Source organism: Eumetopias jubatus, unplaced genomic scaffold (genome assembly GCF_037043125.1).
Source record: "Eumetopias jubatus isolate StellerSeaLion01/CBP00866 unplaced genomic scaffold, mEumJub1_p1.0 scaffold_14, whole genome shotgun sequence".
In the NCBI taxonomy this organism is placed as follows: domain Eukaryota; kingdom Metazoa; phylum Chordata; class Mammalia; order Carnivora; family Otariidae; genus Eumetopias; species Eumetopias jubatus.
The window spans coordinates 36,826,967-36,887,914 of NW_028274820.1; the positions used below are offsets into that span (position 1 = coordinate 36,826,967).

Below are 60,948 nucleotides of genomic sequence, written 5' to 3' on the forward strand. Positions count from 1 at the left end.
TAAAGAGATACAACTCTGATTCCCAGGAGACCTGAAGGAGTACCTCATCTGAAGTCTAGTACTTCCTTCTTTCAAGTCTTTGAACCACATCTGCTCTTCTTCACTGCCCTCTAAGTACAGTGGCCCAGAGGAATCTCAGTTTTAATAAAACCTCAAGATTTCCCACAGAGGATCCTCTAGTTAGAATTCTAGACTTGGCTTGTTAGATTAAGAATCTTTTTTAACCAATTTGTAGAGCTTTACTCAAGACAGGAAATAACACGTTGCAGAGCAATTAAGCCAAGAACTCTGTGGCGAAGTTTCAAAACCTCATTCTACCTTTGACTCACCCTGGGACTTGTGAAGGTGACTTCACTTCTCTGGAACTCTTTTTTTCTCATCTAAAAAATGGAAAGGTGAATAGTAACCTGCTTTGATCAGAGGCTTGTTACGCATGGGGAAAATGCATTTGTGAAGGTCTTTGGAAAATACAAAGAGCCTTAGAAAGGTTAGATAATGAAGGTTTTGTCTAACCAAGACAGGAATGGCTACCTCTCTTCATTTTTACCCTCTCTTGAACTCAACTTTCTCTTCAGGCTATAAAAGAAGGAACCCTATATTTCTTCCTTAAGGATGTTTTTTCACATAAATTTTTAAATGCCTTTCATATTCATGTTTCAAGTTCTCCTGGAATTGGCTTTTTTCCTCCAGCATTATGTATCCAAGATAATGAGGAATTCAGAAGAACCACCTGCTGATAAAAACATCCACAGGCTGGCCTTATGCCCAACAAAGATGAGTCCAATCCATGAGCAACCAGAGAAATCTGTCTCTTTTCTATACAAGTAGTTGGGTCCCTCATTTTTTCTCCTATACTTAAGGCCCTACAACCCTTCATCAAATTCTCATGGAATAGGAATACCTCTCCCAAGGGGTTTGACTTTTGAATAGGTTGAAATTTCTCACCAGTTTGGAAGTCTTCTTTCTCTGGTTCATTCTAAAAATAATCCATTTCCTTCTATTTTACAGTTTACAAAGCACTTCTGCATATTTTGAGAGTAAACTGAGATTCAGTGGAATCTAAGGACATGCCCTTGTCTGCTTAGTAATAAGTAGTAGAGCTAAAAGTCAAAACTACTGAGTGAACTTTCTGTCCTGCACAGTGCTGCTTGCCTCGGTTATTCTAGGAAGAGTAGGAAATAAGATTGTAAAGGCAGGCAGGGTCTTGAATGCCAGGCAATGCCAAATCACTGAAGGATTGTTGTTGTTGTTGTTTTATTTGAGGTGGGGGGCAGTGTTGATTTATGTTTTAAACAAGAGTGGAGCTGTTGGAAGCCTAAATAATCTGGGAAATGTATGTGTAATGGATTAAAGAACAGATAGTGTATCGGTCTGGGTGTAATTAGAAGATAGAAACCACACAGTAATTTGAATAGGAGAAGTTTAGCATTAAAAAATCATTTAACTATGATAGAGAAGTAACTATGAAGATGTAAGAGAACTATAAAGAGAACATTATGGTTGGTGGAAAGTACATTAAGAAAGAAAAAGTTTTACAGAGAGCCTCCTCCCCAAGGCTGGGGTAAAAAACTTCATTGGAGAAGGTATGGCTGTAGCCCACTGGACAGTGGAGCTGTTTGCCAAACTGGCCAGGCCAGAGTCACTGCACAGCAAGAAATAACCCTCTAGGCAGTGGGCGAGTCAAAGCTCTGGGTGAGCATACAGAAGAAATCAGGGCATTACTGCTGGTATAAGGCCTGGAACACATGGTGTCTATAGTGAGACAGTTAGAGGAAACAACCTTCTGGAGTCCAAGCAAGCAAAGAAAACACACAAAAGAAATCAGGTTCCACTGCCAGCATTAGACCTGAGACACCAGTGTCCACTTTGGGAGGGTTGAAGCAAGATAGTCACTGGGTCCAGCCCAGGCCTGCAAGGTCACCAGGGGACTACACATTCTGGGGCCTCTTTGGGGTAGAGCACTGGTAGATGGCCCATAAACACACAACGTTGGCAGACCTCAAAGCAGGAGCAAAGAAAAGCACAATGTAGCACATGGAACCAGGAAGAGAAGTTGTTGTCTTCCTACAGTGTCCCTTAGGCAAGCTCTCCTGACAAAGCTTAATACTGTGCTCACTGGGACAAGAAATGTTTAAGAATCCAATCTATTATCCCAAGCATATACTGAAAAGTAAATTTGGAGCTCAGAAACAATAAATTGATAACTGGCACCGATAGCTTGGAAGTCTTCCCCCTCTTACCTGAACAGAATAATGACAAGAGAAATTGTCACTGATTTGGAACCATGATTAAGTAAGGGCCCTACAGCCATTTCCCAGGCTATTCTATTTGAGCTCTTGTAACCATAACCTTCAAGTGGTTCCTTAATATTCTCCTATTGCATCTTTAGTGATAATTCTAATATAATTCTAGCTCTTTAAAAGCTTTCTACATCTTCCTTTTTGGGGAGAAGGCAATTAGAAAAAAGGGAAGAGAAAGATAGCATCTGGGAAAGTGGAGACTTTTGTCCCAGCATTCTCCCATGGACCCCTAAAGCTGACCATGGTAGTCAGGTCAATTTGAAAGCAACTGGAACTCACTTTAAAAACAGTTTCTCTGTGCACCAGTGACTGATTCTCTTGTTCGATCGACAAACACTCCTTGCTTAAGGTAGGGGAATCAAAAACCTTTTCCCGTTGATCTCTTCAAGCTAGTCACACCCACCCAGGGAATGAAACAGACCAAAAGGAACAGGGGAATTAAGGTGGATAGTACTTATTAAGCAAACATTGCAAAAAGTATGTTCTTGCTCATGGATTTGTAAATAAGGGAATATCTGGTGCAAGCTTCTCCACCCAGAATGTATATAAGTGGATTTCTGGACGCTCTTTAATGTTTAGTGTTCTAAAAGTCTCTAATGGGGGAGGAAAATCTAAAGGAGGAAGGACAAAAGAAAATGATAGAAAACTCTGAGTTCTTCCATCTGTGTAAGAAATGCACTGCCTTTTCACAGGCCGTCAAACCATTAACTTTCTTTTTCTTTTTAATGGTTGTGTAACAGAGATTCATCTTTTCCTGTGAGTGCATCTCAAAAATTCTACTATACATATTCATCAAAAACCCTAAAAGTCACCATATTCTTTAATGAAGCAATTGATTTGATATTGTTGACAAGTCACTCCTTCTAGTACCTTCCTAGTAAAACAGTGCTCTCCTAATTTTCCTCCTACCTCTTCATTAAGCATTGGAATTTCTTGGGGTTCTGCTGTGGGCCTCTTTTTTTCTCATCCTACTCATTCAACTCCTGGGTCATCAGTTCCATGATTTCAATTACTACCTACATGGAAATGACATAAATTTATTTCTGCTGCTGAGATCTGTCTCCTAAGCAACAGATCTATATATCCAGCCACCTCTAAACACAACATAAAGGCTTCCCAGGCACCTCAAAACAACATATACAAAACCAAAGTCATCATATTGCCCCCAAACCTTTTCTGGCTCCTTTATTCTTTATGTCAGTGAGTGGCACCACCATATACCCAGTTATCCAAACTAGAAACCTAGAAGCCATTCTTGATGATTCTTCCTTCACCCTCAACTCCCACAGGAAATTCTGCTTCCTAAGTATTTCTGAAATCCACCCACCTCTGGCCATCCCCTTGACAACTCCCCCAATTTGTGGCACTGTCATCTGATACCCTCTTAGTCAAGGTTTTTCCATCCAACCCATTCTTCACACAGCAGCCAGGGATATTCTTACAAATCAGAAATAACATCATATAACTCCATAATAAGGGCTTAAAACCCTTCAGTCACTCTTAGGATAAAATCCAAACTTAACATGACTTTAAGTAAAAGTCTTTATTTTGCCCTGCCTACCCCTCCACACTCATTTTTCCTCCATCCTCCTTCACTAACATTTCCAAAGTTCCTTGTTTTTTCTTGCCTCTGAGCCTCTGCTGCTGACTCTGTTGAACCCCCTTCCCTTCCACCTAACTCTGTGCACTTGGCCTATTCCTACTCATGCTGAGAGCTAATGGTTCATCCCATGAAAAGCCCCCTCAGACTCTGCTGGATTGTGAGGTGACCTATATTGTGCTCCCAGAGCACCCCTGCTTCTCTCAATCCAAGCATGTATCGCACTTCATTTTTCTTTTTTAAAACTCAGCTTAGTTTAGGTATAATTTGTATACAATTAAATTAGCCAATTTAAGTGTATAATACATTTTGACAAATATATCAGCTGTGTAACAACCACCACAATCAAGATATAGATCTATCTGCCAAGAAGTTCTGTTGTTAATCCTTTGCCCCACCACCTCTGCTTCAGATTAACCACCGATCTGCTTGGTCACTGTAGTTTTGCCTTTTCCATAATATCACATAAATAGAATCATACATGCACACATAGGCAGCCATCTGTGGCTGGCTTCTTTCACTTAACGGAATGCTTCTGAAATTCATCCTTGTTGCCTGTAAGAGTAGTTCATTCCTTTTTTTTTTTTTAATTGCTGTTCAGCATTCCTTTGCATGGATGTACCAGTTTGTTTATTTATTAACCTGTTTCTAAAATGTTTGCTTCAAGTTTGGAGACATTAGGAATAAAGATGATATGAATACTTACTTACAAGTCTTTGTCTGGACATATATTTTCCTTTTTCTTAGGCAAAGACCTCCAAGTAGGATTGCTGGACCATATGGTAAGTATGTGTTTAACTTTATAAGAAACTGCCAGATTGCTTTCCAAAGTGACTGTAGTTTGCATTCCCACCAATATTTGGGTGTTCCAATTGCTCTGTCTTCTTGACAACACTTGGTATGGTCAGTCATTCTAATTTTAGCCATTCAAGTGGCTGCATAGTGGTATCACACTGTGGTTTTTATTTGCATTTCTCTAATGACTAATGATGTTGAACATCTTTCATATACTTGTGTGACATTCATATACCTTTGCTAGTAAAGTATCTGTTCAAATGTTTTCCCACTTTTGTATTGAGTTGACTATTATTGAGTTATAATGTTCTCTCTATATTCTGATATAGTCCTTTATTAAATATATGTCTTGAAAATATTTTCTCCCAGGCCAAGGCTTACCTTTTCACTTTCTTAATAGTGTCTTTTGAAAAGCAAAAGATTTCAATTTTTATGGGGTCCAACTTACCCATTTTTCTTTTATATGACCTCTTATTTTAATGGCTTTATTAACTGCCTATCCTTCCTACTACAGAATAAGCTCAATGAGGGAAGATTACATGTATTTCTTGCTTACTATTTCCTGCACCTAACATGTAAGGCACTCAACACCTGCACTTGAGGCACTCAAAGATATTTAATCAATTAATTATAATTAGTAAAAATATGGAGGTACAACTAAGCCTTCTGTACTAGACAAACAAGTCCTATTACCTGCCACACCCACAGCCTGTTAGGCTGCTGTATTTTACACCATGTAGTTCTGTTCTTTCTACTTCCCTTCTTCTTGGCTATAAATCATTAGGCTAGAGAGAAGCAAGGGCATCCAATCTGCAAGCTAACTGCAGGGCTCTGATGTGGGAAATCTGTTCAAACAGAAATAAGCTAGACCAATCATTCTTGCTAATAGAAACTTGAATTGAAAAATACAGAGAAATAGGCTGTTAGTATGAAATATAGAAATATATAATATAATAGAGATATGAAACTGAAATGATTCAGAGGAACAGGACATGAAATAGAGCAGAAGATATGAACAAGATGACATTCAGAAGATGAATCTGTAAGGTAGCTAAAAGAAACCAAGTATACTATGGTAGTTGTCAACCTGACCACACATCTAGATAACTTGAGAAACTTAAAAACTCAGTCACCTGGGTCCCATCCCATAGACTGTTGTTTACTCAACATATATTTTTTGAACATCTACTATGTGCCAAGCACTGTTCTAGGCACAGAATACAACTGAGAGGAAAACAAATAAAACCCTATTGTTATTCAGCTTAAATTCTAAGTCAGAATCCACAGGGATAGGATTGGATGTATATATTTGCTACAAACATTAAATGTTTGTCTCCCCCTAAGATTTATATTTTGAAATATTAACCCTCAAGGTGATGGTATTAGAAGGTGAGGACTTTGGGAGGTGATTAAGTCATGAGAGCAGAGCCCTCATGAATGGGATTAATGCCTTTATAAAAAGCCAGAAAAGAGTCCTTGCCAGAACTTGGTCATGCTGGCACCCTGATCTTGGGCTTCAAGCCTCCAGAACTTTGAGAAATAAATTTCTGTTGTTTATGAGCCATACATTTTGTTTGCTTTGTTAGAGCAATCCAAACTGACTAAGATAATTTTTAAAGCTCCACGGGTGAGTCCGACTCAGACTCGAACTATTGAAGAAAAGGACAAGTTAGAAATGGGGAAAGGGAGAGGAAGAGAGAATTGCTGAGTTATATTAAAGGCAGAGACCTGGTCTAAAGATCTGTGAACTCCTAGTACTGAGATCCAAAGAGCCACCTGAGATTTTGTTTCAGCTTCATTGAGACTCAGTGGTAGTGTGGTTTCTGCTTTCTCTTGAGGCTTAGGTGCCCCAGACTCCTGTGAGGCCTGCCTACTCAGCTGAAATTTCTGTTTTGCTTACCTCCTTCCACCTTATTTGAGGTAACTTGAGAGCTTCTTTTCCTTAGAATGACAATAACTGAATTAAACCCACGTCCTAAACTCAGGTCCCTTCTTGCCCTAATGGAAGGGAGATGGCTGACAGCAACCTGCCTAGCCTTTGCCAGGCCTTCTAGCCTATTCCCCTGGACACTGAGGACCAATAACAACTTAAGGTAGTTCCAAGTAGGACTGCTAGGATACAAGGTCTGTGTGTGAGTGGCCCATATGAATGTGAGTGAGACGGCCCACTGCCCCACAGACTCCTACTGCCTTTTCCTAACTCACCAGATGACACCCTTTAGACAACAGTGCAGACTGAACCTGAGTCATCACTCTCCTGTGGATACTGTATTTGGACTGGTGACCACTAGCCTTGGGGTTGTCAGATAGCCTGACCTTGAGCTCTGACCATGCCCTGACCCAGCTTAGTCCTCTGCCCCAAGATGTCTCCCTCCAAGTTATTGATTAATTCAACAAATATTTATTAAGTCCTTAATATGTGTCAGACACTAGAGCCTCATGGATCTCACAGTTTAACTAGAGAGGAAAAAAAAGTACACAAAATAATTATCAGCTATGAGGAGTTATAAAAACAAAGAACTAAAAATAGAAAAAAGAAAATTAAAACAGTGAAACCAACTTTAAATAAGGTGTTTAGGGAATATATTATGAAGAGAAGACATTTTAACAGAAGATATAAAAGGAGCCTGGCATGAGGAAGAGGCCCTGAAGCAGGAAAAACATGGCTCATTTGATGAACTAAAAGAGCTCCCAATTGAGAGGAGTTAGGAGGACACCGATACAACTAACTGATTCAATCTGAGGCTTTAAAAAAAATCTTTGATTTTGCTTCTCTCTATAGTCATTTCCAGGAGATCTGCCTTTTTTTTTTTCCAGAGCAATATTGCTGTAGGCCTGATCAAATGAGTGAACATTCCATCTTGACTGACCACTTAACTAATTCAGCAAAAGCAATTCACCTTTCAGTGGGAATCATGAAAGGGAAGGCCACCAAGGCTATCAAGACGTAGGTGCCAAGACCTGATGGTTTCATCTACCTTGTGTGGACCAAAGCAAGCCACAGGCAAGCCCAGATTCAAGGGGTGGGGGAATAGTCTCCACCTCTGCATGGAAAAAGCTGCACAGTCAGACTGAGAAGGCTGTGGGCACAGGAAGACCATTAATTATGCCATCGGTATATTCAGTCCACACTGAGGGTGCCATGCTCTGTCAGCTACCACCTCTGTGCACACACTTTTGACTTGATCTGCTTCCTCACTGGAGACTCCCACTGCAGCGTTAGTCTCTGCAGCTTGATCACTCCTGTCAGCATCTGCCCTGCCTTCCATACGGGCTCTTCTATTGCGGCCATTTCCCTTACTCCATTTCCTATTGCCTTGAATGGACCACCAGGCCTCTCCCTCTAGTTCAGCTGAGTTGTCAGAGGCTTACAATCTTGCAGCCCTGCCTCTGCCCTGAGAACAAACCTGGGCTGCCTTTCGAGCAGACAGAGAAGAAGATAAAAGACCAACCTATAGCCAGCAGACCTCAAAACACATGAGTGGGCCCCAACCAGGTCAGCAGAGCCACCTACCCAGCCCGTAACTGACCACAGCCTCATGAGGGAGCCCAGCGGACACCAGAACTACTTGACTGCTCCATAAACTCCTCAGTACTTATAATAGAAGCCAAAACAGAAGTGTAGTCTTGTAGACTAGCCCACGCTGGGGGGACGTGGGAGAAAGGAGAATGACAACTTAGCGCCAACATGGGGACTCAATAGTGGCAATCCCCCAAGAGAAATTGGTAAGGAGATTTCAGGGAGTAATTCAGGTAACAATTTAAGATCCTGAATCTTGGCAGAGGAAGATTGGAATGTGATCTTGGATGTTTTTGATGTAGATGGTAGAGATGTTCGACAGCGGTTAGAAATGAAGACCTGGAGCCTGGATAATAGCTGGGAGCAGATGAGCTTGCCAAGAGAGCAGAGGAGAAAAAGAAAGCTGAGGCCTTAGCCTTAGGTAATGACCAAATTAGAGAATATATAAAAGGTAAGTCAGTAATAAAAAGAAGAAAAAGGGCAAAGTAAACAGAACAAGAGCCAGGACAATGTAGTCATAGGAGACACGAAAGCAGAGCATTTCAAGAAGGAGGCATTAAACAATGTCCAAAGCTGTGGCAACATGAAGGAGAATAAGAACTGAACAATCCTGTCTGTTGATCAGTGAATGAGAACGAATATTTTAAGACTGACTCACGATGAAAAGTATTAGTAAAATAAGGGCTTTAATTAACAATTTGGAAACATTTAACAAAGTTTTCAAAAGGTCACACAAGCCCAGAATAAACAAAATATAATAGATGAGGGAAAGAGTGACCAGGAAATGAGGCAGCCAAGTCAGTGCAAGGGCCTCAAGAAGAGAGGCATTTATCAGGAAAATATAACCACTATTTTTCTGTAATTCCTGCTATTGCTTGTAAAAACCACAATACTCCTTGAAGTTGGAAAACATTTTGAATATGCTTCACTTTGTGGATTTGGAAACAGTACCCTAGAGAGAATTCAGTTTGATGGAAAAGGAGCCTCCTGCAAAAATGGATTGCATAAGAAGCCAAGTGTAATTTTTCTTTGATGGCACTCACTGGGTGTTCTCTGAATTTACAGTCAGGGGCTTCTAATTGATAAAGCTTTGATAGCACAAAAGGTCATCATGGATTACTCAGTCCTGCTTTGCAACATACTGTGCTTTCCACAAACATTAGCAATTAACTGCAATAAATAATGGCATGATTCACCCCTTTCAAACACAGGACAGCATCCTGAAGCCCCTTACCTGCAGTAAACAGCAAGTAGGAACTGCCCTTTTATGTAAACACTTTCCATACCACATTTGAATTTGTCTCTAAAGTTTGTCTGATGCTTTTTTTCCATTTAACACACATTTATATGGGATCTGAATCTATTACCCCACATAAGAAAAATCATAATCTTAAAATAAAATCTCTGTATCACAAGTGATATATGTATGAACCTGCCATTTAAAAAAATCTCTTTAATTAAATTATTCCTTCATTTAACCAAGAACCCTTTATTGTCCTAATGATTTATTATTTTAATTCAGTCCAAGTGGCAAGAAGGAATTAGGTACTGTTCTGTTGTAACATGTCTCATTCCCATTCCAGTTTCGTTCGCAATAAATGTGTTACAGTTCTTCCGTTGGCAGTCAAGGAAACTTCATACAAAAGCAGCATTTACTTGCAGTTATAACAGAGCCAAGGAATACATATGCTATTCGACAGTTTGGAGTATCTGTTTTCCAGCATTCAGCTGGAGCTGTTATTGGAACCATTAAAATTATTTTTTATAGTTTTTAAAGGCCCAAGACATATTAATTTGTCCTGATGGATGGTATAATGTGCTCATGTAAAAGAAAAACAAGTGTTACATAAACCATGACTAAACTGTCAACCACCTCCTCTTTACCTCACTTTTGACTCGACATATTTAATTTATTCTCCATTGAAAATGGCAACCAGTAAAAAAATAAAACCCCCGTTTTGATTTACTTTTTACTTGATGATACTCACACCCTTTATCACAATGAGCCATTGTCATTTTTGACCCAAAATAAGAATGAAACGTTTGCTTTCAGACAAAAGTAAACACAGATGGTTTGATAATATTACAGAACTTTGTACAAACTGTTTCATTTAAAGCAGGCCCATTTAATGCCACATTTCATTAAATATGGCCTGTCTTAAATCAGACAGGCTCTCCTACAAGGAACCAATCTTTATCTTTATTTAAATTCAGAGTAGGTGGCTTGTCTGTCACTATAAAGGACTTTGCCTTCTTTGTACAAGGATAGCTGGAGTGGTGGGGGGTGGGAGGGCTGGGGTGGCTGCGTGATAGACATTGGGGAGGGTATGTGCTATGGTGAGCGCTGTGAATTGTGTAAGACTGTTGAATCACAGACCTGTACCTCTGAAACAAATAATACATTATATGTTTAAAAAAAAGAAAGAAGAAGAAGATAGCAGGAAGGGAAGAATGAAGGAGGGGAAATCAGAGGCGGAGATGAACCATGAGAGACTATGGACTCTGAAAAACAAACTGAGGGTTCTAGAGGGGAGGGGGGTGGGGGGATGGGTTAGCCCGGTGATGGGTATTAAAGAGGGCACATTCTGCATGGAGCACTGGGTGTTATATGCAAACAATGAATCATGGAACACTACATCAAAAACTAACGATGTAATGTATGGTGATTACCATAACATAATAATAAAAAAAGTGTAGGTTCACTCTAAGAAAGCAAATCAGAAGAGGTACAAATGTGGAAGATATAGACTTAAAAGATGTAAAAAAGCGAGTGACTTAAGTATATATGGAATATAATTTAAACCAAGAAACAGACTCTTAACTATAGAGAACCAGAAGGGAGGTGGCTGGGCGGATGGGTTAAATAGATGATGGGTATTGAGGAGGGTACTTGTTGTGAGGTGAACACTGGGTGTTTATGGAAGTGTTGAATCACTAAATTGTACACCTGAAACTAATATTACACTGTATGTTAGCTAACTGGAATTTAAATAAAAACTTCAAAAAAAAAAAAAGGATAGTCATTAAAGCTGAGAAGCAGGGTGAGCCTCTTCAACCCAGCCAGGCCAATCCAATTTGCAAACAGATTGTATCCAAAGTTTCTTTGGTCAGTCTATTGTGGGATTTTAACAGCATTTTACTATAGAAACAACGGTATACTCAGTGGTTAGGTTCTTAGGAAAGGCCATAAAAACCTGTTTAACCCACCGTATTGTTGTGTTAACCGTTAAGCAGTACCAAAATGCACCTGTGCTAAATAATACCATAGAACTATGCATAATATTTCAATGAGAAAATTCATGGGGAGTTCCACGTTTCGTGCCTGTGATGCAGCTTCAGTAACAACACCCTCTAATTCCTCTTTCAGACCTCCTTCCCTGTTGGGCAATAGGACTTGGACTTCCTTGCCCTAATTACAAGCCACCAGTGCTGGCCACTATTATTTGGAGTCAGGGTTCCAGCGCAGTAGATGAATTACATATGGGAGGTAAAGACAGAGACTGGGGGTAAGGAGTAAATGTGTGAGATGCTCTAATAGGTAAAGAATGGATGAAAGTCTCTTGCCAGCATACACCACAGGCCCCACTCTTTGATCTAGCCTGTGCAACATCATTCCTTCCTTTTGCTGTGAGCATTATTCTGTCTAATTCACCTTTGATTGCTACTACCTGTTGCTGCTATCAAGGTTTCTTTCTTCCTCCTGGTCTACTGCACTTCAGAATAGCAGTCTTGATTTTTTTTCCTTTATTCCTATTTGTCCTTTTGAAGTTTCCTAAAGATTGGTAGAGCTGCTAGCAAAGGGAGTCAAAGGATAAAGGAGTGCTCCTAAATTTACTTTCCACATCTTTTTTTTTTTTTTAATTTAGATTAAGTTGAGAAAGACAAAAGTATGGCTGGATGATAACAATAAGTTTTGGAGAACAAAACAAGGTATGAATTTGTTCTATAACATTCAAGAGCAAGATAGATCACATTAATGGATATGCTTCACTTGGAAGAAAATCTTGCTCAGCCCCCACCAGCCAGAGGTATCAAGATATTCCAGCTCACATTTGGGTGACTGCCTTTTCCTCCTCAACTCTCCCAGAATGGGGGGCAGGGTGGTACCCTAAGAAGAGGGTAAATCTCTCCTGAGCCTCAGGCCATCATGGTCGTACATGAAATGCTTCTTGCTTAAGCCCGCCAATCCATCCAAAGATGGGCCATGCCATTCTTCTCTGCCAGAGATCTCTTAGGTCAGGTTTTAAAAATTATTATTAAGTAAGTTCTACACCCCCATAGGGTTTAAGCCCATGACCCTGAGATCAAGAGCAGCATGCTCTACCAACTGAGCCAGGTGCCCTTAAGTCAGTATTTAAGAGTCATAAATGTTCACCGTCACAGCATCAACATGCCCCACTTTACCTCCCCATCTGAAGACCTCACTATGGGGACAAGGGAGACAGGTTCCCAGTATTCATAAAGCTGTCACCTAGACTAGCACCCCACCCCAATCTCTGAAAGCTAATCCACACTCTTGTCAGTTCCCATCCTCTGCCCTCCTCAACAACCCCCTGCCACCTTCATGCCCCCACTGCCATTCTCCTCCTACATCTGTATCCCAAAACAAAAACTTGAGTGGCGAGGTTTTATTCCAAGTGGCAAGAAACTCCCATTTTCATCCATGTTCTTTTTCAGACTTTCCATATAAAGGCTGTTTATAGCACCCTGAAGCTAGAAAGCCCAGAATCAGAACATAGCTTCTGGGGATGGTGGAAAAAAATAAAAAAATTTGACAGTAAATTATCCTCCCAAATATATTTCAGAGGAACTCTAAGACTCAGGTTTTTCTGTTTTTGTTTTTGTTTTTGTTTTCCATAATAGGTTTGCTGTGAACCAAGCAAGAGATATAAATGATACAGTGAGAAGATCTAACAATCTTGTAATTAGGGTTGCACAAGAAAGGAGGGACTGAAGAGGGCAGAAAGAAAATTTGAAGAGACAATGTTTGATTATTTTCCAAACTGAAGAAATATATCAAGATATAGAATCAATATAAATTTTAAGTAGGGTAAGGAAAAAAGAAGACCACACTTAGGCACAGCAACCAGAAATCATTAATTTTTTTTTAGGTGTGATAATGGTTTTGTGATGACAGATAGATTGATAAAATTAATAATAAAAATTTTTAGAAATCCTTATCTTTTGGATATACTCAGATTTATGGATGAAATTATATGTTGTCAAAATAATCAAGGATGCAGGAGTAGGTAGGGGTATAGATTAAACAGGAATAAATTGTTAATCTTATCATGAGTTGATAATTGTTGAAGTTGGGTGATGGGTAAGTCAATATAGAAACTAAAGTAAAGGAGAAAGTTACCTGGTTTGAGGCTTTTTTTAATTGTGGTAAAACACACACACATACACACACATACTTTTTTACCACCTTAACCATTTTTCAGTGTACAATTCAGTAGTGTTAGGTATGTTCACGTTGTTGTGCAATAGATCTTTAGGACTGTCTCATCCTGCAAACTGACACTCTATACCTATTAAACAACTCCCTAATTCCCCCCCACCCCAACCCTTGAAAACTACCATTTCTACTTTCTGTTGCTATAAATTTGACTACTTTAATGCCTCATATAAGTGAAATTATGTAATATTTGTCTTTTGTGACTGGCTTATTTCACTTAACATATTGTTCTCAAGGTTCATCCATGTTGTAGTGTATGACAGGATTTTCTACTTTTTTAAAGTGGAATATATGCCACATTTTGTTTATGCATTCCTCCATCAGTGGACATTTGGGTTATCTCCACCTCTTCGCTACTATGAATAACACTGCTATAAATATGGTGTGCAAATATCTCTTCGAAGTCCTGCTTTCAATTCTTTTGTACATATATATAGTAGAATAGCTGGATCATATGGTAATTTATTTTTAAATTTTTGAGGAATCACCATACTGTTTTCCATAATACTGGCACCATTTTACACTCTGACCAACAGTGCACAAGGGTTCCAATTTCCCCACATTCTAATCAACACTTGTCATTTTCCGGCTTTTTGATAGTAGCCATCCTTAATGGGTGTGAGATGATATCTCATTGTGGTTTTGATTTGCATTTCTCTAATGAGTAGTAAAGCCATCTAGTTTTCTAAGGTAGACCTTATGAGTTTATGAGAGTTATTCAGCTAGTAGAATCTAGAAACATATGAGGGTCACGGTTGAGGTCAATCCTGCAGTTTGCCTCAACTGCTGCTTAGAGTGCTGTTGATAAGTACGTGTTTATATGAGACAAAGTGAATGGATTTGGTTCTAATCTCTGTTCAGATTAATCAGAGTGGCCAGTAGAGTGGCATATTCTTAGGGAAAATCTCTAGAAGCCAAGATGGTGTAGAAACAAAGAATGAATATTGTTGGAAAATAATTCTTCATGGGTCTCTCACATTTCTACACATCTTGCAAGCTAAGGCACTAATTTCCTTTGTTCTGGACTATCTACCCAAGGATGTCTGTATAGTGAACAGCCTTGGAAAGATCTTGGAACAGATCTTGGAATATAAAGATAGTATCTCCCTTTGGAGCTTCAAAATAAAAATTTAGATAAATGGATAAAGAAGATGTGGTATGTATATACAATGGACTATTACTCAGCCATTAAAAAAACATGTCTTGCCATTTGCAACAACATGGATGGAACTTGAGGGTATAATGCTAACTGAAATAAGTCAGTCAGAGAAAGACAAATACCGTATGACTTTATTCATATATGGAATTTAAGAAACAAAACAAACGAGCAAAGAAAAAAGGAACAAACCAAAAAAACAGACTCTTAACTAGAGAGAACAGACTGATGGTTACCAGAGGGGAGGTGGGTGGGAGGTTGGATGAAATAGGTGAAGGGTACTAAGAGTATACTTATCATGATGAGCACTGATGTATACAATTGTACACAATGTATACAGTTGTTGAATCATTATATTGTATACTTGAAACTAATATAACACTATATGTTAATTATATTTGAATTTTTAAAAATACATAAATAATTTAAATTTTTTTCAGGTTTCCTAAGCTCAGGGTTTCTTTCCTGTAATGCAGCTTACTGTGTGGGGAAATATCACCTGGCCCTCTTCACATTGCCATGGGGGAAGTGGGGCCCAGGGAATTGGCAGAAATACCAATTCTTGGACTGCTGTTAATGCTATAAGTAATAGTCTTTTGTCTCTGATCTAGGAGTCTCATGTCTTATGCCAGCATCCATGAAACTGTGGCAGGCTACCATATTACCTTGCATATAGGATAAAATCTCAGCTCTTTCACCATTCTTGACAAATATCCAGAAAATAAAAGTGATAAAAATAATATATGCCAAAATCTAACAAATTCAGTTAAATTGCAAGATGCAAACTCAACACACAAAAATCAGTTGCATTTCTATACACTAACAACAAAATATCTGAAAACGAAATAAAAAAACCAATCTCATTCATAATAGCATCAAAAACAATAAAAAACTTAGGAATAAATTTAACCAAGTAGGTGAAAGACCTGTACACTGAAAATCACAAGCATACCTCATTTTATTATGCTTTACTTTATTGTGCTTTACAGATACTACATTTTTACAAATAGTGGGTTTATGGCAACCCTGCATTAAGCAAGTCTATTGGTGCCATTTTTATAATAGCATTTGTTCACTTCATGTCTCTGTGTCACATTTTGGTAATTCTGGCAATATTTTTTGTTATTATATTCATTATGGTGATTTGTTATCAGTAATCATGACTCGCTAAAAGCTCAGATGATAGTTAGCATTTCTTAGCAATAAAGTATTTTTTAATTAAGGCATATACTTTTTTAGACATAATGCTGTTCCACACTGAATAGACTACAGTATAGTATAAATATAACTTTTATATGTACTGGGAAACCAAAAATCTCATTTGATTTGCTTTATTGTGATATTCACTTTATTGTGGTGGTCTGGAACAAAAACCACCATATCTCCAAGGTATGCCTGTACAAGACTTTGATGAAAGAAACTGAAAAAGACACAAATAAATGGAAAGATATTCCATGTTCACAAATCAGAAGAATTAATATTGTTAAAATGCCCATACTACCCAAAGTCATCTATAAATCCAACACAATTCCTATCAAAATGCCAATGGCATTTTTCACAGAAATAGAAAAAAAAGTCCTAAAATCTGTATGGAACCACAAAAGACCTCAAATAGCCAAAGCAATCCTGAGCAAGAATAACAAAGCTGGAAGTAATACTTTACAGAGCTATAGTAATCAAAACAGAATGGTATTGGCATAAAAAGAGACACATAGACTGACAGAATAAAGAGCTCAGAAATAAACCTATACAAATACGGTGAACCAATATTTGACAAGGGAGCCAAGAATACTCAATGGGTAAAGGATAGTCTCTTCAATAAATGATGGTGGAAAATCTGGATAATCACAAAATAATAATGAAAATGGACCCCTATCTTATACAAATCACACAAATTAACTAAAAGGGATTAAAGACTTAAATATAAGACCTGAAACTATGAAACTCCTAGAAGAAACCATAGGGGAATGAGCTCCATGCCATTGGTCTTATATTAGTTTCAGGTGCACAATACAGTGATATGACAGTTCTATACATTACTCAGTGTTTATCATGATGAGTGTATTCTTAATTCTCTTCATCTATTTCACCCATCCCCCTACCCACCTCTCTCTGGTAACCAAGAGTCTGCTTTTTGGCTTGTCTCTTTTTTCTTTGTTCATTTGTTTTGTTTCTTAAATTCCACATATGAGTGAATTATATGGTATTTGTCTTTCTCTGAATGACTTATTTCACTTAACATTATACTCTCAAGGTCCATCCATGTTGTTGCAAAGGGCAAGATCTAATTTTTTTATGGCTGGAATATAACTGTATCCATTCATCTATTGATGGACACAGGCTATTTTCATAATTTGGCTATTGTAAATAATGCTGCCATAAACATAGGGGTGCATATATCTTTTCAAATTTAGTGTTTTCGTATTCTTTGGGTAAATACCCAGTAGTGCAATTACTGGATCATATGGTGTTCCTAATTTTAATTTTTTGAGGAACCACCATACTGTTTTCCACAGTGGCTGCACCAGTTTACATTCCCATCTACAGTGTGTGAGGGTTCCTTTTTCTCCACATCCTTGCCAACACTTATTGTTTCTTGTGTTTTTGATTTTATCCATTCTGACAGGTGTGAGGTGATATCTGATTGTGGTTTTGATTTGCATTTCTCTGATGATTAGTGATGTTGAACGTCTTCTTATGTGTCTGTTGGCTATCTGTGTATCTTTGAAGACATGTCTGTTCATGTCTTTTTAATAAGCTTTTTTTTAAGATTTATTTTAATTGTTTTAGGGAGAGAGTATGTGTGCAGGGGTGGGGAGGTGGAGAGGGAGAGTGAGAATCTCAAGCAGACTCCCTGTTGAGTGCAGAGCCCCACTCAGGGCTCTATCTCATGACCCATGAGATCATGACCTGGGGCAAAACCAAGAGTCAGCCGCTTAACTGAATCAGCCAGCCAGGAGCCCCTGTCCATGTCTTTTTAATTGGATTATTTGGTTTTTTGGCATTGGGTTGTATAAGTTCTTTATATATTTGGATACTACCCCTTATTGGATATATCATTTGCAATATAAATCTCATTATATTTTTTACTTGCTTAATATCTCTCAGCAGGGTTTTCATTTTCCTTAAAGTCCAGGCTTGCTATCATGGCCTGCATATGATATGATTCCAGCCCCAAACATCCCTGCCCATCACTATCACCTCTTCTAAAGCCACTCAATAGGCACTTACTGTTCTCCAGCAGCATGTGACATCCTTCAGACATACTAAGCTTACATCCCCCTGGACCTGTGTAAAGAAGGTTCTGCCGGGCTCTTTGGCTGTCTCCTTCTCATCCTTCTAGTCTTAGTTTATACATTAGTTCCCTAAGAGGTCCTCCCTGATCAGCCAGGGTTTGTGCCCTTTAATCTCCATCCTAGAAACTGTTTCCTTGAAACACATTTTCTCAACTTATAGCGACATATTTCTTTGTATATTTAACTGTTTGTCTCTCTTCCTCTGCTAGACTGTGAGCACTGTGATAGGAGGGACCACGTCTGCTCAGCTTACCAGTATAGACCCAGTTTTGGTAAAGAAAATTATTTTAAGGGCACTGCATAGAATATTTAAGAGTAGGGATTGGTTAGAGGTTTAAAAAAATGGATCTGGAATTGCCTAGAGAAGAATATGTCAGAATTAAAGTTGACTGATACTAGAAAAAAGCTTCAAATTTGAATTATCTTTGTGAAAATTAGATTAAAATATATGATCCAGAAGCATTCTAATATCTTTTCTTTCTAAATGGGCCAACATTGGCCAGGAGATCCAGTTTTTTTTAATCAGAATATTAATTCAATGTATGATTTGGAGATGAGTCTCAAGTTACAATTCCCCAAGTACTCCTACTGTTTTCCTGTTCTTGATAACCATTCCAGGAACTTCTGTCATGCTGAGGGAAACAAGATAGGATTCCCTGACCAAGCTCTGAGCACAATACCACAGGGTGACTTAATAAGCCCTTCTGGGAGGGCAGTTCTCTTCCCTATAGTTCTCAAATGGCACATTCCCTTAACCACAGTGGACCAGTGTTGTCAAGTCTCAAATTTATCTAAAAACAGGTCATAAATGGTATGTGATGTGGGAAAATGCTCATAGCGTATTTATAAAAATGGGTTCAAAACAGTTACTATATAATAATCCAGTTATCAAACATAATAGTGCATAGTTGGTATTCAACAAATATGTGTTGAATAAATTATTAATTTTAGCTAGAAAAGATATTATATTTATTTTTCACACATAATATATACATAAGAAAAAAAGGCTAGAAAGTTATACACCAATATGTTAACAAGTGCTATTTCTGGGGTATTGGGATTATAGGTACTTTTTGTATGTGTTTTTCTGTATTTTCCAATGTTGTGAAATTATCTGATTATTTCGCAATCAGGAAAAAATGTTTTTTTTATAAACCAATAAACTATCAAAACTAGTCCTCTAGGCCCTCTGTGGTCTCAATTTTAGCAGTGACTCAAACTGTGGTGATTATATAAATATTTTGATTGGGAAATGAGAGAGGAGTGAACTTAGGTTTTCTGAAGGATCTAGTTGGTCAAGCAAGCCATTACCAAGGTGACTCCTTTGCTCACTGACTCTAGGGAAGAAAGTCAAGGAGAACAAAGCAAAACTTACCGTAGTAGGTACTAATTTCAGCTTGAGTGGATGGGCAGAGGCAGGGGAAGGAGAAGGGACCTTCTCTATCTAATGACCATTCTGTTCTAGAGTTTGTTCTCAAGTATTCAGATGTCAGGTAGAATGTGAACCAGAATTCAACTCAAGGAAGGCATGATGCAGACAGTAAAGACATGACAAGACATCCTTTTTTTTTTTAAGATTTTATTTATTTGAGAGAGAGAATGAGAGAGAGAGAGAGAGCATGAGAGGGGGTTGAGTCAGAGGGAGAAGCAGACTCCCTGCTGAGCAGGGAGCCCAATGCGGGACCCGATCCCGGGACTCCAGGATCATGACCTGAGCCAAAGGCAGTCGCCCAACCAACTGAGCCACCCAGGCGGCCATGACAACCTTTATCTATAGAGGTTTCAACCTCTTTTGTGGCTATCATAACCTCTGGTGCATGCATTGTACACATGGTGCTTTATACCAAAGGTATTTTATATGTATTTCCTTTATTTTATTTTATTTTTTTAAGATTTTATTTATTTATTTGAGAGAGGATGAGATAGAGAGAGAGCATGAGAGGGGAGAGGGTCAGAGGGAGAAGCAGACTCCCTGATGAGCAGGGAGCCCAATGCAGGACTCAATCCCGGGACTCCAGGATCATGACCTGAGCTGAAGGCAGTCACTTAACCAACTGAGCCACCCAGGTGCCCTTTATATGTATTTCCAATTCTGTCATTCTCCCTTACATACTGATTCTCAGATCTAGAATTGTCCACCCAATCATAGTTAAATGGGCAAGGTCATTAAAACTGCTGTATTATATGCCGTGGGAGACCCAAGAGCACATGCATTCATATTTGCAATGTCTTCCAAACAATAAAGAAACCAAGGACAGTTCATAATTTGTCTATTTGATATATAACCATTCTCCCAACAAATTCTGATTTCCTCACCTCAGATGAAATCATTAAGATCTTTTTCTTTTTTCAATTTTATTATGCCCTCCTTAATACCCATCACCGGGCTAACCAATCCCACCTCCCCCTGCCCCTCTAAAACCCTGTTTGTTTCCTGGAGTCCATAGTCTCTCATGGCTCATCTCTCCCTCCGATTCCCCCCCCCTTCATTTTTCCCTTCCTTCTCCTACTGTCCTCCATGCTGTTCCTTATGTTCCACAAATAAGTGAAACCATGTGATAATTGACTTTCTCTGCTTGACTTATTTCACTTAGCATAATCTCCTCCAGTCCCATCCATGTTGATGTAAAAGTTGGGTATTCATCCTTTCTGATGGCTGAGTAATATTCCATTGTATATATGGACCACATCTTCTTTATCCATTCATCTGTGGAAGGGCATCTCGGCTCTTTCCACAGTTTGGCTATTGCGGACACTGCTGCTGTGAACATTGGGGTGCATATGGCCCTTCTTTTCACTACATCTGTGTCTTTGGGGTAAATACCCAGGAGTGCAATTCCTGGGTCATAGGGTAGCTCTATTTTTAAATTTTTGAAGAACCTCCACACTGTCTTCTAAAGTGGCTGTACCAACTTGCATTCCCACCAACAGTGTAAGAGGGTCCCCTTTCTCCACAACCTCTCCAACATTTGTTGTTTCTTTCCCTGCTCATTTTTGCCATTCTAACTGGTGTAAGGTGGTATCTCAACGTGGTTTTGATTTGAATTTCCCTGATGGCTAATGATGATGAACACTTTTTCATGTGTCTGTTAGCCATTTGTATGTCTTCTTCAGAGAAGTGTCTTTTCATATCTTCTGCCCACTTTTTGACTTGATTATTTGTTTTTGGGGTGTTGAGTTTGAGAAGTTCTTTATAGATCTTGGATACCAACCCTTTATCTGTAGTGTCATTTGCAAATATCTTCTCCCATTCTGTGGGTTGCCTCTTTGTTTTGTTGACTGTTTCCTTTGCTGTGCAGAAGCTTTTTATCTTAAAGTCCCAAGAGTTCATTTTTGCTTTTGTTTCACTAGCGTTTGGAGATGTATCTTGAAAGAAGTTGCTGTGGCTGATGTCAAAGAGGTTACCGCCTATGTTCTCCTCTAGGATTTTTGGATTCCTGTCTCGCATTGAGGTCTTTCATCCATTTTGAGTTTATCTTTGTGAATGGTGTTAGAGAATGGTCGAGTTTCATTCTTCTGCATGTGGCTGTCCAATCTTCCCATTTATTGAAGAGACTGTCTTTTTTCCATTGAATGTTTTTTCCTGCTTTGTCGAAGATTATTTGACCATAGAGTTGAGGGTCCATATTGGGGTTCTCTATTCTGTTCCATTGGTCTATATGCCTGTTTTTGTGCCAATACCATGCTGTCTTGGTGATCACAGCTTTGTAATAGAGCTTGAAATCGGGCAACATGATGCCCCCAGCTTTGTTTTTCTTTTTCAACATTTCCTTGGCGATTCGGGGTCTTCTCTGATTCCATACAAGTTTTAGGATTGTTTGTTCCAGCACTTTGAAAAACGTCATTGGAATTTTGATTGGGATGGCATTGAAGGTATAGATTGCTCTGGGTAGCATAGACATTTTAACAATGTTTATTCTTCTGATCTATGAGCATGGAATATTTTTCCATCTTTTTGGGTCTTCTTCAATTCCTTTCATGAGTGTCCTGTAGTTCCTAGAGGATAGATCCTTTACCTCGTTGGTTAGGTTTATTCCGAGGTATCTTACGGTTTTTGGTGCTCTTGTAAATGGAATTGTTTCTCTAATTTCTCTTTCTACAGTTGCATTGTTAGTGTATAAGAAAGCAATTGATTTCTGTGCATTGATTTTCTATCCTGCCACATTACTGAATTGCTGTATGAGTTCTAGTAATTTGGGGGTGGAGTCTTTTGGATTTTCCACATAAAGTATCATGCCATCTGCGAAAAGAGAGAGTTTGACTTCTTCTTTGCCAATTTGAATACCTTTTATTTCTTTTTGTTGTCTGACTGCTGTTGCTAGGACTTCTAGTACTATGTTGAACAATAGTGGTGAGAGTGGGCATCCTTGACGTGTTCCTGATCTTAAGGGAAAGGCTCTCGGCTTTTCCCCATTGAGGATGATATTTGCTGTGGGTTTTTCATGGATGGATTTTATGAACTCGAGGAATGTTCCCTCTATCCCTATAGTCTGAAGAGTTTTAATCAGGAAAGGATGTTGTATTTTGTCAAATGCTTTTTCTGCATCAACTGAGAGGACCATACGGTTCTTCTCCCTCCTCTTATTAATGTGTTCTAGCACACTGACTGATTTGTGAATGCTGAACCACCCTTGCATCCCGGGGATAAATCCCACTTGGTGGTGGTGGATGATCCTTTTAATGTGTTGTTGGATCCTATTAGCTAGGATTTTGTTGAGGATTTTGGAATCCATATTCATCAGGGATATCGGTCTGAAATTCTCCTTTTTGATGGGGTCTTTGCCTGGTTTGGGGATTAAGGTAATGCTGGCCTCACAGAATGAGTTTGGAAGTTTTCCTTCTGTTTCTATTTTTTGAAAGAGCTTTAGTAGAATAGATATTATTTCCTCTTTGAATGTTTGGTAGAATTCCCCAGGGAATCCATCAGGCCCTGGACTCTTGTTTTTTGGGAGGTTTTTGATCACTGCTTCAATCTCATTACTGGTTATTGGCCTATTCAGGTTGTCAATTTCTTCCTGTTTCAGTCTTGGCAGCTTATAGGTTTCCAGGAAGGCATCCATTTCATCCAGATTGCTCAGTTTATTGGCATATAGTTGTTGATAGTAATTTCTAATAATTGTTTCTATTTCCTTGGTGTTAGTCGTGATCTCTCCCGTTTCATTCATAATTTTATTAATTTGGGTCCTTTCTCTTTTCTTTTGGGTAAGTTTGGCCAGTGGTTTATCGATCTTATTAATTCTTTCAAAAGAACCAACTTCTAGTTTCATTGATCTGATCTACTGTGTTTCTGGTTTCTAATTCATTGATCTCTGCTCTAATCTTAATTATTTCTCTTCTAATGCGTGGCTTAGGCATCGTTTGTTGCTTTTTCTCTAGTTCTTTAAGGTGTAGAGTTAGTTGGTGAATTCGGGATTTTTCTATTTTTTTGAGCGAGGCTTGGATGGCTATGTATTTCCCCTTTAGGACCGCCTTTGCAGTATCCCATAGGTTTTGGACCAATGTGTTTTCGTTCTCCTTGATTTCTATGAATTGTTTAAGTTCTTCTTTGATTTCCTGGTTGACCCAAACATTCTTGAGCAGAATCGTCTTTAGCTTCCAAGTGTTTGAATTTCTGCCAAATTTTTTCTTGTGATTGAGTTCCAGTCTTAAAGCATTGTGGTCTGAGAATATGCAGGGAATAATCTCAGTCTTTTGGTATCAGTTGAGACCTGATTTGTGACCCAGTATGTGGTCTATTCTGGAGAAAGTTCCATGTGCGCTCGAGAAGAATGAGTATCCTGTTGTTTTAGGGTGGAATGATCTGTATATATCTATGAGGTCCATCTGGTCCAGTGTATCATTCAAAGCTCATTTCCTTGTTGATTTTCTGCTTAGATGATCTGTCCATCACTGAGAGTGGAGTATTGAGGTCTCCTTACAACTGACATATTGTTATCAATATGACTCTCTATTTTGGCTAACAGTTGGCTGATGTAGATGGCTGCTCCCATGTTGGGAGCGTAGATATAATTGTTGGATAAACCCTTTAAGAATGATATAGTGTTCTTCTGTGTCTCTAACTACAGACTTTAGTTTAAAATCTAATTTGCCTGATATAAGAATTGCTACCCCAGCCTTCTTTTGAGGTCCATTGGCATGGAAGATCCATCCCTTCACTTTCAGTCTGGATGTATCTTTAGGTTCAAAATGAGTCTCTGTAGACAGCATATGGATAGGTCCTGTCTTTTTATCTGATCTGCAACCCTGTGCCGTTTTATGGGAGCATTTAGGCCATTCACGTTGAGAGTGATTATTGAAAGATGTGAATTAATTGTCATCATGTTGCGTGTGAAGACGTTGTTTTTATAGATTGTCCCTAGTAAATTTCTGTTGTATATCACTCTTGGGGTCTTTCTCCTTTTATAGAACCCCCCTTAATATTTCTTGCAGGGCCGGCTTAGTGGTCACATATTCTTTCAGTTTCTGCTGGTCTTGGAAGCTCTGCATCTCTCCATCCATTCTAAATGACAGCCTTGCTGGATAAAGTATTCTTGTCTGCATGGTCTTCTCATTTAGTACCCTGAATATGTCTTGCCAGGTCTCTGTGGATAGGTCTGACGTTATTCTGATGTTCCTCCCTCTGTACCTAAGGAATCTCTTCCCCCTAGCTGCCCTTAAGATGGTTTCCTTGGTTCTAAGATTTGCAAGTTTTACTATTACATGCCGGGGTGTTGGCCTGTTTTCCTTGATCTTGGGAGGGGTCCTCTCTGCCTCTAGGACACAAATATTTGTTTTATTCCCCAGATTAGGTCAGTTCTCAGCTACGATTTGCTCAAATATATCTTCTAGTCCTCTCTCTCTCCACTCCCTCTGGGATTCCAATTATTCTGACATTGGAATGCTTCATGGTGTCACTTATTTCTCTGATTCTATTTTCATGGATTCTGAGTTGTTTTTCCCTGCCTCGCTTACCCTTACCTGTTAGATTATCTAAATTAGATTGGATCTCATTGATAGCATTTTTAAGTTCTGCCAATTCAGCTTTCATTTCTGCCCTTAGACTCTATGTTGCCATTAATCGATTTCTCCATTCTAGCTATTGTCCTCACAATTGCTAGCCTGAATTCCATCTCCGACATCTGCATCCAGTTGTAAATCCGCGGCATAAGTCATAATCTCTGAGTCTTTTCTATTTTGGGGGCTCCTCCTCCTAGTCATTCTGTTGATGGGTGGTTGAGGGAATGTATAGAGTCCAAATTATTGACCAGAACCCAAGCAAGATGCACCTCTTTTCTTGGAACCTTAGGGTTGCTGGCCTCTTGTTTTCCCAGCCTGTCTTCTGGGGGAGGGGCCTGCTGTGCTGTTAGTCAGGCAACCCTGTTTGGGCAGAGTTGCCCTGCCCCCCTGTGGTGGGGGATGGGCTCAGTGGGAATCAGTTTTTTGGGGCTTTTGTTCTCTGGCCGCTTTCTGTGGTGGCTTTCCGCGTCTCTTCTGAGAGTCAGAGCAGAAGAGACCATTTCCAACCCTCTGCCTCAGAGCAGAGAGATCGCTGTCTGTTCTTCAGTGAGCTCTCCAGGCCACATTGTCTCCATTTCTGTCTGTGCTGCTATAAACTGCAGCAGCCTGGGTTGTGCGCCCCTCCGCAGAGCCCCCAGTCCTCCCTCCAGGTGTCAGGGCACATCCCTGCCCGTTGTGCTTCTAAAACTGCCAGCAGCTCCCAGTTCGCACGCGGGACCCTGCCACTCCGTGTTTCCATCCCGGGGTCTGCCCTAAAGTCCTTTCCCCGCCACTACCCGTCTGCGAGTCTGTGGCCTGTCCCCCTTGCGCGAGCTGTCACTCACCAGCGGTGTAGGATCCCCACGGACAGGCTCCCTCCCGCTGCCATTTATCCTCTGATATCTGCCCGCGGAATAATGGCTCCCCGCTTCATACCTCAAAACCAACTGCCCACGATATTCTGTTTATAGAGATCCAGATCTATTTTCCTACATCTCAGGCTGATTTTGTGGGTGCTGAGAGTGGTCTGGTAGATATCCAGCTCAATTCCAGGGACCAGTTGAAATAGGGTCCCCTACTCCTCCGCCATCTTTTCCAAGATCTTAATTTTTTTAAAAATCCTCCTCAAGCCCCCATATGAATGAAAAAATTAACAAAGTAATTGGATCAACTGCAATGATGTGGAGACCATGCTGTCTTATGCTGGGGTTTGTGTCCAGACACATAACAAAAATTGCTTTACAGATAAAATTTAAGTCAAGGGGAGGATCTGGCAGTAGTAACAGAATAAGTACAAAGATATTGCTACAGAATATTTTTAAGCACTAAGGTTGTGTAACAGACAAGACAGTTTCAAACCTAAGTAGAAATGCAAAAAGTACCCGAAGTATATCATTTCAGAACTGTCTGAGACAATTAAACAGTGGTATTTGTTTAAAAGGAATGAATAACCATTCAAGTGAAACTGCTCTTGCATTCTTTAAACAGACAGTAAACGATGGGGAGTGGGGGACTGTATACAAGAGTTATCGGTTTATTTTCTTCCAGCTTGAGGCTGACAGAACCTCCAGATAAAATGGTACCCTACCAACTCTTTTTTGGTTTGTAAAGGATTCTTTATTCAGTTTGAATTATCAGCCAGACTTACACCTAGCTGACTTTAGGAAACTGTGTAGCCAACCTCTATCTACAGTTCCCCCGCCAGTTCATGAAGTTCTGTGCACAAGTAAACACAGGGTGATTAGGACCAAATGGTAATTCTTTTACCATTAATTACTTTGACTTATTACTTAACTATGTAACTTATACAATTTTTTTTTACATGTTAATTCTTTGTGACTTTATTCCTTATCTGGCCTGCCTTTGATCCTATTTTTTTTATTTTGTTATGTTAATCACCATACATCATTAGTTTTTGATGTAGTGTTCCATGATTCATTGTTTGCCTTTAACACCCAGTGCTCCATTCAATACGTGCCCTCTTTAATACCCATCACCAGTCTAACCCACCCCCCCACCCCCCTCCCCTCTAGAACCCTCAGTTTGTTTCTCAGAGTCCATAGTCTCTCATGGTTTGTCTCCCCCTCCAATTTTTTTAATTGTTTATCAGTTATTCATCATACACACTAAGTTAAACTTTCATTCTGTGAATCGTTGATCACATTTAGCTAAATCAGTAAGCTGCTGCTGTGTGTACTGTTCTTCCATGAAGTGCAGTCCTGTGGCTTTGGTCAGGATACACAGGCATGCTGAAGAAGCTGAGCAGATCTGAGAGATACATTCAAATGTTCAGAGCAGGATAATGCTGATCTAAGTGCACTAATTTTCCTATAGACTCTTTAGCAAATATTCAAAGTGCCACATGAAAATCAGTATTCCCCAACTGCAGGAAAGCAAAAAGGAAGGAATGCCTCTCACTTGGGTGCATTTGTGCTGTGTATGGCTGCCAAGAGAGTAAATGCAATCAGGTTAGTAATCAAAGAAACACAGCAGTTCTCCAGGGGGCATAGGACTTCATCAGAAGCCTGGCTCTTGTGGAAGAAAGCTGAAGTCTAACTTTATCTGTACCCATGGAAGAGCAAGAAAAAACAGGGGGCAGCTGCCCTCTTGATAAATTCTAGCCCGGGTGGGGGTGGGGGAGAGCCAGGAAGCCCTCTAGAGTAAAAAGATGCTGGTATTGTATGGTAGATGGAAGCTACACTTCTAATGAGCAGTCGAATCATTATGTTGTATAACTGAAACTAATATAGCATTGTGTGTCAACTATACTTCAATTCAAAAAAAAAAAAAAAAAAGATGCTGGTATTAGTGCCAGAGCCTAACATGTGCCATAGCCCAACTTGAGTATCGGTCATTAGGTGGAAGGCCAAGGCAGGGGTTGAGTGGTACAGGGCTCATTACTGCTCTGCTTGGAGTTTATCCTGGTGTATAAGAATGAATCCATCCATATTTTTTTTCCCAGGTGTCTTTCCAGGTCTCTCAATAGCTTTACCAAAAAGAGATGCTGTTTAATTCTTTTGTTTGTTTTAGGAGGTTTTTTATTTGTTTTTAAGTAATCTCTATGCCCAACTTGGGGCTCAAACTCATGACCCCAAGATCAACAGACATAGGCTCTGCTGACTGAGGCAGCCAGGCACCCCTGATTCTTGATATCAATATAGAAATATAAAGTCAAATACATTTGTTTAGTAGAACACACGAATTTAGTATCAGATAAAGATTGCACTTTAAGTCAATGTTGAATGGATAAATCATTCAACTTTACTGAGGAATAATTGAAGTATACTAAGCTGCACACACTTAAAATATACGGTTTGATACATATTGACATAAAACCATCACTATAATGAAAAAAAAAATACATCACCCCCAAAAGTCTCTGCCCCTTGGTAATGCCTCCTTCATGGTTTTCCCCACTCCACCCTACCACCATCCCAGACAACAAAGGACCTACTTTCTGTCACTACAGATTAGTGAGCATCTTCTACAATTTACATAAATGTAATCATACATATTGTACATTTGTGTGTGTTTGTGTCTGGCTTCTTCTTTTTTTTTTAAATGTGGGGCTCAAACTCACAACCCTGAGATCAAGACCGCAGATGAGATCAAGGGTTGGACACTCAACCGACTGAGCCACCCAGGCGCCTCTCTGGCTTCTTTCATTCCGCATAACTAAGATCCACCCAGGTTGTTACATGTATTAATAGTTCATTTTTGTGTGTGTTGCTGAGTAGTAGGTCACTGCATGAATATATCACAATTTATTTTTCCATTCACCTGTTGATGGATATTGGGTTGCTTCCAGGTTTTGGTTAAGAACATGTATGTACAAAGTCCTTGTATAGACATAAAACAGACAATGTTACTATCAATGTAGAATTCAAACCAAAATGGGGGCGCCCGGGTGGCTCAGTCTATTAAGCATCTGCCTTTGGCTCAGGCCATGATCTCAGGGCCCTAGGATCAAGCCCCCATATCAGAATCCCTGCTCATCTGGGAGCCTGCTTCTCCCTCGCCCTCTGCCTCTCCCCCTGCTTGGGCTCTTGCTATCTCAAATAAATAAAATCTTAAAAAAAAAAAAAAAGAATTCAAAGCAAAATGTATTAACCAGGACAAGCAAGAACTTTATACTGATATCTACTAAAAAGATAATGGTCAAAAGCCTTTAGATAAGTCTCTTCACAGCAACTTTCCATTGTTGTCAAGGATCTATCATGAACAAGATACCATCCTAGCTGATTTTACAGGCAAGTTCTGCCAATCTTTAAGGGATAGGTAGTGCCCACCATTTGCAAATGGTTCCAAAGCCTAGGCAAAAAATAGTAATAAGCTTCCAAATTAATTTATGAGGCTGGCACAATCCTGATCCAAAAGCCTGACAAAGTGTTAACCTCCCTCCCCCTAAAACACAAAGAAACTACCCACGAAAACTTCCATAATAACAAGGTGAGAGGGACAGGAAACCTGTAGACCACTTCCCTTGTGAATACTAATGAAAATTCCTAAGTCAAATATCAGTAAATTGAATATGGCATAGTTTTATTTCCATAAAACAAAGGGTAACATGAAGAAATCAACTGATGTCATTCATTAATGGATTTAAGAGTTGATTTTTAAAATTTTTTCAAAAATTGTCATTCATCTCTGATTTAAAAAAATAAACCTCTTTGTGAACTAAGAATAAAAGGATATTTCCTCAAGTGTATGATAAATAGGCTAGTTGGGACTTTGTTTCAGTGTACTGTTTGAAGGCTTTTATAATGATTCTGTATTCTCGGAGAATAAATTCATTTCCATTGTAAAATAAAAAGAAGAAGATAATGATTGTAGGCATAAATTGAAGGTACCTTGACAGCTGTGAAGGTGGCAATGGGATATTAAAAATGGATATGGAAGAACTATCATACAATCATATTAAAATTTTTCACAATTAACACAAAGTAGTTCATGAACATAAGCTCATTAATCTTCACACAATATTGCTATTAAGGAAAAACAAATTCCAAATATCTGTCTGATTAATAGTGAAACTGAGACAGAAAATGGGATTCTATCAAATGTCTTCTCTCTACCAAATTCCACTCAGAAATTAGTCCAAAGGCTAAAAAAGAAATTCTATACACAATTTGTTTTTTTCCTTGTATTTAAAGCCTTTGTGAATGGAGGGAGAAAAGTGTGAAATCAAAAGGGTAGACATCAACTATCTTGAAGAGACCAGAAGAAAGTGAAGATGCAAGACCATCATTAGGGGGATACCAGAAACACGAAAATGAGCAAGAAGATACAGATGGCTTGATATGACATTTACCATGAGTGCCTTCCTCAACACCCCAAAACTGATCCTACTGCAGCTGTCCTGTCACAGGTTCCTGAGTCAACAGGGAATAAACTAAGGAATGAATGAACAGCCTCAGTCCAAGGACCTCTTGGCTAATTTAGGGCACCCATCTCCCAAGTACCAGGTGGCCAATCAAACCCCAGACCTTGTGCCTCCAGAGATGATCCCTAGAGGACCATGATGAGTATGAGTCATAGCTCAACTCTTCCCTCCCCAGTGTTGGGCAACCAGCCTTCTGCTTTGATCTCTTCCCAAAATCTAATAACCAGTCCTGCTATCCTAGCTTGCTTGTGCCAAGTTCTTCTTGGACTGTGTAACAACTGCCTATTAAAGACTATGGCTAGAATTCTGCCATCAACAGATCTCCACTAAATCATACTGTTGGTGTAATGTGTGGAGTATTATGGTACACAGGGAAGGAGCCAATAATCTAGTTTATCACATGAAAGCCATACTATTGGATCTTTAGCCACAGACCATGTACCTACCTAGACCTTCAAAAGTATATGATTTAAGGGGAGAAATAATTGGTTTAATAATGATGAACTGTTATAAATACTACTGGTTTTTTATTCCTTCCTGCTAAGTTCATGAAGAAACTAATTTTTCTTTAATCTTTGCTGTTGTCCTAATTCCCACAGTTATTTGAAAGTCCTCATGTTGACACCATTAATTTAGAATGCACAAATAATTTCCATTTTATTTTATTTTTTTTAAAGATTTTATTTATTTGAGAGAGAGAATGAGAGATAGGGAGCACGAGAGGGAAGAGGGTCAGAGGGAGAAGCAGACTCCCCGCCGAGCAGGGAGCCCGACGCGGGACTCGATCCCGGGACTCCAGGATCATGACCCGAGCCGAAGGCAGTCACCCAACCAACTGAGCCACCCAGGCGCCCCAATAATTTCCATTTTAAAAAGGAAGTTTTGCAGATACATCTGACATTTGGAGAACAGCAAAATGCAGCAGTCTTAACATTCACGTTTTCTAGAGCAAAATTTCAACTTATGAAGTATACCAATGGTTAAAAAAATATGTATAATGCGATGGAATACTGAACTAATCTGGGCCTTTTCAAAAACTTAGTAATATACTAAAATTTACTCACTCTGTTTAATAGTGAGAGATTGACTAGAGAAATTCTGGTTTATCCAAATGACAGAATTTCATGCCAATGTTAAAATTTGTTACAGGTGAATACTTAATTGACTCTGTAATTAATTGATTACTAAAAAATGATACATTCAGGATCTATTAGGTTTTTTAAAAAGCAATTTATAAAATACAAAGTTTGAGGGGTACCTGGGTGGCTCAGTCATTAAGCATCTGCCTTTGGCTCAGGTCATGATCCCAGGCACCTGGGATCGAGCCCGCATCAGGCTCCCTGCTCAGCGGGAAGCCTGCTTCTCCCTCTCCCACTCCTCCTGCTTGTGTTCCCTCTCAATGTCTGTCAATAAATAAATAAAATCTTTTAAAAAAAAATACGTAGTTCAGGGGCACCTGGGTGGCTTAGTCATTAAGTGTCTGCCTTCGGCTCAGGTCATGATCCCAGGGGCCTGGGATCAAGCCCTGCATCGGGCTCCCTGCTCAGTGGGAAGCCTGCTTCTCCCTCTCCCACTCCTCCTGCTTGTGTTCCTTCTCTTGCTGTGTCTCTGTCAAATAAATAAATAAAATCTTAAAAAAAAAAACAAAAACCGTAGTTTTATCTCAGTTTGAATATATATGCCACATACCTACTCCTGGATATATTCTGGGGGGAAAAAAAAAAACAAACACAAGAAAAGTCACCAAAATGCTAACCAATTATCTCTGGGAGATAAGATTATAGTTCTTCTTTTTTGTGATTCACTTCTTTTCCATTTTTCCCATTATAAACATGGATTTTATTTTTACTCATGAAAAAATATTACTTAAAATTTTGTAAAATTTTATAATTTTTTAAATTCATATAATTTTTATAATTTATAAAATTTTAAAAGAAGAATTGACTCTCCCTCAGACTCAAACCTTAAAAGTATGACATGTTAATCTTGCCTGACAGGCATTATCCATTTGTTGCTACAAAGTTGTCCCTCCCCAACATTCCAAAGATGTGCTATGTTGTACTGCTGTGCATCCCACCTCTCACTGGCCACAGCTGTTGCTGCTCAATCACCTACGGCCATCTCAGGTATAATAATGGCCAGTTAAGGATCAGCATATATATCTATACACATACACCTCTCTATATATGCCTGGGGTCCCCTCTTTTTTTATGTTCCTTTATATTTACCATAAACATGAAAAGAATACAGCAAATACTGGAGAAGAGATTGTCAATAATTTCTGGATGTAAAGCTTAACAATTAAAATTACGCTTGCTCCCCCCATCCACCCCAACTCAACAGATATTTAATTTCATATACTGATCCTAGAGGTAGTATATCAGCATATATAGGTATAATGCTCATGACAAATAACCCCTTTTTCCTCTCCATCAACACTTTGTTTTTTTTAATTGAAGTATAATTAACATACAATGTTATATTTGTTTCAGATGTACAAGGATTCAACAAATTTATACATTACTCAATGTTCACTGTGGTAAGTATGGTCACCATACAATGTTATAGAATATTACTATCTCTCTAATTTTCTGAGGAACCTCCATACTGTTTTCCACAGTGGTTACACCAATTTATATTTCCACCAACAATGCACAAGGATTCCCTTTTCTCCATGTCCTCACCAACACTTGTTTTTTTGATACCAGCCATTCTGACTGGTGTAAGGTGGTATCTCATTGTGGCTTTAATTTGCATTTCTCTAATGATTAGTGATGTTGAGCATCTTTCCATGTTATCTGTTGGCTATTGGTAGGTCTTCTTTGGAAAACTGTCTATTCAGGTGGTCTGCCCATTTTTTAATCAGATTGTTTTATTTTTTGGACATTGAGTTGTATTAAGTTCTTTATATGTTTTGAATATTAACCCCTTATCAGATATATCACTTGCAAATCTCCCTCCTATTCACGTTGCCTTTTTGTTTTGTTGATGGTTTCCTTTGCTGTGCAAAACTTTTTATTTGGATGTAGTCCCAATAGTTTATTTTTGCTTTTGTTTTCCTTGCGTAAGGAGACATATGCATAAATATGTTGCTGAGGCTGATACCCAAGAGATTACTGCTTATGTTTTCCTCCAAAAGTTAATGGTTTCAGATCTCACATTTAGGTCTTTAATCTATTTTGAGTTTATTTTTGTATATGGTGTAAGAAAGTGGCCCACTTTCATTCTTTTGCATGTAGCTGTCCAGTTTTGATGCCGAATAATCTTTTATCTCCTCTGCTACCCACCTCCCTCAAGTTCCTTACAAACTTGTTAGATTCCAAAGAAATGACTCCGAAAATACTCCCATAAAATTCAGAATATGTAGGGAACTAATACTTGGCTAACAATAACAACATTTATTCCCAATAATACCACCATACTGATATGTGCTACATGGACAAAACTTGAAAACATTATGCTAAGTGAAAGAAGACAGTCACAAAATAAAACACATATTGTATGATTCCATTTATTTGAAATGTCCAGAATACACAATTTAGAGAGATAAAAAATAGATCATTGGTTGCTTAGGGCTAGGGAAGGGGGAGGACAATGGGAATTTACTGCAAATGGACAAAGGGTTTCTTTTAGGGAGCAAACACGTATCCTAAAATTAGATTGTGATGATTATACAGCTCTATGAATTAAAAAATAGTATGTTGAATTGAATAATTTGATGTTATATGTAAATTATGTATCAATAAAGCTGTTTTGTAAAACACTGTAACTTTATTATAGCTGTCAATGAACAGTTACTACCTACAAAAAGACTTATAGACTCTATGTTACCTGATTTTTGCCAACTCTGCAAGGTCAATTTTTAATCTTACAAATGAGAATACAAGTTCAGTGAAATTGAAATATTTACACATACAGAGCTGGTCAGGAATGATGCCCAGATATACCACTCCAAAGAAGTATCTCTCTAAAGCCAATGTTTTCTTAACCATGCCATGCTTGCCATCAAATAGTGTACTGGCAATAAGTTTAAGTATCATTGACATCAAATGGCCTTGAAAAAACAGGCATTTTGTTTCTATCAGTGGCAGGAGAAAGTTTTTTTGAGGCATCACTTAGGAAATGTCTTCAAAGGTTTAGCACCGTTATTTAATTCAAAATCTACATCTAGAAAACAAAAGTCTCTAGAAAACAACTGGAAGTAATTAAGGTCATATAATTTGTCATTTCTCTTTCAGTTTGTATCAGAGCTAGATCATGAATGTCTTCAAAATACAGACATCATCTCATCTGTCATTTTTTAAGTTGGTGCATCTACAAATTCCTTGTTCTTTATTTATATTAGATAAAATGCCCATTAAATATAAAAATACAGAAACTAGGGGCGCCCGGGTGGCTCAGTTGGTTAAGTGTCTGCCTTTGGCTCAGGTCATGATTCCAGGTTACTGGGATCAAGCCCCCCCATCGGGCTCCCTGCTCAGTGGGAAGCTTGCTTCTCCCTCTCCCACTCCTCCTGCTCGTGTTCCCTCTTTCACTGTGTCTCTCTCTGTCAAGTAAATAAATAAAATCTTTAAAAAAAAAATACAGGAACTATAACCATTTCTTTAAACTACACTAAGTAAAAATATTCCTTTATTTAGATTTTTACTTACATTTCATTTTTTTACAGACATTTAGAGGTCTTTACAAACAACTTGCTAAGTCATTCCAGAAAGGTATGCAGATAAAACAGGTAATTAAAAAAAAAAAAAAGAAAAACAGATATACTGAAAGAACCATAAATTGTGACTCCTTCACCTATAATGCAACTAATCACTGTTTAGTTGCTATATTCATCTATTTGCTGCCATAACAAATTGTCACATATTCGGTGGCTTAAAACAACACAAATTTATTCTCTTATGGTTCTGTAGGTCAGAAGTTTGACAAGAAGTTTCAGTGGGCTAAATTCAAGGTCCCAGCAGGGCTGTGTTCCTTTCTGGGGGCACCAGGGGGAAAATGTTTCCTTGCCTTTTCCATTTTTCTTAGAGGCCACCTGCATTCCTCGGTTCATGGTCTCTTCCTCCTTCAAAGCCAGTAAATAGGGTCAAGTCCTTACATCACATCCCTCTTCCATTTTAAGGACCCATATGATAACACTGGGCCCACACAGATAATCTGGGATAATCTCCCTGTCGTAAGGTCCTTGACTTAATTACATCTGCAAAATCCTTTTCCAGTGTAACAGAACACATTCAGATTCTGGGAATTAAGACACTGACATCTTTGGGTAGCCATTTTTCTGCCCATCATAGTTGCCACTGTCTTTAAAAAAATCAGGATATACCCACAGTAAATTGAGCCTACCTTGGAGGGAAAGGGGAACATACTAATGGTTTAAATGAAGAATGCAGAACTTGAGATGAAAAACCCTCCTTTTTGGTTTGTCAGATTTTTACTGGCATTCTATTTTGAAGATGAACCACAATTAGATATGTGGCTATAACAGGAAAAATCAATTGCAATTCAAAACCCCGAGAGGAAACAGAACTGTCCAAATGAATCTGTTGATTTTTTAATCTGAACAGAAACCATAAAAACTTATTTTGTACTTTCTATCTTTCTACATATTGTCCCACGCTGGCACTCAGGAACTACTATTCATATGACAGTCACAGCCTGTAGCATATAACCTGATGTTGTATTAATTCAAACTAGAGAAAAGGTAGCTAGCTGGGAAGACTATACTGGAACATACTGACCATGAGTTTTTACGAACCTTTAAAATAAAATATCCAAAGGATCATTATGTATGTATATATGGTTAAGAAACCAAAATTCTTTTTGAAAGGCCCAAATTCAAAATGACGTATCACTACATTGTTAAGACTGACACTTTTTAATTTCCCAGAACAATGTTCTATTCAATGTTTAACTTCTTCAACTTAGCATTATATCTTTTTTGACTCCAAGATAAAAGAGCAATGTTTGATGTACTGAAGTTATAGCCAGCATTTACCAATTCTTTGATTCGATTTTTTAAAGTATTTATGCTTGAATCCAAAATCCGAGGATTTTCAATTATTTGTGATATGCTAAATTTTTCTTCTATGAGGCAGTCTATTTTATCATTAAACTTTTTCTCTCCCAAGAAGATCACATCTGGATAGCGTAAAATAAACTTGTGTATCTCTTCTTTAGTACACCCAAGAAAAAACAGCTTCTCTTTGATATTTGTGTAGTTTCTGTTGACATAGTCATTGGAAAGGTCTAGAATTTTAGCTCCTGGACCACAGAGCAGAACAAGCAACTTCTCATCATTCAAATTGAAAGTTGACTGTAAAAACTCAATGTTAGTTTTTACCCGTTTGGTACTCTGAATTAAGATGAAAGGGTTTTTTAAAATTATCTTCCTAACAAAATCTCTGGGCTTATTGTGACCCAAAGACAAACAGACTTCTTGCAAAAATACAATCATCTGTTTATTCAGATCTAGACTGTTGGAGAAGGTACGTGGAGCATTGGTCAATAATCGACAAAGGCATTTATGCGTCAATCCAACTGAATAGAGGAACTTTATATTATTCTCTAAGTTTAGGTTATTATTGGACCGAAAAAAAGATTCAGGAGAACGTTGCAAAATATTTATAATTTCAAGGTCTGATGTCATAATTCTTCTCCACAGATCCCACCGTTCTGAAAGACTTTCAGGTGTGCGTGTTATGGCTCGTGGATATCTTGATATGATACTAGCAATCACTTCTTTGCTAGCTCCTTTGGACAGAAGGAACATCTTCAGGTCCTGCTCTTTAGTTCCCATCCTATTAAAAACTCCAGGCTGTCGTTTTTTTGCCATGTCAACGTCTACTCCCATTGTAAGTAAGTTATTCACTAATTCTTCATTCTCCAAAGACTCCCTGTCTGCATTACCACACTTCACACTAAAAAGCCTAAATGAAACTGATTTAAGGAGGACTTCTGCTGAAAATCGGATCATCCAACATCTTGAACCAAAGAGAAAGTTACTTCTCATACACAAGAAGTTTCTTGGTGCCATAATGGTCAGGTATCCCAAACCTTTTGGAATGCTGTGTAAAACAACATACATAATATTATACAAATGCATGTGTTAAACAGCTAAAAACCGTATTAAGGTCCTATAAGCATCATGGTCACTTCTATAAGAAAATATGTATAGCTCCAGCTCTCCTGGTGCTGCAGTAACAATTCAACCACTGCACCCCCACTCTTTAGTTCACTGCTTCTGATTATCTGTGGGCCTGGGGCTGCTTCCATTCTTAATGTGAAGAAAAGCATTATAAGCATCATCACTGATCCACAGCTATTCCTGCCTTTATCTTGCTCTTTACATTTGGACTTGCCTGTGTTTGCTACCCAAAACCAGTTGACCCTCCCTACTTCTGCTTTATCCTCCTAGTTTTCAAACCTCTGGCTTATTCCTACTAACCAATGCTTTCAATTCTACCTTGTCTTCCAACTTCCCAGATCTCTGGCCTTGCCTCTGCCTTAGCTACCAGACTACTTTGCCCCTGTTCCCTTTTCCTGGTTCCTCAAACTCTAAATATAGCCTTGAAAATCAACACTTCAGACTATCTAATTTCCACCTTAAACACCTTTTTCTAGACTCATGGTTCTCTTTAAACCCATGCTATCATTAGTCTTAATTCTTAGCTTTATATAGACCTCTGGTCAACAGTTCCCAATCTCAATCCCATGTCCTTCAGTTTACCCTATTACCCCCTGGGTTGTAACCCAACTACTCCAAACCAATTTTTATCTTCAAAATGATCTAGTTGCACTATTTAATCCACACAGTGGAACTGTGCTGAGAGCACATAAACAATGAAGAGTTACTTTCACCATCCTCCTCTACCCTGCCACGTTATAAAAGATGAACCCAGGGCTCTCTGCATCTGTTTCACAACACATAACTTCAGGCAAGTGACTAAAACCTCAATAACTCATTTTCCTAATCATTTAGAAACGGGGCCCAAAATGTATGAATTTATATATGATAATAACCATAGGTACCTACTAAAATAAGTATCTGCATTTATAGGAAATACTTTATCAGGAAAGCAACAGAAAAATTTTCTTCTGTTATTCAATTTGTCAGATGATTTATGTTCTTTAATTGTGGTCTGAGTCATAAAACACATGTATTTTTTAATTGTACTTTTTCCTCTTTATATAGCTGTGACAAACCTAGCTCTTAATTGCTAATTACTAACAATGGGCTCTTATCACTTAAAGGAAGCATTTCCCTTCTCACCTCTCCAATTAAATATAAAATAGGGGCGTCTGGGTGGCTTAATCGGAGCCTGCCTCTCCCTCTGCCCGCAGCTCCCCCTGCTTGTGCTCTCTCTCTCTGACAAATAAATGAATGAAATCTTAAAAATAATCTTTAAAAAATAAAAATAAAAAATAGAAATAGATGGTTCCAACTCACCACTAATATCTCTGGGCTTGAGATACTGCTTTCAAGATCAGTGTCAAAGAAAGCCTCTCTGTGTCTGCCCTACACTATTTTTTCCTAAGATTTTATTTTTAAGTAATCTCTACACCCAACCTCGAGATCTCGAACCCCCAACCTCAAGATCAAGAGTTGCACACTCCACCGATTGAGCCAGCCATCCATCCCTTAATTACACCAAGATAACAAGAATTTAAGAGTATGCCTACTGTCAGGGAACTCTCCGATATCTCAGGTAATCTACAGATCTTCAAAGAATTAGAAAAAGATTCCCAAACTATACTATCAAATAACATTCAAACAAAAATGCAAGACACTCACAAAATAAACATCAAACAGCAGCACATTTTAGATTGCCCCATACCCTGAGTTCACTATTCTGTATTTCTCCATAATTCCACATACTACTCTTTAACTACAACTTCTTCCAAAAATGCATGAATTTAGAAACTGAAAAATAAGATCCTCATTCTAACTACAGAATGAAGGCTCTACCTGCAGAGCTCAACAATCTGTTCTCTCTTCCAGATACACAAGGGTGACCTCTACTGGATAATGGTACAGAACACTGACAGTGGTAGATAAGACCCGTGCTTTGGGAATAGGGGTGAAAGATGATCCAATGGGCTATAGGAAGCAAGCAGTGACACTCTAATTTATATCTGTCTTAGCCTTTTAAAAATTCCATTTTATGTGTTTTATATGTACAATATAATAGTACTGTAAAACATGTATATAATTAGTAAATAAATATACATACACTGGAGGTACATGTATGAAACCTTTTTTACTGAGAGTGTACACAGTCAAAAGTCTGAAGACAATTACTCTAGACAACAAACTCTTGAGATGATTAGCACCATGACAAACAGGCTGAGCAAGCCACAGAAAGTTCAAAAGGAATTGTATTAATAACAGACTAAGAGTAAAAATATATGCCAAATTTCTTCACAAAGGAGTCATATATCTATTAAGGTTTCTCCTGAATCTATGTCTTATGTATAATTCGCTCGCTGCGGAAATATCTTCCACATGAATTAACATGTCTAAAACCAAACTGAACATCTTTACCAGCCCCCAAACTAGCCCTCTTCTGATGAATGGAATCACTACCACTTGATCGTAATAGTCACTCATGATAAAAATCTAAAAGTGATTACTTTCTTCCTCTTCCTCAACCCCAAAGTCATTAAATCATGTAGATTCAGCTTCCTCAGTATCTTCGTTAGCATCTCTACTCTTTGCTGTTCTCCCTCACCCAGACTGTAACAGCCACCTAACCTGCTTCTCTAACATCAGTCATGAAAAACTGCCACCATAGCATAGCTATAAAACAAAGAAGTGATTACATCCCTTATTCCCTGATTAAAGACCTCTATAGCTCTCCCCTAGAAAGCAAAATCTTCACACTCACCCTCAACGCTCTCACCACACCATTCCAACTACCTTCCTAGCTATCTGCTCTAGTCTACCACCTCACAACACGAGGCATTATTGCCTCTCAAACCTCAAATTCTAAACATTCTTGCCCATTTTTGTCTCCTTGCCTTTGTGGAAGCTATTCTTTCAGAAAGGCCCATCCTCCCATATCTATCCATAAGTACAAGGTCTCATTCAAATACTACCTTCCCACAAATCTTTAACTTAACAAATACTGCTGAAGTGAGTCATTTATCACTTATTACTAAAAAATCTAAAACCAGGGGCACTGGCTCAGTCAGTTAAGCGTCTGCCTTCGGCTCAGGTCATGATCCCAGGATCCTGGGATCCAGCCCTGCATCAGGCACCCTGCTCAGTGCGGAGTCTGCTTCTCCTTCTCCCACCGCCCCTCCCCTCTCCTCCTGCTCTCTCTCGCTTGTGGTTGGTTGATGAGCATGTGAGGAAATGCAGGAAATTCTCCAAATACCACTGTTGGAAGGGAATTTGGGACCATCCACCATATCCTTTAACCAGCATTTTCACTTCTTTAAAATTATCCAGAAGAAATAAAAGGACAACACACATTTGTTATTAAAAAGGATGACTATCCTAACATTTGCTATAGCAGAAAAGAAGAAACCCACCAACAGAATGATTCATAAATTGTGATACATCTGTGTAATATTAATGCTATACAACCTGATTTTTTTAAAAAGAGGCATATCTAACACAATGGAAAGATATCCAAGATATGGTAAGTGGCAAACCACATAACAGTACAGTTAAAATAATATCACTTATATAAGGGGGGGACATTAATATATAAAAAGAAGGTAAAAAGGCAGTAAGAATTATCTCTGAGAGATTAATGGGGGCTATGTACTGTTCCTGAAATACTGTGATACTACTTAATAAACATGTTATTTTGCAACCAGATAAATTAAGAACAAATTAAATTGGCTTAGGGGTGCAAAAAGTACTGGGAAATATGTGGCCTTTATCAGTTTTTCAGTTTTCAATACAAAAAAAGTTAAGCACCTAATCAACATTCAAAAACATTCCTATAATATCTAGCAAGGTAGTAAGTATATAAGCAACCTAATGCAAAAAGTATCAACTGTCTCAATCTACAAATTTCAAAAATAATATTCCATAATTTATTTAAATATTTCAGTTCACTCTTTAACCAAAACCATTATTCCAAGGACTAAAGTCCAAAATTAACAAATACACTGAAAACCTCTGTACTCATAACTTGTAAGGCCTGAGGAATAAGATTTCCTTGTTCTCTGCAGCACTCCCTTGATAAAGGGACTTTTAATGGAGATGGCTAATCACTGCCCCAGGGTACTACATTCCAGTTGGTCTTTAGATAAAACAAAGGAAGTTTGGAGATCTTTACAGCACTCCATTTCTCACCTAATTTGTCTTAAAGAGGATGTTCCATTTCTCCTGAAGAGCTGGAAAACAGCTGTCCCTAAAAATGGCAAAAAAAAAAAGGGGGGGGTGGAGGGCAAAATACTGTCAGCACTTCGTGATACAGAATAAAGAAATCAATCCCAGCTAACACTGCATAACGTTGTGAAAAGCGTCACCGCTTATGTACTAAGCATCTCTGAGATACCGAGAGTAAAACGGCAAGAACACGCCCGTGAGTATTAACGGGAAAAGGTGGCGTAATCACGCATTGTTTGTAAAACTGGAGCTAAGTGCTTCACATATACTGTCTTACTTCAGCCCCACAACTTAGAAGGTAAGGATTATTCCTAAAATTAGAAAATCGGGAAAAAGGCGGAACTCTGTCACAAGTTCGTATTAGCTCGCTTAATATAGTAATTACACGGGTTCCATTCCATGGGTTCTCCCGCTCCCCCTTCCTCCCCAAAACCGACTCGCCAAGGGGCTGCACAGGAAGGGGACTCCACCATACATCAAAATCACCCAGACCCACTTCTAAAAATAAAGAGCATAAGTGCAGCCAGCCACAGACCTCAACCTGGACTGTATTAATACTCGGAATATGGCTTTACTTCCGCCTCTACGGCCTGGGGCGAGACCGAGAGGCGGAAATGAACAAGACTAACTTCCGGTCGCGTAGCGGTGGCGTCGCCTTCTTTGCGCCCCCGGGCGGCCGCGCCGCAGCCCTCTGCAAGCCTGAAGCGAAGAGCCCAGCAGGGGGCGGCAAGAGACCGTGGTGAACTCTGGGAACGGGCGGGCCGCCTGGGGCTGGTTTTGGAGGGAGGCGGGACCATGGGCTTCCCCGAAGCCCGGGCCTGGGGCCGAGGGTGGCTGCGGAGATCCATTGCCTGCTGGCGACGTGCGGTAGGAAAGTCGCTATTATATACATGAATTTTGCAACCTGATAGGGTAATTATGCTTATTAATATGGTTAACATATGTTGGTAAACACCTTGGCGTTTGGTTTCGGAAGACGCGTGCAATCTGGGGCTTCTGAAGAGTCCCAGATTCTCTTTCTTTCCTGAGCTACCTTGGAAATCCTGGAGTGTGGCTGCTAGTCCTAATTCGGCTTCAGCAGTCAGGCTCGGAAGCAGTTTTGATATACTTCGATTTAACAGCTTGCAGCACGAATTATTTATGCTGCTTCTGAAATTGTGACGAGAGTAGGCTATTTAAAGTTTCAACAGAAACAATCTCCACAGCAGAAGCGTTTTTGTCACCCTTGAGGGCGTCGTTTATTTAAATCTTCCTGGTCCTGTCATTCTCACTTGACTGGGGGTGGTAGCAATGGAGATTAAACTTCAGTTCAAAGCAATTCCGCTGAATTCTCCAAAAGAAAGATTATACCTAAATTAATGAAATAATCCTCAAACTGCCAGGTTATTTTCCAGAGGAAGTGATTTAGTCTTGAGAAAAACAAAAAGTAGGGGAGAGGGTTGTTCCTGAATTCTACTGCAAGGAAGAATTTCCTGCTTTACCCTACTCCATGTAGGAGCATATGGTAAATTTTTCTTTATCTCATTTCTGCACCAATTAATGTTTTATCTTCACTCTGTCCCTTAGACTAGGAGCTAGCTGGTATGTTGTCACTTTGTTTTGAATTAATTTTCTGTTTTATTGGCTTATAAGGGTAAAGATTTACCTTTGGAACCTTAAATTACCAATAATCAGTCTTTCTGGTAAGTGAAATTACTCACTGCTGTCCCTCCAGGTAAAAAGTAGTCCTGAAATGTTAGAAGTGGTCTTTATGTGAATTTCCAAAATCTATTTCTGCATGGAAGGAGCTCCTATATCTGAGTTTATATTTACTGTCATACATAAATATATAAACTTACATGCATAAATATATAAATATTATATTTATAAGCTACTTTACAATCAATGTTAAACAATAAAATCTATTCTAGGAATCATTGAATTTCAGACTTAAGACCTTTGAGATTATGAATCCCTCATTATGAATCCTCTAATTTTGCCAATGAGACATGGAAACCCTTACAATAGAAGTCAGCAAGAGAATACATGTGTTATACCTCCTTAACCAGTAAGTCTTCTATGATTTATACCACATGCACTGACAGAGATTATCAAAGGTTAGTTCAGACTTACTTAGGCGACATCACTTAAGTTTGTTTTTAGTGATATGTGTAGGTAAAGGAGATTGGTTCTTTTGGAAATAAGTGCCGTATTTCCTATCCAAAATTTTCTGATTACAAATAAATTTTAAATGCATATTATAAAACACTGAGATAATGATGGTTGGATTAGCATGGTGTATTGGCAATTTTTTTCCTTCTCCTATTTCTGCAAAGAGGTTTAATATTTAATGATTTGCGAAATGTCATTACCTCCCGTAAGGCAGTGACTACTACCTCACTGTCATTAGTGGTGTATTACAGGATAACCTATATATAGCTTGCCTGTATTTTATTCATTGGTTCAGTGAACATTTATTAAACACCTGTGTATTCCAGGCCTTGTTTTCAGGATCAGGGGGATATAGTGGAAAATAAGCGAAAGCCACTGCCCTCCTTGACCTTATTGCCCTTGATAGGTCTCACTCAGCCTGAGTGTCTGCTGCTCTGCATGCTTCCCCTCATCGGACCTCCCCAAGACCATAGCTGATCCATGCCCTACTAAGCTGATATAATTAAGAAGTGTGATTGGAAACATTGGAGGGCTGTGTGTGGTAGAAGACCAGAGGCAGGGAGTAAGCAATGATGAAGAAACAGAGAAGAAAAGGGATAAGTAGTTGCAACATGGTGGAGGGGAGTTTTTCCTAGTGTCACTCACTTGGTCTCTGGGCTCTCTAAACAGCAGGAATTGACTGGAGGCCAAAAGAAAGTTCCAGGCAAGGCTTTTATTGGGGCTTATTCTGGAGCACAAGGGAGACAGCACAAAGAAAAGAGTTCTTCAACTGAGTCCTCTAATATAGGCCAGGGAAAGTTTTTAAAGGGACTAAAGAGAGAAAGGAGTGATGCTGAGACATACAGAGTCAGGAATTTCTTGGTGCCTGCGCACTAAAAATTTATGCTTCTTCACATGTCGCAAGTCTATTCATTTAGCATGTTAAATCTCCACCCATGTGTGTAGGTTTTAGTATTATAATGAGAGGAATAGTTGGTGAAAAGTCAGGGCAGGGGGTCCACCTGGGTGCAGACTAGTTTGGTTCAGTCTTTACCTGTCTTCGTAGTTCAGTCCCTCCTCTAGGTAATCATCCTGCTTCCACATTCCTGCAAGATATACTACTCAAGAGGCATAGAGTTTCAGCTGTCCAGGAAAGCTAGATTTCACGGTCAGGTTTGAGGAGGCCCAAGTCCAGTCCCTGCCCTATCTCACTAGAAGCTGTTCTAAAGTTGTCGTCTTTCAAAGTTTTTTTATAAAGTCTAAAGTAATCCAATTTTTAAGTTAAATTTGTTTTGTTATATATCCCTTTTACAGCTTTCTTTTCTGAAACCATGGTAATATTAGGTGGCATATGTGTTTTTAAATGACTTCACTTGAGAAAAGAAAAAATTGCCAAGTCTGTATTGGAGCATCTCCTCCCTCTTTTTTTCATCCAAAAGTCTGTTGCAGGGAAAAGTAGGGACTCTGGCGCCCTCCCTCCCCAAGTAGGACTTAAGACACTCTGGCGGTGAGCTGAAAGTCAAGTTGGAGTACAGAATCTATGCTATATTCAGAAGCACCTCTGCCCTTTTATAATTAAGGTGGTTTTTTTTTTTCACTGTGTCAAAAGTGTCTGCCTGACCCGCTCTGCCCAGGAAGTATCCTTAGTTTTTCATGCAAATAGACTTTTGGCACACCACAGCCCCTTGGTTGACCACTCATGTTCGAATCTCAGCAGACCCAATTAAGGTCAGAAAGGAAGTAGCCCTCCAGTTCCCCACCCTCCACCCGCTACAGCAATACCCAGACTCCTGGGCTCAATAGACAAATGCAACCCCCCACCCCACAGCAACTTCCTAGACAGACCTACCAGCTTCCTACCGGTGTAGTTTGAAGTCCTCAGAGGAACATCATGTCTCTTCTCCCGTTCTCTTGCTTGAGGTTATCTTGTGTGCTTATGAAAACACATGGAAAGGCTACAAATTGCTTACTGCTGTGTAAAATAATAGATAAAGTTACCCTGATAATCACAGGTTAACACTCTTTCTGTCTGCTAACAACCAAAAAAAAAAAAACCCCAACAAACAACTTAGCTTAATTTCCCCCTTTCCAAAAACAATTGCTTTTTAACAACCTTGGATTTCTTTTGAAATCTAAAGATTTAACTAGTGGCAACTTTCTTTCTCTGAAATATGCCTGACGGGGGTCTAGAGAGATCCTTGAGTCGGCCTTCCCACTCCCACACTCATTACCACAAGGGCTGTGGCAAGGAACTGAGTACTTAGTCTGGCAAATTTGCTGATTCCAGACCTGATATGATCCCAGATTCCCACAGTAGTTAGACTGCCACCACCAACATGACAGAGTTGGCTGAGAGAAACACAGTAATCATTTGAGATCCCATTCAGCCTTGATCCCATTCAGCCTGGTGAGTTTAAGGACCTTTTGGGTTGTTTGATCCTATAGTACCATGCTTTCAATTACTGTGAAGCCATTCTTAATCACTGGTAGAAAAAAGTGATCTTACCACAAAGCAGAGGAGCAAATATTCACAAAACAGAATAAAATCTTCCTCGTCCAAAACTATCTCCCTTCCTAATTACAGTATTTCTTCAAATTCTACCCTTAGAAATTTAGTCCTTGGTATTTATAGCATGGTGGTTTTAAATCCTAAACATATTTGAAAGGGGAAACAAATTAAGCCAACAGCCAACACACTTTCTGTAAAGGGCCAGAGAGTATGTAGTCCACAAAGCCTAAAGTATTTACTATCTCTTTTGCACATTCTTCTTTTTTCTTTCTTTCTTTTTTCACAACCCTTTAAAAATGTAAAGACTGTTAGCTCATAGAGCACGTGGCCGCTGGTCATAGTCTGCGGACACCTGCATTAAACTACAGTGAGCTACTGTATACCTGTAACCTAGTTTCTTGACTTAAAGCATCCAAAGAATAGGCATTTTGAGGAAAAGGACATAAAAGAGAAAAATGTTAATATCTGAAAACATCATATAACACTATGTGGCAGGTACTGTTCTAATCATGTCACCTATATTAATCCGTTTACATCTATGATGGAAATAATATGATCTCTATTTTATGAATGACGAAACTGAAAGAGAGGCTAAGTAACCTGCCCAAGCTCACACAGCTAATAAGTAACTGGAACCTAAGAAGTCCAACTCTAGAGTGTGTGATCATAACTGTGATGCTACGCTGACACTCAGAAAATAGTATTTTAATTCACTGTAGAAACTATAAAAATAGAAATATTTTTCTATAGAAATTAGAAAAAGAATGCAAATTCACCCATAATTCCATCACCTAGAAATAATCACTATTTACATTTTGTTTATATTCTTCCAGAATATTCCTATATATAAAATTCTTTCCTTTCTTCAACCTATGAGGTAGGTATCATTTTACAGATGAGGAAACTGAGGCTTAGAAGGGTTAAGTGATTTTTTTCAAGAACATAAAGCTGACACGTATGTGGAACCAGGATTTCAAACCAGGTTGTTGTTGCTTCCAGAACCGGTGTTCTTAACCCCTGGCCTATACTGTATTTGAGTTTATACTTACTTCTCACTCTGCTCCCCACCTCCGCTCATGTGCTCACTTTCTCTCGCAAACAAATAAAATCTTAAAAAAAGAATGAAGAAAGGTAAGTTGGGCAGACAAAAACATCTCTGTCTACTACTACAGTTGGTTAGCCAGAATTGGAGTTGAGATCTTTGATCTCCCAGTCCAATCCTCTCGTCATTCCTCTGTTTATTCATTTAGCACGTACTTACTGAACACTCTATCAGGATTGTATTTAGCCGCACGTAACAGTGGTAGTTTACATAGCAAAATGTCTAGAGATGGAAGTGGGTTTTGGCATTGTTTTCTAATACCAGGTAGTCTCACAGTTTCCTAAGCACAGCACTGCACTTCTTTGCCTCCGATCCTTTGTTCACTCCTCTGCTCACCATAGCCACTTGTTAGGCACTCTCTTCGTCTCGGTTTGTTAGGGCTGTTATAACATAAATGCCATAGGCTAAGTTGTTTAAACAACAGACATTTATTTGTCACAGTTCTGGAAACTGGGGAGTCCAGATCAAGGTGGCAGCAGATTCGGTGTTCAGTGAAGTCCCACTTCCTGGTAGTTGACTGTCTTCTCAACGTGTCCTCACATAGCAGAAAGGAGTAGGAGAGCTCTTTGTGGTTTCTTTCATAAGGGCACTAATCCCCTTCACAAGGGCTTCAGCCCCATAACCTCATTACCTCCCAAGGCCCCTTACCTAATATCATCACATTAGATGTTAGAATTTCAATGTATACATTTTGGTGGAAACACATTAAGTCCTAACAGTCACTTAACCTAGAAACTGTGATACCATCTCTCCCTGAAGCTTTTCCAAACCCCCATTTGGAGTAAATCTCTCCCATTTCCATATTTCTGTAGCACTTTGTGCAATCAGTATAACACCAGATTTATTCTACCTTGTGTTTAAATTAATATGGTGCATACATATCAATCTCTGCATTATACCGTGATTTCTTAAGGGCTCAGACTGAGTCTCATTCTTCTTTGTGGAACCCAGATGCCAACTGTTCTCCCATCCTCTGAATGCACCAGCTATACATCCTCCCTGCTAGACCCAGAACCACTTTGAGTTCTGCCAAAGTAAACCACATCACCCGAAAACATTAGTGAGCAAAGTGGACTTCACTGTAGGTTTTGTCATGGAGATGACATACCACACTACACAGAAAAACAGCTCTCAGATCCCTTGTTAGACCCACCGGCTCACATTTCCTTCCTTTTGGCTTGTCCTCCTGACTTCAAACTCCTCTCTGCATTATTTTACCTAAATTCAGAGGTGCTTCAGCCCTAGCTCCCATTGGCACACTCAAACCCAGCATGAAGCTCAGCAAAATAAAGTCCCATGTAGGTAACAGGTCCCACTCTTCTCCATAGTGGGGGTTCAAAACAGCAGATAATATTAAATAGTGCTAATAATATTTAGTGAGTATTTATTTTGCATAAAGTACTGTCATCCCTGCAAGGCATATTTTATTATTCCCGTTTTACAGTTGAGAAAAGGGAGGGATGAAGAGGTTAAATAAATAAATAAATATCACACAGTCAAAAAGTAGGAACCAGAAATCCAACCCAGGCACTTTGAATCCAGAGCCTGGGCCCTTAATAATTAAGCTCCACTAATTTTTATAGCACCTAATACCATGCCTTCCCTAGTAAGTACATCAAAGTGTTGGTTGGATTAAATTTACTTGTATTTCTAAGATCATCAGAAATATGCAGTTTCTTACGTTTCTTTTTTTCCAGTTGCAAGCATTTATTTTTGTTTATGAAATACCAAATATCCATTATAAGAAAAAACACATTATGTTAAGTTAAAGCAAAAATTATGAGTATATTGCAACTTTTGCTAGTTTTATTTTTCTCAGCTTTACTGAGGTGTAATTGGCAAATAAAAGTTGTATAATATTTAAGTTGTACAACATGATGATTTGATATACCTATACATTGTGAAATGATTACCACAAATCCTTACAAACAGATTAACACATCCATCATCTAACATAGTTACTATTATTTTATGGTGTGCTAAGAATACTTAAGATCTATTCTCCACAAATTTCAAATACACAATACAGGATTATTAACTATAGTCACTGTGCTGCACATTCATCCTTATGGATATCTAAAGCTTTCTGTTTGTACTGGTATTGAGTGAATGAACTGACTAATTTACTGACTATGCAACTCAGCTTCCTCATCTGAAAATTTGTTCATTCAGTTGGTCATTTAACATTTATGCATCCACCCTGTGGTCACTAGAGAAACAATGAAGCATAAGAAACACTCCTTGCCTTTAACAGGCCTGTGGAGATATTCACAGTCCAAAAGAAAAGTGTTAAACCGGATAATATCGAAGGTCCCTTCCAGCTCTAAAATTCTATAATTCTATTGAGTGGGAGGTTTGCTCTCCTTGTACAGAGGTGGTGGACGACTGTCGTTGTGTAGACACTGGGAAGAAGAGATGGAGATGGGACTGCTGAGGAGAGAATTTCGGGCTGCCCCTGAACCAAATAACAAGGAACAGGAAGCCTTGCCTGCACCCTCCAGCCTTCCTCCCTGCACTCCTAACTCCGCTCTGCTCAGACGGCCGGGGTCCTCCTGCTGTCCCCCGAGTCCTCCAGGCCCCATTTGACACTAAGTAAGCCGACTGACCATGCGTGTTCCCTACTCAGAGCTGCCAGTAGAGCTTTCCTCTTCACTTTTCCCCAGGAGCTGGACACTTGATCCTTTCACTCTGTCACTGTCATATCCTGCTGTTCTCAGGCCTAGCTGCACATCACCCAGGGAGCTTTTTACACACACTGAAGCCCAACTCCCCACCTCTAGGGATTCTGATTTAATTGGTTTGACATGGGGCCCAGATACTGGTCTAGTTTTTTGTTTTTGTTTTTTAAATCCTCAGCAGATGATGGTTGCCTGGGTGGCTCAGGTCATGATCCTAGGGTCCTGGGATCGAGTTCCACATCAGGCTCCTTTCTCAGCAGGGAGCCTGATTCGTCCTCTGCCTGCTACTCCCTCTGCTTGTGCTTTTGCTCTCTCTCTCTGACAAATAAATCATTAAAATCTTTTTTAAAAAAATCCTCGGCAAATGATTCTAACGTATACCCAGAATTGAGAACTACTATACTTCAGACACTGGAGTTGCTTATTTTCCCTTGCTGGTAAGGGCCCACTCTGGATTCTGTTCCCAGCCAGGGAAAATTCAAGGCTAGCAGCTCAGCGGCTCAGCAGCTCAGGGCTTAATCCCACTGTGGCCTGGACTCCCAGTTCCAGCAATTAAAGGCTGTTGTTGTTCCTTGTGATTAAGCTCCTACCCCAAAGGAACACGGAGAGTAAAAGAAGGCGAACCAGTTGCTGGGGAGGCAAAACAGCAGGTGTTTACTCTGATGCCCTCCCACTTCCTTCTGCCCCTCCCGCCATTCCCTGCTCCAACCTCGGTAACAAAGTTGTCCTGAGTAAAGAATGTCTCTTTGGTAACAGGCATGGATAGGAAATTAATTATCTGACCTAACATCTCTCAGCCATACGTATGTCAAGCCAGATGTTTCTCTTTATTTACTACATGCACGTCTATTGGTGATACCTTAGTTTCCCAGAGATATTTCATCTTTAACCTCCTTTTCTTCCTTCTCTCTCTTTGAACTTGTATTTAGCTAATTCCAGAGTCATCTCTCTCTTGAGCCATTTTTACAAACCTCCCTCACTATGACTCTGATCACACCTAAGCATAAGACTAATACCAGAGTAGGGCGCCTGGGTGGCTCAAATGTTTAAGTGTCTGCCTTTGGCTCAGGTCATGACCTCAGGATCCTGGATCGGATGCTGGGATCAGGTCCTGGGATTGGGTCCGCATCAGGCTGCCCGCTCAGTGGGGAGTCTGCTTCTCCCTCTCCCTCTGCTCCTCCCCCTGTTCCTGCTCTCTCTGTATCTCTCTGTCTCAAATAAATAAATAAAATCTTTATTAAAAAAAAGACTAATACCAGAATAAAGGGAAGTGACATTTTTTAAAGTGTAGTTTTGATGTGAAAAGGGAAACAACCTCTAGAGTCCATGAAAGTGCTAAAAAACTTCTTCACAATTCCCACAAAAATCTATATTTTCTTTATTGTCCTCTAATAAAACTTTCCAGTCAAAAACCAACATTTAACATAAATGTTATTTTTTTTTGAGAGAGAGAGAGGTGGGGGAAGGGCAGAGGGGGAAGGAGAGAGAGAGAAAGAGAGAGGCATGGAGCCTCAGTGTGGAATCTGATGTGGGGCTCAATCTCATGACCCTGAGCCAAAATCAAGAATCAGACGCTTAACCAACTGAGCCACCCAGGCACCCCATTATGTTTTTTTTAATCAGTTTGTTGTTTTCTGCTTTGATCTTGTTTTACAACAGTTTTGGTTTTTACTGTTTTTTTTTCTACTACTATTTCTTATAACACTTCATTTTGTGGATTACAGTAGTCCCCCCCCCTTATCCTTAGGGGCTATGTTCCAACACCTCCAGTGGATGCCTGCAACCATGGATAGCCCTGAACCCTATATATACTATTGTTTTTTCCTATACATACTTACCTATGATAAAGTTTAATTTATAAATTAGGCACAGTAAGAGAGTAACAACGTAACTAATCATAAAAGCAGTTATGACAATATACTATAATAAAAGTTATGTGAATGTGGTCTCTCTCTCAAAATATCTTACTGTACTGTACTCACCATTCTTCTTCACATCTTCTACATCACATCTTGTGATGATATGAGATGATAAAATGCGTACATGAGGGCGCCTGGGTGGCTTAGTCGTTAAGCATCTGCCTTCGGCTCAGGTCATGATCCCAGGGTCCTGGGATCGAGTCCCACATCGGGCTCCCTGCTCAGCAGGAAGCCTGCTTCTCCCTCTCCCACTCCCCCTGCTTGTGTTCCCTCTCTCGCTCGCTCTCTCTCTCTCTCTGTCAAATAAATAAAATCTTTAAAAAAAAATGTGTACATGATGAGAAGTGAGGGGAATGACGTAGGCATCATGACATAGTGTTTGGCTACTGTTGACTTCCTGCTGATTCGTCAAAAGGAGGATCATCTGCTTCCGGACTGTGGTTGACTGCAGGAAATTGAAACCACAGAAAGTGAAACCACAGATAAGGGGGGCCTACTGTATTCTTAGAAGATTAGCACCGCCTATAACGTCTTAGTTGAAAATTCCACTTGAGTACAAAGTGTTGGAACCCAACTCATCTGTAAATTGAGGACTGCATGAATATACCTAGGCACTCCCTTAACTAAGAAGTCTGCTTTTCCAACGTCACAGGGGCTGTTCTTAAGGTTTCCCAAAGGTGAGGAATGAATATGAAGGCAGATTTTAATGACATCCATTTCTTTTGATAACACTGATGACTTCCTAGCCATCAGTGAGACTGCAGGAATTACTCTCTTCTTTGGCCCTGGAGAATCTGCTATATATATGATTTTCCCAATGTCAAGGACAGTATCATGACACAGTACCCCTTACCAACTTAATTACTCTGACAATCTGAAGAAGCAATTCTTATCATAATGTCTACAACTATTGTCAGAAAAGTGCTTTTACAAATCAAACATTTGTCTAATTAAACATACGTTCTAAAATATGTTCATTTTTCTTGACATTAAATATAAATCTTAGTTTGATTGTTCTCTGTTTTGACCAGGTACTGTGATTCTCTGTGAACATTAGGAAAAGACAAAAGAGAAAAATAAGAGAGAGAGAATTTTTAAATGTTTTAAAGCACATAAAACATTTTTTTCTATTATATAGTGATGTGTTCTGTATTGCTCAAGAGTATCACAGTCATGATTTATGATCTTGATGTATTTTTAATACATATTTAAATTAGTCATTATGTATCAGATATCCTAAGATCGTTTAATTAATTACCTGTATTATCTAACCCTTACTTAAATATCTTTTCTAGACATATTACTCCTACAGACTAAATTATTCATCTCACCAAACTTTCTAAGCTGACAAAGCTAGCTGAAGTGCTATTGTGAAAGCAAGTCTCAGCTCAACAAATACTTTTTCTTTTATTAAAAGATAAGGGTAAAGAACTATCATGTCTAAAAATAGATACTTGGAGCTTAAAATCTGTCAGACCATATGTTGTACAACTCCAAGATCAAGGAAACAAAGACATCTCTCTCCTGGGGGTATGTATTATTATTCATTCTAGGGTATCAAGTACCAGTCCATATGTATGACTATACAGTCATTTAAATATCGTTAGAAGAGAAACCGAATATGAATTCCTGGGGATAGTAAAGGGAAAATATGAGTCAGTTCACACTGATCTGATCTGCATGTATTTGTCCTTGTGTTATGAGAATGCATGTGACAGTGTGATTTTTTTTCCCCCAATGTTCTTGAGATTTCTTTTAAGGAAATAACTTTTCTTGTTTCTCTTTGGCAGTCAGTGGAATGATCACAAAATATAAGATTTGAGACAATCTTTACCTATAAACAAGATAGCATTTTATAAACTGTTAGACAATCTTTATAATTCTTTTTCTGTATTTAAATTTTAACCTTTTTTTCCTTGTGGATATGTTATTTTATTGTTTTAAGATTTAAAAACTCCTTTTAAAACTGAAGTAAGTTTTCAAACCTGCCATTAATGTCTAAATATGTTCTACATATGTGGTACACATTCTGTAACATTGAATATATTTTATATGGTGCAAATTCAACCATCTTCAGAGATTCGGTTATAGTCTGATGCCAGAATATCATTCTGAGACAGTACATTAGTACATTGAAGCAATTTGGCAGTTACTAAGTTCGGACCACAAACAATTCCAACCTCCAGGGGGGATTCTTCTCTGCCTTTATAACTATCAGGTCTCCACTTCTCTTTAGATTGCAGAGACCCAACCACACTGGCATATTTACAAAGCCAAACACTTTTGAAATGTTAAGGGTAAGAGGTTCAACTGCTCTCTAATTACTTGGCAATGATTGCACAGGCTAGTTTTAAAGGTAGAAATGTCTGTTCTTTGTCAACTAACAAAAGACCTTCAGCCATCTTCAAGTGATGGAAGGGGAAGGAGGAAATGAAAAGTAATATCAGACAATGTATTTCTTCTGGGACATGAGGCTATATTTCTTTTAGTTTTTAGAAATGTTTGTACAGGGCGCCTGGGTGGCTCAGTTGGTTGGGCGACTGCCTTCAGCTCAGGTCATGATCCTGGAGTCCTGGGATCGAGTCCCGCATCAGGCTTCCTGCTCGGCGGGGAGTCTGCTTCTCTCTCTGACCCTCTTCCCTCTCGTGCTTTCTATCTCTCATTCTCTCTCCCTCTCAGGTAAATAAATAAAATCTGTAAAAAAAAAAGTTTGTACATGTATGTAAATGTAAAGAAAAGTGTACACACATGATATAAACATACAAAAGAATACTCAGTATAAACCTAAATCTCTCTCCTTTTCCTTAGTTACCCAGTTCCCCTCTCTGGAGGCAAACACTGTACCCAGTCTCTTGGAGATTCTTCCAACAATAATTCATGCATTTGCCAACATACATGTATAAGTTCCCTCTCTCTCTTCCTCTTACTTCACTCTAAAGGTAGTCTACCATATACTTTTCTCTGTTCCTTGAGTTTTCATTCTTAAAGATTGTTTCAGGGGCGCCTGAGTGGCTCAGTCAGTTTTAAGCATCTGACTCTTGGTTTCGGCTCAGGTCATGATCTCGGGGTCGTGAGATCGTGCCCTGCCTCGGGATCCATGCTCAGGGCAGAGTCTGCTTGAGATTCTCTCCCTTTTTCTTTCTCTCTCTCTCTGCCCCTCTCCCCACTCAGGTGCATTCTGACTCTCTCTCTCAAATAAATAAAATCTTAAAAAAAATAGATTGTTCGAAATCAGTATATATAAAAGTCATTATTTTTATATTGTCTGTATAGTAATCCACTGTACAAATATACCATAATTCAACTAAACAGCCCTTAATAACATTTACTGTTTCCCATCGTTTACTATTACAAATAGGCTCCAAAAAAAAATATTTCATTTGCATATATTTTGTGCTGTACATATGCAAGATTATAGAATAAAAACCTAGGAGTTTAGATTATTGGGTCAAAGAGTATGAGCATTTTGGGGGCACCTGGGTGGCTTAGTCGTTAAGCATCTGGCTTCAGCTCAGGTCATGATCGAGCCCCACATCCGGCTCCCTGCTCAGCGGGAAGCCTGCTTCTCCCCCACCCACTCCCCCTGCTTGTGTTCCCTCTCTCGCTGGCTCTCTGTCAGATAAATAAATAAAATCTTAAAAAAAAAACAAAAAGACAAAGAGTATGAGCATTTTTTAATTTTGACAAATAGAACCAAGTTGCCCTCCATGAACATTGTACCAATTTTTGCTCCTAACAGCAATATATGAGAAGGAAGCAATGTTTTTGACTAGGACCCACTTCATATTTATACTCCAAAAGGAATAAAAGCATCAATATATTTTTTTACATGTTATAAATGTCAGGAAACTCTAGCATTTGGGAAATAATAAAATACAAAGTAAGAGATAGCAAGCTGACAGAATATAGTAACCATTTCATACTTTGTTGATAAGCAAGAAAACTACCATCGTGTTACAAGAGAAAATTTTGAATTATATTTTCCAAAACCATGAAAACTGTTAAATCTTCATATTTCTAATGATAATGCTATTATTAGAAGTAATAGAGTTATTGCCAATAATAATGATAACAAAAGAGGAAATATTGTATGGAATATACAAAACTGTCATGATACATAACAGAAATATACAATTGGACTGTGACTTTTTAAAAATCTTTATTGTAATAATAGGTATCACAATGTTCTGAGACACAAATTAGCCCTCAGATTTACTAACAGTTATTCTGGAAGTACATTGTAAAATAATTTTGGGGGAAAAAAGCCCTTGTTAGATATATTTAGTTGTGCTATAAAACTTCTTGACCAAAAGACCAGATACTGTATTATTCATAAAGTGAAAAAAGTTTTATAAACTTATAAAAATAGTAGAAATGGTACAGAAAAATCTAAGTGCATAGTTTTGGAGGTAAGAGCCTTATAGAATAGGAATATAAAAACTCTTCTCCCTTGGTAAGGTTCCTATGAGTACCAGGTAATTGTTCCATAAAAAAGAGACTAAGTATGCATTGGCATCAGCTCAGATTGTCACTTCTAAATTTTTGTGATGTAAATAGGTAAAAATGTATTTTTATGAAGAATTGATGAATTATGATTAGAGCAATCTGTTCTATAAAATTTCATAGCAATAATATGAATTATAATTTTAAAAATTAGGAAAAAATCAAGTCACCTTTATTAAGAAAAGAGTCTCAAGAATTCTCAACCATCTTTTTGTCATCCAAAGTTTATTTTGTCATTCAAAATTCATGCTTAACTGAAAGTTAATACCACTGCGTGTATTTTTCTGACAGTATTACAGGGATCGGGCCAGATAGTTCAGTGGGCAACCTCATGTTGAAACCTCATTATAGAAGTAGCTGAACAAGCAGTTTTAAAGACAAAGTTTGACACAGCTGGTTATCCCATTTAAATTGTGTCTAAAAAATACCAAAGAAAACAATTTGGTCAAACAACTAGTTAAGTCAATGAAACATAAAATCAGTCAAACCTGTCTTTTGGCATCAAGTAAGGAACAAACTGTCGCTTGACTGGATATTTCATATTTCACCCAAATATTTATCATGCTGTAATTGTAGCTGTATCCTCAGATGACAGTAAAAAAGGTGGCAAAAACACTTCTTCACAAGAGTCCTTTAAAATTAACCTAATTATGTAACTCTGTCATGTATTTCAACACAACATATTAGTCACCACTTAGGATTACAACGTAGGATGCACATCACATGACAATGAAGTAGCACTGCTCTTTAAGAAGAATGGGCAGAAATGTATTGGGGCGCCTGGGTGGCTCAGTCGTTAAGCGTCTGCCTTCGGTTCAGGTCATGATCCCAGGGTCCTGGGATCGAGCCCCACATCGGGCTCCCTGCTCCGCGGGAAGCCTGCTTCTCCCTCTCCCTCTCCCTCTGCTTGTGTTCCTTCTCTCACAGTCTCTCTCTGTCCCATAAATAAATAAATAAAAATCTTAAAAAAAAAAAAAGAACAGGCAAAAATGTACTAAAATGATTGTATTTAACACTAATATTAAATCTTCTGTCCTGATTGTCTCACAATTGCCTTTTCATCATCATCGCTGTTACCGTCACCATTTCTAGCATCAGCATCATATGTGATACTAAAACATTAAGTAGTTTTAAGTATAAAGGGTCCATTCTTTATACTATTGTCTTTTTGGTACTGATTTCACTTCTGCAACTATTTGATGTTGGCCATCTTAGGCCTGGAATTTCACACACTAGTAGTATCTTCTCTTGAGAAGATACCATTTCATGCAATTCAGAAGTATAAAGAGAATGGATTTGTTACCTCTTCAGATAAACAAGTGTGCTCATACAAATGTAGGAGTCAACCTCAGGATTTCTAGAATAATGTATTTTACATGTTCCCCAGATGCTGCTACCATGGTGACAGGCTAACTGGTAACATTCCGGACTGCTTTATTTTAACAGCTGGTTACATTATTTCTTAAAGCAGAAAAATGATTTTAAAAAATGAATGACGAAAATATGTTTCTCAAGTCATTGCCCTTTTTTCTGTGTATCTATGATGCTGTCCCAGCTAACCACAAGATCTAGACTTAATTAATATCCAATGAATTTCTCATGTGCAATTTCTGCTGTTTTCTTCATCTTTATGTTAGTCTTTTGAAAGTCATTGAATTCATTAAGAAACAGGACATTAGGCACCTTGACAACCAGTATCTGCAGAACCAACCAAAAATTATCCATTGGTTGGATTGGAATGGATTGGATTCAGTTATTAAAATATCCAGAAAAAAACAGGATGAATTATTTCTTTTTAAATTGTTTGTTTTTGAAACAAAGATTACCAAATGAAGAAATTAGCCAGACATGTAATTACTTTTTTTCACACTTTGCAAAAAGATTCTAAGAGCATAATGATTTATTTTCTATAAGATAGATACACGTAATGAATGCTTTACAAATGAGGAAATTGTGGCTCAGAGGAGTTAGATAACTTGTCTACAGTTACACAGTAAGGTTATGTTAGAGCTGAACTTGCAACCAGATCTATCAACTCTAAATCCCATGCTCACTTATTTTGTAAGTGAAAGCAAAGATGTTTCATAGATACTCATCTCCAGAGAACAGAGCCGGAGGAAATTAACTTAAATCATAACAGGAAGTACTGAAGTTAGTTGTAGAGAAAGGTATTTTAACAATGAGGATGGGATGGGGAAAGGAGCATCTAGGGGGTTACTACTATAGCATTGCTAATGTTCCAATTCTTATATTGAGTGGTGGGTTGACTGTTGCTCATTATATCACCATATTATATCTCTTATGCATGTGTTACTATTTATATCTCTTATGCATGTGTTACTATTTATATCTCTTATGCATCTCTTACTATTATATCTCTTATGCATGTGTTACTATTTTCAGTATGTATTAAAATATGTAATAAAAACATTTTATTTTTAATTTATTTTTAATTTTTTATTATTATGTTAATCACCATACATTACATCATTAGTTTTTTGTATAAAAACATTTTAAAAGAAAATTTTAAAACATATGAGTTATTGAGGGATGTTGTAAAATATTTGTCTAAGTATCTTAAAAAATAAAAACAGTTTCCCCTGGGTAAATTCAATGTAATTAATGAGTGGGTTCCATGCAGCACCCCATGGTGCACAAAGTTCTGATCGAATACTTGCTTATCATTACTGTTTCATTGCTATTTCTGTGTCAGAACTCAAATAACTCCACTTGGTATTAGAGAAAATCTGCTCCTAAAATAAGATTAGAACAAAATCCCAAGAGGATTAATTCTCCTAGGAAGGTCATTCTGATTCAAGTGGACAATTTTGAATTTGAAATTTAGTACTTGGGTAACTCCTATTAAACCAACATGCACCTTTCCTTTATATTAAGATACTAGATTGAGTTTTTAAAATAACAAATCATCATGTTGTAACATGTACATGTACATCATGATGTACATCATCACATTAAAGAGGAAACATGTCCATTTTCTCAAAATAGCAGTAGTTTCTTTTTGTTAGCATAAGTGACCTTAATAAAAACAGGCTAATTCACAATTGCTATTCAGTATTACCCTGTCCTCACAGATACCTGATGGACCAACCCATACTGTGGTTTGGTTTTATTTATTTTTATTGTAAAAGCAATCAAGTTTATGGTCATAACAAGTCAGCCCCCAATCCCAACTTTCAGCGGTAACCGTTGTATTTTACCATTTGTTAAATCTCTACACCCAACATGGGCTTAAATTTATAACCCCAAGATCGAGAGTCACATGCTCTACTGACTGAGCCAGCCAGGTGCCCCTGTCTTTTACCTATTTGTATTCGGTTCTTTTTATTACCTCCGTAACTTTAAATAACATGTCTATAATACTATTTTTTCATTTTATTTGAACTTCTTAAATTTTAGTTTTTTTTTAATAAAAACAATCTCACAGCATTTACTGTCCTCTGCTAATAACATAAAGGTAATCAAAACAATGTTTTAGAACTACACTCCCAACAAAGGACATCTAAAAAAACAAACTACATGACCTTTTCAAGAATTTCTCACTTCACTGATCATTTCTAGTTGGAGACACTTTGGAGCAGGGTAATACTATCTCCTTTTAGCATGATCCAACCCAGTTGTTTTTTTGACTTTGTTTTAGAATGAATCTCTTTGGCATCATCTAATACGAGGTTCATGTACTCATCAAGACCAATGATAAAGCCCTCTATTCGCATGTTCACTTGCTCCTAAAGCCACACCTGAATTCAAGATCTATTTTGCAAGTATCTGAAGGTGAGGTTGATGGGCTGAACCATCACCTTCTGCACTTTTTGGCCCTGGCCACGGTACGCCATGGTGGAAACTGACCTTAATTCTTTACTTGTATTGAAATTGCATTTATATAACCTAAAAAGTCAAATAATACTACAAGGCTTAAATGAAGACTAGTAGACTTTGAGGGTCCTGTTTTGTTCTGTCTCTCTTGAACCAGGCTCACAGGCAACTTCTTTCAACTCTTTTATCTCTTTCTTTAAGTATTTCTATTCATAATTCTAAATAATATGCTTATACTGTTTTTATTATTCCATTTTAGGTGTTTATATATAACCTTTTTATTATGAAAAATCTGGATTCAGTTCCTATATGTTACTTACCCACATTCCTTTTTTAAAAAAGAACAAAAACAAGATTTTATTTTTAAGTAATTTTTCCACCCAGCATGGGGCTCGAACTCACAACCTTGAGATCAACTGATTGAGCCATTCCTTTTTACCCAT

The 60,948-nt window shown here is 38.5% G+C and overlaps 1 protein-coding gene and 1 pseudogene across 1 annotated transcript; both read right to left on the reverse strand.

Annotated features, from left to right (window-relative positions):
• Positions 1 to 33,978: 33,978 nt before the first annotated feature.
• On the reverse strand, positions 33,979 to 42,418 carry MTERF1 (mitochondrial transcription termination factor 1). Its single transcript, XM_028117235.2, has 3 exons — positions 42,366 to 42,418; positions 41,795 to 41,852; positions 33,979 to 37,550 (listed from the first exon to the last, which is right to left on the reverse strand). Exon 3 carries the CDS (start codon positions 37,517 to 37,519, stop codon positions 36,383 to 36,385), a length of 1,137 nt encoding a protein of 378 aa, XP_027973036.1. The 5' UTR covers positions 37,520 to 37,550; positions 41,795 to 41,852; positions 42,366 to 42,418; the 3' UTR covers positions 33,979 to 36,382.
• Positions 42,419 to 60,246: 17,828 nt separating this feature from the next.
• LOC114222336 (small nuclear ribonucleoprotein E pseudogene) lies at positions 60,247 to 60,532 on the reverse strand (annotated as a pseudogene).
• Positions 60,533 to 60,948: the final 416 nt, after the last annotated feature.

What these genes read in the sequence shown, in the direction of transcription:
- MTERF1 (XM_028117235.2), bottom strand. Translation starts at nt 37,519, where the DNA reads ATGGCACCAAGAAACTTCTTGTGTATGAGAAGTAACTTTCTCTTTGGT.